The 70,662-nt window shown below is 38.4% G+C and overlaps 3 protein-coding genes and 1 long non-coding RNA gene across 10 annotated transcripts in view; 1 reads left to right on the top strand and 3 right to left on the bottom strand.

The window, feature by feature from the left end:
• LOC103463020 (C-myc promoter-binding protein-like) overlaps positions 1-24,486 on the bottom strand; it is a 63,390-nt gene extending 38,904 nt beyond the window's left edge. The window contains exons 1-5 of the mRNA XM_017303889.1: positions 24,258-24,486; positions 8,269-8,602; positions 4,723-4,969; positions 2,875-2,944; positions 776-991 (exon numbers count right to left, since the gene is read on the bottom strand). Coding sequence (XP_017159378.1) covers positions 776-991; positions 2,875-2,944; positions 4,723-4,969; positions 8,269-8,579 — 844 coding nt within the window. The 5' untranslated portion in view covers positions 8,580-8,602; positions 24,258-24,486. The remainder of the gene's footprint in view (positions 1-775; positions 992-2,874; positions 2,945-4,722; positions 4,970-8,268; positions 8,603-24,257) is intronic.
• Positions 24,487-29,799: 5,313 nt separating this feature from the next.
• Positions 29,800-55,283, top strand: LOC103462926 (Golgi apparatus protein 1-like). Of its 2 annotated transcripts, XM_008405992.1 has the most exons (27): positions 29,800-30,156; positions 35,246-35,275; positions 35,672-35,758; positions 35,835-36,050; positions 37,709-37,912; positions 37,993-38,064; positions 39,016-39,202; positions 40,045-40,262; positions 40,333-40,454; positions 40,918-41,019; positions 41,653-41,806; positions 41,906-41,923; positions 44,289-44,426; positions 44,774-44,860; positions 44,943-45,005; positions 45,088-45,201; positions 45,852-45,940; positions 46,891-47,008; positions 48,071-48,163; positions 48,238-48,375; positions 52,824-52,947; positions 53,020-53,162; positions 53,261-53,362; positions 53,625-53,732; positions 53,792-53,912; positions 53,980-54,086; positions 54,715-55,283. In XM_008405992.1, the coding sequence occupies exons 1-27, from the start codon at positions 29,845-29,847 to the stop codon at positions 54,880-54,882; spliced, it is 3,435 nt and encodes a 1,144-aa protein (XP_008404214.1). In that variant the 5' UTR covers positions 29,800-29,844; the 3' UTR covers positions 54,883-55,283. The 2 variants fall into 2 exon arrangements, with proteins under 2 accessions (XP_008404214.1, XP_008404215.1); XM_008405993.1 differs by lacking the exon at positions 41,906-41,923.
• Positions 30,164-37,737, bottom strand: LOC103462925 (uncharacterized). 5 transcript variants are annotated; one of them, XR_001776481.1, is made up of 4 exons: positions 37,649-37,737; positions 33,940-34,760; positions 31,728-32,092; positions 30,164-31,620 (listed from the first exon to the last, which is right to left on the bottom strand). It is a non-coding gene; the product is annotated as an uncharacterized LOC103462925 (long non-coding RNA). The 5 variants fall into 5 exon arrangements; XR_001776478.1 differs by having other exon boundaries at positions 30,164-32,092; positions 33,940-34,022; positions 34,105-34,760; XR_001776480.1 differs by having other exon boundaries at positions 30,164-32,092; positions 33,940-34,196; positions 34,299-34,760.
• Positions 55,284-59,744: 4,461 nt separating the features above from the next.
• Positions 59,745-70,662, bottom strand: part of pacsin3 (protein kinase C and casein kinase substrate in neurons 3) — a 32,420-nt gene continuing 21,502 nt past the window's right edge. For both annotated transcript variants that reach the window (XM_008405994.2, XM_008405995.2), the window contains 5 exons: positions 69,919-70,094; positions 68,737-68,857; positions 65,968-66,110; positions 62,011-62,186; positions 59,745-61,596 (listed from right to left, as the gene is read on the bottom strand). In XM_008405994.2, the coding sequence (XP_008404216.1) occupies positions 61,481-61,596; positions 62,011-62,186; positions 65,968-66,110; positions 68,737-68,857; positions 69,919-70,094 (732 nt within the window). In that variant the 3' untranslated portion in view covers positions 59,745-61,480. The remainder of the gene's footprint in view (positions 61,597-62,010; positions 62,187-65,967; positions 66,111-68,736; positions 68,858-69,918; positions 70,095-70,662) is intronic.

Here is a 70,662-nt window from a genome sequence, read left to right as displayed (position 1 = left end):
TGATAAAAAATTTACCACAATTCATTGTTTTTAGAGTATCTGGGGAAAAATGATCTCAGTTCTGAAGAATCTGCAAACTCAGATGAGTGATTTTTCTACATTAAATACAGATTTTATTCGGTGGYATCCTTATTTTATTTTCAACCTTGTTTATGTAGAACTTTAGATAATGATAATGCACTAAAATGSTGCAAAACAGTAGAACTATGAATAGAAGTTAAAAATTAACAGTAAAATGTATTTAATTTAAAAAATAAATAAAATATTGTACAAAATTATRAAAAAAATACTCATAAAATATTAAGATTATGCATCATTTCTGACAAAAATAAATAAATCACTGATCATAAAACAGAAATGTTGGACTAATAACTGAAACATCTTTTTAATAATCTCTCTTGCATTTTTAGAGAAAAATAACTAAGTGTCAAATATTAAATCTCCAGAAAAGGACAAAATTAAATGCAACCTGCTCACAGTTTTGATGTTTTATAGATTTATAATGAGATTATTTTGCATAAACTGGAATTAAATCAAAAAGTGGTGTGGGAAACACAAACACATGAAATATTTAATGTGTTGCAACAGAGATGTTTGTGTTCTCTTTCAATTTGTCGTGAATTTGCAGAATTGTACCGACTGCAACATGCCTGACCCAGTTTTCCTTTGGCGATGCAATGCATCGTGTTTTTTTAGGTGCGTTTAGTCTGCAGACCCAACAGCTGCACATGTGACAGTTACAGACTTCCTGTCACCAGTTTTTTTTATCTGATGCTGCAGTCCAGATGTTTGTGAATAAAAATGACGTTTAACCAGCTTACTTTCTCTCCAGACGCGCCGGTGAGGACGAAGGTGGAGAAAACAGGGAGAGAGTACTTGGTGTTCGCTGGCCAGCTCTCGATTGTTGCCCCCATGGGAAGGCAGAAGAGAGGGACCGACTCYGGCAGAGGGAAAGACTCGTAGTCCTCCTCCGGATATCTGCTGAATAAACCTTAAAGGACACAGAAAAACAAGAAAACAAGCTTTAAGTGATAGTGAGGTGAACTCCTCTCTGCGGCAGCAAATCAAAACTTCTTGTGGAGGTGAAATTACTTTTCCAATAGTGCTAAAACCGTCGTTAAAACGCGCCTCATTGAGTCAGTGCAGAAACCCTGGGCTCTGTAATAATCAATCAGTGCTTTGTAACRAGGCTGTGGAGTAATTAGTCTCTGTCAGCAGGACAGAAATAATGAAACCCTGACTTCATTTAATGAGCTGCTCAAACGCCGAGCTGCAGCAAACTTTGGATAATGTACTTGTTCTGAACAATCCAACTTCCACGGGTCTTAAACAGGTTTTACTTCCTGGTTATGTAAAAAAATAAAAAAAGAAAGAATAAAACGGCATCAGACGCATCGCTCTGACAGTTTGAGCATTTAGCTGGGATTTATCTTCACACAGAGAAAAGGGAGAAAACTGATTTTAAAATGTTTTTCATTYATTTATTTTTCACAACAGAGACTTAAAAATGTTTCCCTAAAATGATGGATGGATGCTTGGATGGATGGACGGACGGATGGTCTGGTTGCTATGGTTACTGCAGCTTCCTGTGGAAACAAACTGCAGAAATCTGCAGSGGTTTTTTGCTCTGACTCAGTCAGTTCGTCAGAGACAGAATCAGTGTCCTGCAGATTCACCAGCATGTTGCCGACTGAAAGTAAACAAAACTCAATCTGCCAGAAAAATAATCAATTTGTCTTCTTAGCGTCCAAATCACACAGATGTTTCATGTGAAATAATAGTAACAATAATAACGTCACCATAAAAAACACGGCTTTGATTTAAAGCAAACGTAAATACTGACAGAGCAGGAGTTTCAGCGAGTCTCAACCTGTTAGAAAGGATGCAGAGAAACGCAGGCAGAGCAATCTGCATCCCTGAAGACACAAACATGCAGGAAAAACAAAAGCAACTGAATTACATCGCATAAAATATCATAAAGCCAAGCCATGTTGAGGCAAACCACAGCCACGCTCATGATTTAAAGCAGGGGTGTCAAACTCCAGTCCTGAAGGGCCGCTGTCCTGCAGTTTTTAGATGTGCCACAGGTACAAAACACCTGAATCAAATGGCTTAATTACCTCCTCAGTTCTCCAGAGCCTTGCTAATGACCTAATTATTCTATTCAGGTGTGGTGCAGCAGAGGCACTTCTAAAAGTTGCAGGACACCGGCCCTCAAGGACTGGAGTTTGACACCCCTGATTTAAAGGGACAGTGTTGTGTTTTCCAGACACACAGTGCCATTTTATAGCACAATCAAGTAAATATGTTACACTGAACTGTAATGTAACATATTACAATTGTTATATAAAAGCCACGTACATCAAATATGACTTAAAACATTTGGTAGTATAACACGTTGAAATTGGGCCTCTGTCTCTTTAAGAATCTCCACTTTCAGGAAGTCATCACAACACGGCTCCTCTATAAATCCTTTAATGTCTTTACCAGCGTTGCTCTGAGAAGTAGCTCCTATACTGAGCTCAGCAGCTCCACCAGGTGTTTGCTAATTGCTGCTGGCTAGTCTGAAGGAGCTGAGTGGGTGCTGCTTTATGAGACAGCCCCTCAAAGGCGGAGCTAGTTCCCACCAGCCGTTTTCCACAGCTAAATGGTTGCCATGGAGATTAAAGGATTTCTCAAACGTGCATGAAAGAATCAAGGTAAAACTCCAGGAATGTTTTAATGAGGGAAAAACTTGATGTAAAGCTCAAAAAGTCCATTTTAAATAATACCGGCCCTTTAAAATACCAGTCAGAACTGATTTCTCTCATCTCTGATGTCAGACGTTATGAAGGTTTACCTGCTAAGAGACACACCTGCATCAGGAAGGCTCACCTGCTTTGTAGGCGATCACGTTGGTTTTKGCCACAGATTTCTTGTAACACAGGTAAACGGAGGAGCCCCACTGCAGGCAGGAGCAGAGCAGGAGCACAAGGTGGACAATCAGAGACAAGGGGARGGAAGCAGGACAAGGTGAAGTAACTGCAGCAGCAATCCATTCATAAAAAACAAAGTTATGAAAGCTGGGCTCGGCAATGWGGCTTGAAAATCAAAAAGATTTTTATAGCAGATCCAATTTTTGATTCTAAATCTTTTATTTTCAAAAAAGAGATCAAAAGTGACAGAAAATATAAAAAAACAGCTTTTATTTCAACCATCCCTTTCAGAGACTAATATTGAGAACAAAGTTAAAATATTAGCTGAATAAAGACGCAACTTTACAAGAAAAATGTCTTAMAATTATGTTAAAAAACCCCAAAAACAAATAAACAACTTCGCAATTACGTTGTTTCCATTAAATAAGCAACAAAATCACACGTGAATGAGTTTGTTCACRCRATAAGTCAYTGAAARACATGCAGCCAACTACTTYCWGTTGTCGTCATCTTYGTGGTTTCTGCCAGTAGTAACAATTAYTGCTCATGAGATTCATATAATGCAGAAAAAAAAGTTTCCATTGCAGTTTTGCAAAATAAACAAATTTTGATATGGCTAAAAAACTGCCTCCAATTGGTGCAGTTATATGGTCAATGGCTGTGCTGCCATTAAAAATGTGCAAAAAAAAAACACAGCTAATGAAATGTTGCACATCAAAGAATCTTCATGTGTTAGACTGGTCCAGTCAAAGTCTAGACCAAAGAGAGATCATGAACCTGTGGAAARACGATGCTTTCACCCAGTCTGAGCTGAAACTGTTCTAAAAATATCAAATAATTCARTCTCCTGTTTGAACAAATGACTTTGCATATAAATGWCTTAAGTCTSAATTCTTAAAGAATRAAAAYCAGAAGTGTCTGAAAATGTGGGATAAATGGGAACGCGTTTGGCTGCAGAGACATGCATGTGACCTCTGAGCGCTGCAGCAACACAAGGAATGTTGCCACCAAGATCAATACGACCACATGCTCTTCCTGCATTTCCTGCACTCAGAARCGTAACTGGAAACTGGAGAGTGCAAGAAAAAAAGCCCTGCATGATTTTTGCTGGGCAGAAAGACAAAATAAGATGATTCCATGTTTCAGCTTTGTATAATAATGAAGAAGGTTTTCCACACTTTTTATCAGCTCAAACTATTTGTGACGKTGCAGYAGAGTGAGYKTGCTTCATCAGTCTGATGTTTTCTACTAGAAGTGTCTATTTGTGACAATATCTGGACAACAATGGACACAKTCACTGCAAAAACACAAAATCTTAACAAGTAATTTTGGTAAATATTACTTGTTAAATTTTGTTTTACTGATTGAAGGTTTTTCAGTTGTCCTTTTGACTGAAGAGCTGCTGCGTTGTGCCTGCAAGTATTTTGCATGTTTTATGTCTAAATTAGGTKAATTTATTGCAAGACCATTTTGCCAGATCACAAAGTATCATTTATACCTRAAGCGAAAAATTAGCAGCCAATMMAGGCGATCGGAATCAGCAGAGAAAAACCTGATCAGATCATCCCTAAAAGATTTCATKAAAACTGAACAGGTAAAACAACAAAATCATTTTTGCATTTTTAAWAATRAATTTTGTRGTTTAAGTTTGCCAGTTTTGGCCACATTKGACTTAAGAACTGCTCTGAGTTTTCAGCAAATGGCCTTTTGTTGAGTCTGTATGCTCCAGTTAATGATTTATTATTAAATTAGTTGACAATCATTTTAATAATCTATTAATCGTTTCAGTAGCCTGAAGTGTCCTCACCATGCTGCTGTTGAGATTCTTCTCCACCTTGCAGAAGGTGTGCGGCGGCGCCTCGCCTTTGCTCGGGATGATGATGCAGACGTCGGTGACGGCCAGGGAGGCGTGCGGCTGGCTGTCCGGCGCTCGGCGGTACGTGACGTAGATCCGCTGGGAGGAATTGCCRCTGATGTTGGCGGGACGACCAGCGGGCGTGGTCTGGATGAGGTGGCAGCCCTGCTTCAGCCTCTCCTTCCACTCATACAGGACTCTGCAGGGAGGGAAATAACATCACATCCAGGTGCAGACGCCACAAAAAAACAACATTTTACCGATAAATCAGGTTATGGGATGGAAGAAGGGCTGGGGGATACATTTATTTAATTTATTAATTGAATATTTGATGTTTGAAGGTTTAATTTGTGAAAGATCTGGATTTTATTTTTCACCAATTCTCTCCTTGGGTTTCCATAGTTCAGAGTGGCGGCCATCTTGTTTTACAGCTTCTATTTCTAAGACAGATTGTGAGGGTCAGGGTAAGATGTCCTATTCAAGTTAATGTTACAAGAATAGAAGTGTAGTAATATAACAAAATCTTAGCAGTATGAGAATTTCAACACAAAATTATCTAAGCTTTCTTCTTCATTAAAATTTATTTTTTCTTATAATTTTAAGACGTTCTGGTAAAATTGCGTCTTTATTCTGTTAATATTATGACTATATTTCTCCATTGTATAACTCACAGAACGGAGGATTAAAAAAAACTTTTTTAAAATACTTCCTCTCATTTGTAATAACCTTCTTAGAATATAAAGCGAGGGAGGATCGATTAAAATCAGAAATCTGAGATTTTATTTTTACGTCATGTCACTAAGTCCAGTTTTTGTGTGTAAATTTTGAGGAAAGATTTTAAACATTAGAAAAAGGCTGTGACATAAACAGTGAAGCTCTGTGAAAACTTCACATGAGCAACACTTTTCAAACGATCTGCCAAGTCTTCCTGAAAGTTTTTCATTCTAAAATGAACTAGACAAGCAAAAATATTTAAATTCAAGCTTTGAAATACTGTTGTCTCTACACATAGGAGAAAATTTACATATGAAGAAATGCTTTTTTAAAAGGTTTCTGTGAAAAACATGAAGGATGGTAATTCAGGAGTATTTTTTACAGGTCTACTACAGTTTTTGTCCATTTTTCTACAAATCTAGAAAACGTACAACACTACATGCCATCACAGTCAAGAATAAAGATAAGTTTTGAGCAATAAATGTTAGAATAAAAGCTTAGAAATAGTTTGAAAGCCTGAAGAAACATCAATCAGGACCACTTTACAAGAGAACAAAGCCTCAGTGAATGCATAATAGATAAAAACAAAAACTTCTCTTACTTATAGCAGCTCATCCATATGGAAAACATTCAGTTTATTAGCAGCAATTTATGCAGAGAAATGGACAGCTCTGCTGCACTGCTGCATGCATATTTCAAACATCACAGGGATGGCAGTTTGATCTGCGCTCCAACCCAAACTAACAGCACGTTCTGGTTCCGGCAAAGAACTATTGAGCAAAGAAAAATGTTCATTCTTCTTTTGTTTGCGGTTTTGACCTTGGAATAAAGACTCTGGCATTGATTTGAACATGTGCATTTAGTACAAAAGTGTCTTGAAAGACAATAAATTTTCATGTTTTTTCTTCATTTTTCTCACTGACTCTTCTGATTGGTCATCATCTGAACTCAAGCACACCAACTAAAACTGTTCAAACATTACAAAATGAGCTCACAAGAGTGTTTTAATGTATAAAAAGATAATTTTTGCACCTTTATGGCACYAAGATGTCTAAGATATCCCTCAATCAAACCACTCAGAAGGCAAGAACTTAAAGTTAAAGCATAAAATTGCAGTAATTTTCCCCAATTTATTCGCTTATCCTCCATTACTCTGCAGGGTTTTTGTGGGAGTATCTGAAAGGAATACAGAAAAGAGATCTTTGAGTGGAAAACTGTTAGATTCATAATTACTTTTTCTGCAGGATCCTTTTTAAGATGCATCAGACCAGAGCAGAACTCATCCATCCATTATTGACAAACGCAGCATTTCAGTGTAGTTTCGAACTGCGTGTTTGCTGAGCGAGGCCTTGAACAAACCGCCTGAACACATCTGATTGTGTAAGAAGGTCAAAGGTTTGAAAAGCATTTACAGGAACTGCTCTTTATTTTCAGCACTTTTATTTAGTTTATGTTTTACAGATCAGAGAATCAGCTTTCACCTAGACACACAATCACGCTCTTAAAAAAATAGAATTAGGATTTAGGGTCTGGCAATACGGCTTAAAATTTACTTTTTATTTTACACCACGTTAAATTTATGACTGTAATGTTTTTTGTTACATTTTTATCTTAAAAAAGACAGAAAATATTTTCAAAAACTGGCTCATCTCAAATCCAAACAATTAGAAATGTAAAACACGCTTGTGAAACAAGATGGCCGCCCTGGGAATTTAAACGGAGTGAAGCTAAAGCTAACACTTTACCAGTTTGGGGTTGAACACTTTTACAGACAAATGTTTTCTTTTTTTTTTACTTTAATTGCAAAATATAGATATTATTTTACAGTTTTGGAATAAGTACAGCTCTGAGTGTGCTGTTCTTTAAGCAAACAGCCTTATTTGTGTCTGTATACTCCAGTTAGTGATTAATTGATTACCATTTTCAACAAATTCGTCACGATTAATCGTTTCAGCCTTCAAAAAAATGAAAGTTTGATATCCCAACTTCAACTTACTGAGAAGTTGAAGCATCTATCTGATATTTCTGTTCATAAAACAGAAAAGCATTAAAATAGAAATACCTTAAATTTAAAAGGACCTGAAACAGCAGCTGTGCAGCTATTCGCCACTGCATGGAGCAACAGCTGAAGAAGCGTGTAAATGATGGCTGCAGCCACTCATTTAAACCCATTAGGCTTGTCAGGCTCACTGCAGCCGAGATGCTGATTGTGTCTGAGCAGAGCGGCTGCATCAGTGCCAGATAAGCGCTGAACTCCGCAGTGTCGGGGAGAAGAATGAGTCCGTTTAGCGTCGTCACCACCTGCCTGAGGTGTGTGAAGATGGAGTATTGAATTCACATAATTCAGGTGATGCTGCTGAGGGAGAGACCTGTAACAGTGCTTCCCTTTCACCTTTCACTGCGACAGAAAACGGCTGCTGGCAGAACTGAGCACTCCCTGGAAATAAGAAGACTTCAGCCTTTTAGATCAACTTCAAATGTCCTGAAGCTGGAAGAGCAAAGCAGCTGCACTGATAGCAGGAGTGAATCATTACCAGGAGGGAGACAGCCGGTTCTCAAAACCAGCAGCAGGGCAGGGCTGAAACGATTAATCACTTCAATCGTGATTAATCGTTATTGAAATAATTCTCAACTAATTTAGTAATCAATAATGATACCTGCAGGGTGGTGCCGAAGTGATTAATCAAATTAATCAATTATTAAAATAATCGTCAACCAAGTCAGTAATGATAATGATAGTGGAGGTCTGATGGGAAATCAATCAATCAGTGAAAGGTCACTCACCCCAAGTCGATGAGCGGCGGTTTGTCGCGGCCTCGCCTGTAGCACAGGAAGATCTGCGGCGCCATGAGGCCGCCGTTGTTCAGATCGGCCGAGTGTCCGCTCGGCGTGGTCTCGATGCACACGAACCCCGGAGGAACCTCCTCGCCCAGGGAGCGGATCACCACCGCCACGTCTGTGATGGGCGCTTTGGGCTTGGCCGTCTTGTGGCACACGTCATCAAAGTGGATCTCCTGGTCCAACGGCTTGGACGGGTCCGTCAGACCGGCAACCACGAAGTAGTCGGCTACACGGGGGCCTTTGTCCTCCATCATTTCCCATCCCCGCCAGCTGCCCTCTGAGGGAAGAGATGCAAACGAATGATTAATTTTTGTCACAGAAGGAAGTCGGGCTTTTATGCTTGTTTTAGTAGTGATATAAAAAAAAATATGACAGCTATTAATCATGCTAAATGGAGTTCAGATGAAGGGTAAACGGAAGAAAGTGAAAACGTGAGGAGGGAAGGAGACATTCTCAGGTAAGAGGCACATAGAGTTTAGGAAGTTAGCTGATGTTAGATTTAATGTTGAACATCTTTACTGACACAAAGGTCTCTGAGGAGAAACCAAACTTCTGCTTACAGTTTTCAAGATCTTAGTGTGCAGTTCTCATGCCAATATCCCAGAGTTTCCCAAACTTAAATGTTTTAGTCTAAATTCACCAGAATAAACACAACAAAAATCCACATTTATGAAAAAAAGAGATACAGAGAGAGGGACAAAGAAAGAGAAAAAACTGAGGTAGAGAGAGAAAGACAGAAGCGCCAAAACACAGAGACATAAAGACAGAGATAGACAGAAAAACAAACAGATTCACAGAGAGAAAGTCAGAAAGACAGATGGCAAGAGGGAGACAGAAAGACTAAGTCAGGGAGAGACAGATGGAGAGAGACGACAAAAACAGAAATACAGACAAAGAGACAGAGGAAGAGGAGAGAAAGAACATTGATGGAGGGAAGAATGGAAGGACATTTGTATGTATGGACAGACAGACAGAAGGACAGGAAATATTAATATTCCCAGATTCCTCCCGTTTCCAGTCTTTCCCAGACCTACAATATACATTTCATATCTTTCAGACGGCACAGAAAGCCTGTCTGAATATTGGAAAATCGCGTCTCAACCTGGGATCCTCGTGATTTCATGCAGTTCCTTCGTCAGAAATCGACACGAATCCTTCAGAGAGCCTCCTTGGGCCAGGAGCAGCAGGTCAGATGACGCTGCTTTGCACCTGATGACCACTGACTGCTGGCTGTGCCACGATACCAGAGGGTATTTCAGGAATCCAGAGGAAGTGGGACAAATGAGGTGGAAATGTGACACGAAACGGCTTCATTTGCATTTAGGAGGAAAACTAATGGGGTGAGGAGAAGCTGGTGCAGTAGACGCTGTGTGTTGCTGCAGAGCTTCAACAAGCTGTTATCCTTCTTTTTTGTGTTTTTAATCCGAATCAATTAGACGGTTATCTTAGAAATCAATTAATCTATCAAATTTCTGATGATTAATCGATTAATCAGATTTTTTTWAAAACTGGCACATTCTACAAATTTTTCATTTAACCTCTTTAGTCTTTTTATACAATATTAGCAATAAACTAAATGATGCAAATAGACAAATAATTCAATTCATTTTTAATGTTGCATTTCTATTGCCTAAAATKAACATATTTACAGACAAAGGTTGTTGTTGTTTTTTATCTTAAATGTATCTATTTTTGTACAGTTTTGACTTAATTACTGGTGTGAGTTTGTTCYATCATCAAATGGCCTTTTTTGAGTCTGCATACTCCAGTTAATGACTGATCGATTACTAAATTAGTTTAAGATTATGACAGCAATCAATTAATCATTTCAGTCCTAAAATAATAACGCAAGCTTTACAAAAAACATTTTTTCCCATAAATAATAGATATTTCACCCAGTTTTCCCCTCAGTCTTCCAGAGTAACCATGCTCTAAAGTAAACCCAAAATGATTATCCTCCTTCACTCTCTGCAGACTTGTAATTTTTGGGGCGGGTGTGGTGTTGTAATCTCCCAGCATGCCTCACTGCTCACTAACAGAAACCTTCAGGACATGAAGGAGTCTCAGTGGGCTGCATTCATCCTTTGCCTGTTTTCTCCTGGGATGAAGGATGATGCCGTAACCACATTTGGATCATGACAGCTGTAGGAGCAATTTGTTGCATCATTCTGAATAAAGCAAACCTTTGCAGAGTTAGTTTAAAAACAAAAAGGCAAAAACGTAGGACTAGAGTTGCAACCAGATATTATTTTGGTTGATTTAATCATCAGAATAATAATTAATCTGAYGATTAATCGAGTAAAAATGGCACATTCTGCTAATGTTTTTATGTACCCACTTAATCCATTTTTATACATTTTTAGAAATACWTTACAGTTACAAATAAACGGCCAAATTTATATTTTACTTAACATTTTTAATGCCTAAATACAACATATTTACAGACATGATTTTTTGGCCTAAACGCAAAATGTGTTTGTGTATATACRTATATATTGTTTGGATTAATTACTGCCATGAATAATTATGTTGTTCTTTCAACAAAGTGGCCTTTTTTGAGTCTACATACTAAAACGATTAATTGATTAATAAATTAGTTGACAATTATTTGAAATTGCTTCATCACGATTAATTCTATTAATCGTTTCAGCCTTAAAACAGTTTGTGTTTCACCAGTTGTAAAATGATTTTAGCATGTTAGCACCCAAACATATTTCACCCTATGGATAGAAAATGAACTYCAGGTCCAGATAAGTTTATATCTTCTGTTTCTGGTTGATTCAGTCTAATCTGCATGTCATTCATGATTGTTTCTTTGCAGACATTTAGTGAATAAAGCGTGTTTGTTGCTAAAATACAACAGTCCTTGCAGGAGTTCAAACAGAGAACAACGTGTGTTTGCTGGCCTGGTTGCCGCTGCTGTGTTATTGACAGMTGGTGAGAAAGCGCTGTTTCAGTGTGTTCTGGCTCTCGCGCTCAGATTACGAACACATCTTGCCTCATCATTTCCACACTCTGGGAACGTGACGAGAAAACAGCCACTGCTGATTTACTGCGCCAAGTGATTTTTATACAGCTGTGATAAAGCAGAAGGTATGGGTGTAAAGATTTACAGACATATTCTATTAACTGTACAGCCCCCTCTCCACTCCAGTTATTGGCACCACTGACAAAAAGGCATTAAAAGTGTTGAAACTCATAAAAGTCTCAGACAGAAAGAACTGGAGAAATACAGCTTTTAAATTGATTACATTTATTCAGTGTTAAGAAATAATTGTTATTACCAGATTTCTGATGCCAAAATTATTGGCTGATTGATTATTGGCCCTTAAAAAGGTCCTATAACAGCTCATTTCTCATAGCCACTTTTCAAAATGGGAAAGATATAAATACATATTATTCAAGTGTAGTAGAAGTGATTGTAAGTCAGACAGTCTACAGGAAATGTTATTATTAGCCTACATTTGGCCTGATCTACAGTCAGACCATTTATTTAAACAACTGGATTTGTGACAAAGTCTGATAAGTTTTATCTTTGACGATGACAAGTGAAGTAACATCTACAAAGCTTCCAGCTAACGGTAGCTTTGTTTCCATCCACTTGTCATGTGAATTTCGAGCAAATTTTTTAAATGTCACAAAAAAAGCTAATTATGAGTTTCCATCAACTGGCTATGAGGATACATGTGTAGAAAGCTAGTTTGAATTTTGCCATTTCCATCAATCTGTTCTAATGCGATATTTCAAAATGTGGAAACTCAAAATTATGGAAACTCATTTTAAAGCATGTTGGTGCCACTAAGGCTCTAAAACAAGACGCCATCTACATGCCAAGTGGTTGTTTGGGAAAACATTAACACACTGAGCTCATTTAATTTTATTGGGAATTTTAGCACACCAGTGTGGGCTTTGGTCAGATGAGACTAAGTGTGTTTTCACACCTGACAGTTTGGTTGATTTGAGACTGAAATTGCAACATTTATTACATTTCCAGCTGCTGTGTTTCTCTTTCACACTGCATCAAACAAACCAAACTAGTGGTTTGGTTTGTTCCCCTCCTCGCCTTTGGGGGGCGCTGCACCAAGAACTGCTGGGGGAAACGACACAAAAACCTCTGAAGAAGAGACTGACCACAACTTCCTTCTTCACGAAATGTTAACAAAAATGGAGTGATGTCAGATTCTAGCGGTTGTTGGATTTGTCTTTTGTCTTTGGTAAGACTGTGAACCGTTTCTCCCTCTACCATTAGACTCTTGCCTTGTTTAGGCTGCATTTACCCAGAATGCCCTGCGCTGTAGTCCACTTCCTGCTTTTGGAGTGGTTTGCTTGGCATTCAAACCACGACAGAGTTCACTATAATCCAACTGTGACCAAGGTTTGTAGGAAGATAAGAGTTCGCTTATATGGTCTACATCAGAGTTTGATTGCGTATTTACATTTCCACAAACAAATCAGACTTTCAAGACAAATGGACTGGAGTTTGATTACAGGGTCTTAATTCACCCTAAGACTTGTCTTTCTGGCCACAAAAAGTCCAGGTGGGTTTGACCAACTTTGCAAAATGTTGGCAAAAGTGGGGAGTCCAATTGGTTGAACTAAAACACATCTGTTCAGGACACCAAGTCCAAGACCACAGTCAGCGCCCCACTTCCTGTCTGAGCAATAGAAAAGGATTGAAACTGTTCCAAGATCGGAAAACACTGGTGTCAGAGGACACGCTTCCCTCAGTAAGAAAGGAACAGAACATGAAATACCAAACAGGAGAGTAATTTATTTGTTAAAAATGTGAGCAAACCGAAGCATTGGAAAGTCTAACAGCTCTGCAACGGGAACATATGCGTGCAGAGAAAAGAGCATGGCCACACATTCTCTGTTTTTCACTGATATAGCGCCAAGCAGAAATTATGACATACCTAAACACATGTGGCTTTGTCGTAATGACTAAAAACAAAAAAAGCCATCCTGCAGTTATTCAGTTGAGAATCGTATTCAAAGCTGAAGTATAAACTTGCTGAAATATCATTGTGTGCCTCCAAAATGACATTCGAACAGGAGGGACTTTACATGAAGACTCAGCTTACTATAAAATAGATTATGACCTAATTCATTTCAGTCTGACAGTTGAGAGCAGCAGAGACCTCCCACAGTATCACCTTACGCCCCTCAGAGTCATATGACGGGCTTGGAGACTGGAAAGCATCCTCGCCTGCTAAAAATATAAAGCCGCAGAAAGCAGGAATACTACGGCTCGTTACATAAGGACGAAGTGCAGCTATATGTGCCACATATATGGGACAGCCTGCTGAAGAACCAGCTCAGTCTGCAGAAATCAACACGGAAGGACACTGTCGAGACACATGACGGAGACGGATTTATAAAAAATATGTAGGAATTAAACAATTAATCGTGATTAATCAATTATTGAAATACTCGTCAACTAATTGTTAACTGGAGTATACAGGCACACAAAGAAGGCCATTTGCTGGAAGAACAACATAGTCGGAGCAGTAACTAAGTCAAAGCTGTACAAAAAAAAAACAAAAAACATTTGCATTTAAGATAAAAACGACTGTAAACATGTTTTAGTCTAAACTTCTAATCCAGCAGTTTTAGCTTCATCTGGATCAGATTTACTAGAGGAGTAGAAATGCATGATGCAAATGCTGCAACAGTATAAAAAAGAGTTAAGTGGCTACATAAAAATCTCTAGAATGTGCCATTTTTTAATCCAATTAATCGTCAGAATGATCGATTAATCAATCACTAAAATAATCGTTAGCTGCAGCCCTACAAATATGATTACCGTCCCAAACTTTGAAACATGCAAAATCTATGAAAAGATGATCAAGCCACCTTGAAATCAAACTAGACCAGGGGTGTCCAAAGTCGGTCCTCGAGGTCCGGCATCCTGCATGTTTCAGGTCTCTCCCTGGTTTTACACACCTGCATCAAATGATGGCTCATCAGAAGGCCTAAGCAGAATACTGACTTGCTGAGGAGATTGTTACTACCACTAGGGAGAGAACTAAAACATGCAGGATGCCGGCCCTCGAGGACCGACTTTGGACACCCCTGAACTAGACTGTCTATGAGCTGTTTTATTGCAGATTTTTCTTCCTTCAGGGTGCCGTTTGCATCAAAATCCAAATAAAGAATATTTAGCATCTTGCAAAAGAATTCAGATAAACTGTCACGTAATAGTCACCAAATATTTCTCCATTTTGTTTTTATAAGCGGCTCAAAGTCAGTCAGTTTAAGAACAAGCATCGTCTTTTAAGTGCTGTTACAAATTCTCAGACATGCAACACGACAAGTTGAAAAATTTTCATCTTTTGTCGCTGTATTGAAATTATACGCTTCGTAGCTAGTTAGCTACCAAGGGTATATTAGCAGCTAGTTAGCAGTAGCCTCAACCCTCCAGTTACAAAACAACTTAAACTTTTATCAACAGAAAAGTCCCACAAGAAAAGCAACTATGCAAGAATATATGATTAAATAGTCCTGTCGTGGAAATATTTAAGACCTGTGGTTAATGTCCATTTACTTTAAGGACAACTTGAAGGATTCGTGGACATGAGCTGCATGAGTTCAAAGTTATGTAGAGTGAAAGTTTCCTGCCACACATGGTGTTTTGTATGGAAATAGTTGGATATCTGTGCCATCTGAGCAGAACATTGGTTTCCTTGAGGACACTTTTTTAATGCGTTTGGTTGCATAGGACTTTGTTTAACAACATTAGAGTACAAAAGAGTCACTGCATGCAACACTTTCAGATTTTCATTTATTACCACATTTTGGAAACCATGCATCACTTTCCATTCACTTCATGGTCTGTGTTGATTTATCGTCTAAAAACCTGACAAAGTGCATTGAAGGCTGTGACTAACGGGACAAATTTTGGGCACTAAACCTAAAACTCCCCTATACAGTGCTGTATAATCTCCCTTATTCTTCACATGTAAATAATTATTGGGTTCCCCTAAAGTTGCTGCGCCCAGATGATGTAAAGCCGTGACTCACATCGCGTCTGACGTCCACAAATTAAAATCTGCTGCCAAATATTTGAATTTTCTGGCTAACTGCACTTTTCTGAATGCCAACTGACCAGAAACTCCAGGGCAACGCCCAGAGATCGAAGTCGAGCAGATTTCTTCTTTTCTTAATAAAAACCAGGATGAAACAATGAGCTGTTCCTTCACACTGAGTGTATTTCAATTTATGGATTGCCGAATAATAAATGTTGTAATCCACAAAACTCTGTTTTAAAAGACTGTTTATTCAGTTTTCTTCAGGATATATGAACATTTGGCAACAGTCTGACAAGATTTTAATTGGAGACTCAAACTTTAAACTTTGGCTCCACGACAAAGCTTCCCTGCCTAAACTCGCCGACTTATATTCCCAGTCGGAGTTCTGGGAGGAGTGGGATAAGATGTCCAAGACCCTCGGGCCCTCGGTCCACTTTCACAAGAGTTTTAGTTTGAGCCAAAGTGACAGGGGGAACGATTTCCAGCTGCCTCAGCTTCATAGAGAGAGAGGCCAATGAAAACCACCAAGGGGACTCAGGACGGCGGTTGCTGTGGGCCAGCCGGCCCGCTCTGCCGCAGCTGAATAGACATCCAGCACCCAGACAGCCGCAGCAGGGCAGACACGTGGAGGTGTGAAGGAATGCGCTCAAGAACATAAACATGAGCCGGTAGGAAGTCCAACATCTGCTTCTAGTTAGCAGAGAGCGGCAGGCCTTCGGTTCCTCTGTCTTCCTGCAACATCAAGTCGTTACACATCACTTTTAATCAGAGCCGTTTCCTTATAAAGAAGTAATTTTGGGCTCAATCAACACCCAGAGATGCTGAAGCGGATTAAATTCAAGTTCAGGGTAAAAAGTTAAAAGGGATAGAAAACGTCTGTTGAGAAAGGCCAAAAAAAGCAACGCAGAAAAACTCTCATCCAAGCTCCTCATGATTATCTTCATCCCACCTATAATTACATCCACGCTGCATTCATTCAATCCTGCGCAAGGGTTGCCAGATCTGGGGAAAGAAATAAGCAACCAGGTCTACAAAATAAGCCCAAACGAAGCTACCAGACGACACAATTCTGTAATAGTCCTCCTGACTTTTCCTTCAAATTAAGAGCTGTAATCTCAGAGATATTCTAGAAAAAAAACTAGGCAATTTATGAGTTTACAAAGTCAAAAATTTGGTGGGACAATGCAGAAGTTTTGAGATTATTCTCAGAAATTTTGAGATTGTTCTAAGAATTTTTCAAGAAAAAACAAGAAAACTGAAAAGTTTTAAAAAGTTTAAAAATTTGCTAGAAAGAAACACTGAAGTTTTTAGATTAATCTTAGAAATTTTACGTTGCAGATTCAGCTATAAAGAGACGGTAGAAGTTAAATTAGAAGTGGGTTGAGGGGATTGGTCAAAATTCAGCCGAGTTGCAGTGGTTAGTTGGTCAGAAAGGAAAGGAACACCAAAAACTTTAAGGTGATTGGTCAGATTTGTGGAAAAGTTGCGATGATAGGTGAAAACTCCTAGTCAAAATTTGTGAATGATGAGTGAATTTGCATTAGTAGTTGCAACATTGCAGCTTCCTGCTGAGTGCAACAGGAGGTCTTCCCATCCCAGTTGTGTGTCCAGTATTAGCCTGGAGGAAATGCAGAGATCTGGGGATATTAAACACAAAGTCTCCATGAAACCCGATCTCACAGCCCAGCCTCGTGGTCTCTAGCTTGATCTTTTAATCTCCCGGCTGCCAGAAACCAGCACTGTAGCATCACTTGAGCCAGAGTTATTTATGTAAATACGGAAATTAGCTGCCAGCGTTGGCTTTCCTTTCTTTTCCCTGAATCACAAGAATGAAACAGCAGGGAATTAAGCTTCATGCTTACAAACACCAGCAGAGGAATACAGACTTGATCACTGAAGAATCCAACAGAACTCATAAATCCTTCCTCCAAGTGGGGAAAACTGAATCTGAAACACGCCAAGAAAGCCTATTTTTACTGCAGGATAATTAAAACAAGACATTAATTACAGTCTCCGCCTGTTCCATCTTGACGTAGAGATAGTAATCAAGAATGTGAAAGAATAGAGGAAAATTGCCTCCACCAGAACCAGAACTAATTAATTCCCACTGTTTGTGTGTTTACAGATTATAGACTTTGCTGTTTAGGAAAAATAAAGGATTTTAGGACTTAACAAAAGTTATATTTCCAATTGAAAACCAGAGGCCACCCACTAAACAATGGCACACCCTGCCTCTCTCTAACACTCTTTATTCTTTAAGCTAATTACTGTTTGTGGACGGTATTCCCCAGAAACATGTAATCCTATTCTCATTTGTTCTTTGGCAGCTTCTCTTTTATAGTACAGCCTTTTCTTGGTCAAGATGACCCAAAGTAAAAGACAAATCATTACCGTTGACAGCAGAAATGCCTGTTATCATTTCCATTTCAACTCTGCTTCTAAAACACTTAAGACAGAATATCAGGAAATGCAGAAACTCCCAGCTGCAAACAAATCAATTGAATATAGACACTTTGCAACATGACATTATGCGAGCAAGATCCCAAAAAACTGATGACTCCCTTTGGTTTTAGCTGCCAAGTTGTCAACATGACACGCTAAATCTTCAATGTGCACTGCAAAAACACAAAATCTAACCAAATATGTCTGTTTTTTAGTGCAAATATCTTAGTAAGCTTAAAATAACACAAAGTTAGCATATAAGTAACTTTTCAGCAAGATATAGGAGCTTGTTTTAAGAAGAGATGGGCAGAATACGCAAACATTCGGCTCAAGTAAGAGAACTACTACAACATGTTTTTACTCAAGTTAAAGTAAAAAGTATGCATGCAAGAAAAAAACTCAAGAGAAAAATTATTTGGTAAAAAGTCTGAGTAACTGAGTAACTGATCAAATTATCAATCACTTAATATTTAAGATCAGACAGACCAAAATATAAAGTTAAGTGGAAATAAGGACAAAAATGACAATAATACATATAAGTAACAAAAACTAACAAAATCAGGCAAAACTTTTTTTTTTCCCCAAATCGATTTCTTTCCAGAAATCCAGAAATTTAACTGAATAGTAGAAATACTTCATAATAAAATTACAAACGAAAAAGCAAAAAGTACAGCCTTGTAATTGGCAGATTATTTCACTTGTAACATTGGAAAAATATCTTGTAATAAGAAAAATAATCTGCTATTAGAACTAGTACTTTTTAATCGATATTAAGAAATTATTGACTCCAAACAAGCTGCTATATGTAACTGAAAAGTTGCTTCTAAGTTAATTTTGTCTTATTTCACGTGAACTAAGACATTTGTTCTAGAGACTAGACCAAAAACACTTGGTAACATTTTGTGTTTTTGCAGTGTACGCATGATATAAAAAAGAAAAACGAATGCAGTACTTTGCTACTAATTGTCAACACTCCAGCTCGATAAAGTCTCAGTGTCACATTTCACAGATTACCAAGAAGTTTTAATAAAAATTAAAAAATAGCAAGCGAGATGGAAATATTTCATGTTTCAGCTATGGTAGCTTTACTTTATTTATTGTAATTTGGCACTCTTCACTCTCCATACAGGAAAAAGTCCTTAGCCTTATATCAAACACAGAGGGCTATTATTGCAGTTTGTATTCAGTCGTTGGCAGAGTTGTCTCCCTGCCAGCCTCACATAGCGACCGCAGCCATTTGTTCAGCTTCTACAGCCACTTGTTTAAACAGAATTAGATTGTAGCATGTTGATACACTTAGAAAGAGTCATTGTTAGTGTTTTCTAATGAGTTATCGATCGGGGAAGTTGAAATTTGTGAGGATCTCCGAGCAGCTGCGGCGCTCTCCGTGTATTCAGGGAAACAAGATGCCGTGTTGCAACAAACTCGCGGTATAAACAATGATTTTGTGTACACAAATAAACCAAACTGTTTGAACAGGCTGAGAGCTTTGGGTCTGATTAAGTCACAGCGATGATTTTCCCAGAGGAAACCATCCGACAGGGGAAACCATCCGACAGGGGAAACCATCCGACAGGGCATCCGAGGCCAAATTCAACAAGCCTTCGTCACAACATGTACATTACAAGCTATTACCTTGATCCGTCTGTTGTCTTGTTGATTAATCTTAGTTTAACTTTTCTTATTAGCATTTTTGTTCAACTAGAATACTTGCAACTTGCAGAGCAAGGAGAGCATTGGTGGAAATATCACCATTTTCCAAATATTAAATCTTCAAAAACCAAAACTTTTATTTAACGATTAAATGAATTCATCTCCCAGCCGTGGTGTTAACAACAAACCTAAAGACGCACCAATCCAATGCATCAGTCCCAATATTGAAAAGAAATCCAGATCAGGTGTTGGTGACAATGTGACCAATCTATAAGGGTGGATCTATTCAGCCTTGTTCTACGCTTTGCAGTCAGAGATGTCATGCTTTATTATTTATTTTACATTATATTTAGAATTCCTTGTTGCTCTTTCTGAACCATTTGAAAGGTTATTTTACGTTATACCAAGGTAGCCAACCTATTGTTTTTGTAAGTTTCTTTATTATTCATTTACATTGGCTGTTCTACTCCTAATTGCACTGACTGAGCAAATTAAAGTTGCGTTGTGTTTACATGTTTGACCAAGTTTGGGAAGCTAAGCTTAGTGTGCTGTACTGGTGCAGACTTACCAAATGAATTTGTAACTCAGTACATTTATGTCTGTTCTTAAAAAACAAAATGTTTCAAGTCAACTCAGCTCTATTTTTCTGTATCGAATTGGAATTGGACGATGCTAAACTTCAAATATTGGTCAATAAGGTGGATCGGTGCATCCCTAAACAAACCTCCGTGTTTTTCTTGAATTCATTTAAAAAAGAAATGGGTTCTTTTGCCTCGTTCTGCAGAATGACAGTGTGTAGAGTCAGCTTGTTTTTCCGTTTTGTTTGTGTTCAGTGAATACTCGGGATGCGGAATAACGTGCCACCGTGCGCCTGAGGAATTAAAACCCATCCCAGCCACCAGAGACGGACAGACAGCAGGTTTTATCAAAGAATCTGTGTTACCTTGAGGCTTCAATCACCTGAGCAGACACAGTCTAGCCGGCTCTTTTTGATGTTTCACTCACCGCTGTAAATCCTGCACAACCAGGTCAGGCAGTGACACTGCGCGCCATTTGGCCCTTTTCAGTCAGACAGCATTCCTTCATTTCCAGTATGACCTTTATTTCCTCCCTGGCATTATAAAAGGACAACGCTCTGCCCTCTGGACATTAACAGTTCGACAGAAGGTCAACGACTTGACCAACGTGCAGAAAAGCAACATGATCTTCCAGTCTCAATGAGATTAAAAGTTTAAAAACAAAAGGTTTGCATGTATAAAGTAAAGGTTACGTTTTTGAGGTGTTAACCCCTTCAGACCTGATGTCCACTGGAATGGACATTATATATTTGCTGGGTTTAAACAAATACAAAAAAAGGGATTTTGTCATTTGAATGATTCTTGCTAATGACTAACTTCTTATTGACCAATTGGTCAGTATGTCTTATAATGACCAGTGACATTTAACTACTAGTAAATGTCACTAGTTACATTTACTCAATTAAATTTACTTGAGTATGTTTTTAGAAAAAAAAATTATTTTAGGAGTATTTTTACTACGCAGTACTTTTTACTTTTACTTGAGTACTTTTATTATGAACAAGGTTTCCCTCAGAAAACTTGCTAAGTTTTGGGGCGCTCGGGCAGTCATTCATCCAGCGGCCTGCCTTATAAGACACTGGGGGAAACCTTGTATGATGTATCTCTGCTCTTACTTGAGTAAAATTTCTGAAATTTTCTACCCACTGAATGAAGAACAAACATGTTTTGACCAAGAATTCACCAAACACAGAAACACACCTGCAGTTTCTGTTAAAGTTTCATAAGAAAGAAACTGATTTGGAAAATTTTCCTTTTGCCTGATTTTATTTTTTTGTTACGTATATGAATTATTGTCATTTTGGTCATAAAAATAGCTAAACTTTCCACATATACATTTACATTTTAATCTGCCTGATAATGTAATTTTATAATATTAAATGATTGATAATTTGATCAGTTACTCAGTAATTCAGTAGAGTTTTTACCAAATACATTTTTACTCTTACTTGAGTAATTTTTGGAAGGCTACTTTCTACTTTTACTTTAGTAAAAATATGTTGAAGTATCACTACTCTGACTTGAGTTTAAATTGTGTGTACTCTGCCTACCTGTGCCAGTAATATTGGACATTGGCACCAGACAAGCATTGCTCTGAAACTAGAGAAGGGGAGGAGTAAGTGTATATTTTACATTAAAAATTATAAATTTTACTTCATGGTAGCCTATTAAAATTGCTCTTGTAATTTTAAATATTTCCAGTGATTGTGTTTGAAGTTATTTTGAAACTATTTCCCATCATTAAATTGCAGTTTTTTTCAAAGCTGAATGTCCATCCCAATGGACATCAAGAGTTGGGGTATATAAGCCAACATGAAAGAAAAAAAGTATCTGTAAACATTTTATAGCTTATTTGCAGTTCCACAAGTCATTTTTCTTTATTTTTATGTTTTTATGAGCACAAACATTTGCTTTCTTGAACTACTTGTAAAATAATAATTTCTTTTTATTTTAATGCTGAATTGGAGAAAGACTTAGGTTTTTTTTTTTGCTTTGTTGATAAAAATCAGGTTTAAATTGTTTTTTGCAGGTTGTTTTCTGACACTAGAGGAGATCTGAAAGGGCTTCCCAGCCTGTGAAACATTGGAAAATAATGTTAGGTAAATGAGTGAGGAAGGAAACCCTCTGCTCTCTCTGAAACTCTACCAGCTGTTTCTGTAACGCCTGATACATCAAACAGATGGGATATTTTCTGCAGCTCCTCTCATCCAGGACAGTGGGTATTTTGGAATACAAATACATTTTTAAATTATTTATTTTTCTCCTTCTATGTCACAATCATACAGTGTTTTGACAAAAAACACAGTAATATACATTAAAGTTGGTAGCTGCAAAGTGAGAAACGGTGAAAAAGTCCCAGAGTTCAAATGCTTTGGAAAAACCCCTTGGGTTAGAAAATGTGTATATTTAGTTCATATTTTGCCAAAAGTATTATAGTATTACTTCCTTTTTTAGCCAGTTCTGTTACAGTACATTCTTCCTGTTTTAAACTGTGGCTGGATAAGGGGGATTTCTCTCTTATTCTGCATTATTTTATACAGATTTGATTATATTATTATCCTCTAATCAAATTTTGAGCAACTTTATCTGGTTCTTTTGCATTTTTAGCTTTACATTTTTATTTTCTTTAGGTTCTTGATCTACTTTTTTAGCACCATTTTTAATGTTGGCATTAATTAAATTGGGTTTTGTGTTTTCATTTCTATTTATTCAGGTTAAACTACACTTTTTAGTGTTGCACAATTCTACCAAAAGTTATGGGTTTGACTCCAGCTCCCTTAATTAAAGTTAATTTGTCTGTTTCCTGTTGTTTGCATGTTTTCTGTTACATTTCACAGCATGCAATCAATTACAAGATTGTGATTGATAGATTTTTTTTTTAAACTTATTTTTAGATTTCTTTATGCAACTTGCAAGAGAATACACAAAATCCTTAAACTCAATTTATTAATTTAAATTACTGAATAGAACAAGGATTATGAGGGTCAAAAAATGGACACAAGAAGAGATTTAAAGAAACTTGGTGACAAAGGTTTACTTAAGTTTAAGAGATAAATAAATACATTACAAGAGATTAATACACCTTTGTTAATTACATGCTACATCTAGCTAGCCCAAAAAGGGGAGCAGATGTATTTTTACTCAACTTGTTCTGCAATCATCATTGACTGTCTTAAGAAATGCAAATAATTATGAATTTAGAGTGAACTACCAGTTTATTGTTTTAAGTTGTGACAGTCATCCACCTTGGGAATCTTGTGGAGGTTTTCGTCATGAGTAATTGGGCAGTGATCAGATAAAAAACTAGCTAAAAAGCAGCACCAGATCATGGCGTCAAATCAATATTGATAAACACTAGTCAATACCTACATTAATGCTATTGCTAATGCTAAATGTTTTACATTTTTTAATGACTGCCCTTCCACTTTTCCATAACACACTGCTTTGTGTTGGTCTATCATATAAAATTTTAATAAAGCAAAACAAAGCTGTAGAGAGGGAATGTGTTTGGCTGTTTGGGGGGCCAGTAAAGGTCAGCCCACCCAAGGCATCATTCATGTCAGAGCCGCCCCTGCTCTACCTTTGCTTCAGTGATGGAGTTGAGTTTCTGTTCTGCAGCGCTAATATGACACACATCTTCAACTTTCACATGCTTACTATTTACTTAGCTTAATTTGCATAAACTCTACCCTTTTACTCTATCGCTCATTTTAGCCCACACCAGCTGAGAGCTTTAAAAATGCTGTTTCCCACTCGCATACCTTACAGTCTTAGCAACAAATCACTCAACACATGCAATCAGTGCAACTTCTGCACCAGATTACACATTCTCTGATGGGAAAGCTAATGAAAAACAAAGAGACGTTCAGGTTGTAGAGTGTAGAAAGGGTAATGGAATATTGGGGGTTATTTTTAGCTCTGATCTGAACGCTTAGCGGGTTTAAAACCGGGTGACATCGGGTTTGATGTGGTTTTGTCTTCTAAATTTATTGAAATTTAGATTCTTTTAATTGATTCAATTCAAACAACCTGTGGATTAACGTTCAGCTCCAGGCTAAACATAAGAAAGGAGGGCTCAGTTATATAATGAGGATAAAACCAGTGGCACAATGAACACGTCTAAACAAACCGACATCGCTAGCATAACGTGCGTTAGTCCTGAGCCGCGGCGGCAGCTGTTCGGTAAATCTCTTCACAGTCTCTCGGTAACGGTTCATCATTCCCTACTTACCCGCTTGTGAAACGTCAAATCGGTCCTCACACGGAACTTCACTCGGTGGTTTACCGGAGCAGCTGCATTACTGTTGCGGGGTGAAGGTGCGCTGCTCGCGCGGTTGGCTTTATTCTGCTTTCCCTCGGAGTCTTTCCGTTACTCCCGCAGTAAGAGCGGCTGCCTCCTCTGTCAGTCACGGAGCCGAGCCGGCTGAGCGCTCGGCCGCCATCTTGGTTTTGATGGGAGTCCGCCGACATACACACACACACACACACACACGTTCATGTTTACATCACTTCAGAGGACATCCCAGTTACCCACCGGCACAGAAGCGAGTATAATGTGTGAGTGTTCGGGGTGCCCTATGCCCCCAGCTTCTTAGCATTTTACTTTTTAAACCTACATGCTTCTGATCTACAAATAAACTCTGCTGGGAACTTCTTGTTTTGTTCATTAAAAAAATGCAAACAATTATTGATCCATTTTTCTAAAGCACCCACTGATACCCAGTAGTCAATGAAAGTGAGCTGGTCAGATCCTGATCCAGCAAAGCAACTTCAATCCCAACACTTCCAATTCAAGGTTCTTTTCCTGATTTATGTCTTTGGTTTCTGCCAAATATATCCACTGTTCTGGTGTTCCAGTAATTCAGCTTCAAACTCATAAATCCAATTCAACAATATTACCTTCTCTTTCAAAAACATACATTTAATCTCTATCTGATTGTACTTTGGATTTTTTTTTCAATCTAAATCATCCTCTTTTAAAGCTTGTGGAGGAACACAATGTGTTCAGTATTTATAGCATAAACATAATGAATTTTGTCAATCTCAAGTAGATTTATTGTTCTCTTCAGAATAAGAAAGGCAGGTTTAAAATCTCTGAGGCAACTACTTGATATATTTTTTTTAAATTAGTGACCTGGTGACGCATCAGCTGGAGCATAATCTCAGCTCGGTTACCTGTCCAGCTTTGGTGGAGGATCATGTCTAGATTAGCAATGATCTGCACCAGTTGAATGAAAATTTTTAACCTTAATGCATGTATTTGGACACAGTAGCAAGTTATATATCCAAAGGTTTGTTATTAAAGGCATATTTACAACCCTTCCTGAATTATAAAAGGTCTTTATTCTCATATAGAATCCTTCTTCCAGGATTGGTTACATACATTTCAGTTTGTAAGCAGTAATAAATTATTACAATGAACTTCAGTGGATTTAAGGAAGCATCTAGTCAGTGACTTTCCAGCAATCCTTCCTCCTTAACGTGTGTAGCTATAGTACACAATCCCTCATACTGAGCATGCACATAACAGTGGAAAGGAAAACTCCCTTCTAACAGCAGAACCTTGCATACAACCAATTCATTTTACTTCTTTATTATTCTTTTTTATACATCTTCTTAAATATTCATTTTATCCTTGTTAGTGAACTGAATGTTCTGTAATACATTTACCTTTATAAATTACAAACCATCCATCAGAAAAATAAAGTACGTAGTATAATATTTTTGGTAAGAAGTCACTTTTGAGCCAAAACATTCATTAGATAAGCAAACCCACATTAACTTAGAAAATAGCTCTAATCTCCATGATTAATATCTACCATTACCTGGGATATATCGCTTATAAAAAATACATTTTTCACATATTTCAAAAGGAAACTTAAACTAACGTTACATAGAAACTGTTAGAAATGTGTCAGAATAATTCACAAGTCTGCATTTAGTTGTTTGAAACTAAATGCTGTCTAAAAAACTATTTTAGAAAATAAATTTTTTTTGGGGGGTTTTTTTCTCAAATGGCTAGAAACAAGAGCTGAGCACGAGGCAAAAAAGAAAACTTTATGAAGTCTGTTGCCACTTAAAAATACAATAGTCTGGCTCCTTGAAGACAAAGAGACTCCAGAGACTCGGAAAACACTAAGTTTTATTTTATTTTTTTAACATTCCTATTTCTAATCATTATTTATGCAACCCAAATGGAGGCTTTCACAATGCTTTTAGTCCAAACAAGACTCACAATTTCTGTAAAGCTGCAAATGAGGAGAAATTAGATATATTTTATTAGCTGGTGACTCACATTTTTTGTCACCAAAGTAAAGAGATGAAGCTGAGTAATTTATGTCCCCACAAGGCAAAGAATCTCGCTGCACACACAAACACACAAACATTCCCCCAGCAGGAGGGAGCTCACGTAATCTACCTGATGCTGACAATTAAATTACCTCAAGTCCTATTTGTTAATGAAACTGACCTAATTCTGGGTTTAATTAATGATGTAAACCCAGATTGTGTAATACTTTCCCTTAAACTTGATTTTCCTCCTTTAAAGTGATGAATTGTTTCGTGTCTCATGAGGATAAACAACCCAATCAGTCAAGGGTTTGCAGGATTGTGTCATTTATGTTGAACGTTTCAAAGCACAGCCAGAATTTCCATGGCTCCTTTTGGACTAAGTGCATCAGACAGAGCAGATAAATAAAATAGGAGCGGCTAACGAGGGCAGACAGCACTGAGGAAAACGTCAGACAGTGAGGACAGCTTTTTCTCATGCTCACTTGTCATTCTCCATCAAAGCAAATGAACCCAAATGTTTGGCATAGACCATCGTGACAGAAAACAGAAGTTTTTCCATTTTTAATTTTGGAGCCTGTAAAAAAACGACTTGTAAAAATGTCCCATCTGGTGGTTGTGCAGTAAGCAGGACAAACAGTAATAAGGATGTGTAGAGGGATGAAGTTTTGTAGGAATATCTAATAAAAAGATTTTTTACGTTGTGCCAAATGGACAGTCTAAAAGTCGTCACCCCGCCTCTCATTTTAAAGGTGAGCTATTATGCTTGTTTGAACATGAGCGATACAAAACATGTTCATCACATATTTTGCACAAAATCCTTGAGATTATGAGATTTCAGTCTGATGTTTGAGCTGTTTTCATCCATCTTGTCATTTTAAATTTAAACAAGTTGCTGCTGGCCACGCCCCCCAAATCAACGTTTACACTCACACGCAAAAATAAATGTGAAATTATACAACCATACGTCTTTGAAAAAAAAAGTGGAGCCTCCTGTGCAAGAAAACAGCAAGTGGTTTCTGGATGGTAAGTCAACAAGAAAACACTCGTCTTTTCCAACAGCCATTGTACAGCGCATACAGCTGTAAAACCATCTGACCACTTAAGCACTTGGTTTGTTTTTAGAAGCAGTAGAAAGGTTTGAAGTACAAAAATGAGCAAAATGCTAATTTCCCCTTCAATATTTTTCAATAAATGTTATTAACAGAGCACCACAAATAGCCATATAATTGTGAAATTAAATGAAAAAGATTCATGTCCTTATTTATTTTACACAAAAATCTGAAACATGTGTCTATGCAGCTCCTCTTTATACTTCGTTTAGGGGGGATTTGCAGCAGGTATATCTGCGACTCTGTCAGTCATACCATATGAACCATGCTCATCCCCGCCTTTCCTGTAACAATAAGTTGTTTCTCTGCCAATAGCGCATTTAGCAGTGAGTACATAAGGATGATTGACTACACTAAGACCCACCGCCTGGCCCTGATTGGTTGTTTCTGGTTTGTACTGGGAGAAGCCAGAGGACCTCAATTTTTTTTTGCAGATTATCTGTTTCATACTGTGACGACCAGAGGTGGGCGGAGTACCCAAAATTTTTAATAAGAGTAGAAATACTTACTTATTAGTAAGTAGTTCTGTTTAGTAAACAGAAGTGGATAAATCATTTGTCTCTATCAACCTATTTTTATCAAGTAAAAAGTGGCCGTCCGAGAAATTACTCAAGTAAAAGTAAAAAAGTATTTGGTTAAAAAGTTTACTCAAGAACTGATTAACTGATAAAAATGATCATTTAATATTTAAAAATTACATCGTCAGACAGACCAAAAATATCAAGTGGAAATTTTGGTATTTTAAGGACTGACATGACAATAATTTATATAAGGAACAAAAAAATAACAAAATCGGTCAAAAGAATATTTTCCTGATTTCTTATTGATTTCTTTCAATAAAAAAACTTAGGAAACTTCAACAAAAACTGCAGCTATGTTTCTGTGTCTGATGAATTTTAAAACATGTTTGTCTTTCATTCAGTGGGAAGAAAATCCAGAAATTTGACTCAGGTAAGAGTAGAGATACTTCATAGTAAAATTACTCAAGTAGAAGTAAAAAGTACATCGTAATAAAAGTATTCTTGAAAGTAATTTTTTTCAAAAAGGTTACTCAAGTAAATGTAACTAAGTAACTAGTTACTATCCAATTCTGGTCACGACATAGTCCAAAAATATTTGTCTTTTAGAAAGCTTTAAATCTGAACAAATCTGCACTTATTTTACCATAAAACTTTTGGAAGGTGGCCTGATTGTTGAAGATGTTGGAGACTTTTCCTCCCATCCTGTTCTCCACCGCAGCATCTTGGGAGTGACTCACTGCTCAAGGCTGTTCAAATTAATAAACGAAAAACTAACAACGCCTTCCAAATGGCCTTCAAGCCCCATCCTGATCGATGCTTAATAAAATTATTGTGACCATTTATGAGATGGTTGGCATGCAGCAGCTGAGTTTTATTTTGTGTTGAAGGGCTGTGTGTGTGATGAAGCTGGCTCAAGCAGCTTGGTGGAGGTGGAGTGCTGGCAAAGTGTTTTCAACACATATGTACAGAGTCTTAAATCTATTACATGTGTGCTATATGTTTTGTTCTCAAAGGTTAGATGTTAGAAAAAACTGAGACTGGATTTTCACAGTTTCTACAAGACAAACAATATGAAATTTTCTGCAAAGGTTGTTTAATTGGAGGGCTGAGCATATTTAGACAAATCTGTTGCACTGCTGCAGTGATTGTAATCAAAAGGTTACTGCTGCCATCTGCTGTCTTCTGCAGTCCAATGCAAGAAATTAAACTCCACATATAAGGTTTTTGTAAAATGAAATGCCTAAATATTTATATTTTCAGGCCTAAAGTGCCAATTAAACACAGACGCACCAAAAGGTATCTTCATAAAACCAATTTTTTTTTTTTTTTTTTGGGGGGGGGCGTTAGCAGATAGAAGAGGATAAATCATTTGTCTCTATTTTTTACTATTTGTTAAAAAAGTCACTATGTCATGACATTATAGTATGATAAGCTGTGAAAAATGTCTATGCCTTCTCCCAGTGCTAAGAAACAACCATTCAGAGCAGGAGGCGGCTCTTAGCGCTGTCAATCATGCCAATGTGCACACAGCTTTTTCCATGATCAGGTGATGCCTTTCTCTGTTTGATGCAACTCTGTGAAATGTTGAAAAAGAAAACACTATTAGTTAAGTAGTAACAGTATTATAAAAAACTGTGCCATGAGGGACTTTTGTCACAGTCCTGTAGCATTTGGGTATTGATTTTCTTAAGTTTAAATTTTAACCATTGTTTATTTACTTCTGCACACACACACACACACATATATGATGATGATGATGATAAAGCTTTTATTTTTATAAGGTAACAGTGACCGGAAATGGTGTATTCTTCACCGCATGTGAGCTCTTGTTGTGAGACACTTGACCGGAAGTGAAGGTGTCTTGCCGTATCAGCTCTAACTTGACAGTTATGTGAAGATGGCGGCTCAGAGTCGCTCTCCGCCGCTGCTTCTGCTCGTCTCCTCACTGTGTCTCTGGAGCTCGGTAACCGTCTTAGGCCTGAACGTGGCGAACGCCCCGGCCGAGCCGCCCAAACAACCCGATGTCAGAGCCGTCGACCATCTGGATGCACCTGTCGCCGCTGCCGCCGGGGCCTCTCAGCCGCGAAGGGCGAGCGGCTGGAAGCTGGCGGAGGAGGCGGCCTGCCGGGAGGACCTGACCCGCCTGTGCCCCAAGCAGACCTGGTCAAACAACCTGGCCGTTCTGGAGTGCCTTCAGGACCGCAGAGAGGTAAGCGGCTGGTGGACGAGTCTGCGGGGATTCACACCGGGAGGTGATGATAAACATGACGGGCATCTGCTGGGTGTGTCGCCCCCGGTTGGTGGTTAAAAGAGACGCCGGCTGTCAACGTGACATCGAGGCAGAGGGGTCCACACACCACCCGCTGCTGGGTTCTGACCCGGACTAAACCGTAAACACACATGCACAAGACCAAAAATCTCTGTTTTCCTCAAGAAAACACTCCCCAGCCTCGTAGAGAACAAATTATTCACTGAAGAATAACATTCTTCTCAGGACGGATCCATTACCTCTCTCTGCGTCTTAAATCAATTAACCCCCACCTCCAAGAAATAAATGATAATACAATAAGACCTCTGGGTTATGAACAATAAGCCACTAATTAGTAATAAAAAAAAAAAGATACCGTGTTTTAGCACTTTCTATATGGTTTTATTTAATGTTTAATAGTTTAATAAACCACAAGGAAATATAATGAAGTACAAAAACAAATAAAAAATGTGCATCCAAAGCCTTAGTTAAAATCTACTAGGCTGATTCTTATGTGTATTTTATTGGACAGTATGATCTTAGAGAAGCAAATTATATAATTTTTAGATGATCTGAAATATTTCACTCTTTCCCGACACTAAAAGTAACATTTGTAGAACTGGCAGGATGATTTATGTATGAGTTTATTGGTTACTTTCCTGGAATATAGAGGTTATTTTTGAAATAGCTCACTGGTTACTTTTTCAAAGCATGCATTGACTGGCGATTCTTTTCCTATAACTTCAAAGTTACCTTTGCAAGATTTAGAGATCCTGGTTGCTGGTTTCTAGCTGTAAAAACTGAAGCTGAGCGATGGCTCCTAATAGTTTTTTCTGTGGGTCCAAAAATAATGGTTCAGTTTCGTTACTGTTCAGCTGGAGAAAGTTATGGCACATCCACACATTGATTTGTTCTGAGCATCTGTTCAGTGGCTGAATGGGCTCAGAGTCACCTGGTGACATTATTATGTAGAGCTGAGCATCATCTGCTTACCTACATACCCAGGATCTTTTTGCTACAAGACGACAGCGCTACCATCTGCATGCTGCAGCCAGAGTAATTCATAATAAATGGATATTTGTTGGATTTTAGCATTTGTATGCTTATTTATATTAGTATTTTGTCCAAAATGCTTGGATATCAAGGGAAATTCACTGACTCACAATGGTTTCAGTATGCTGGCACTGAACGGCAATAGGAGTATAGGTGGAGGAGGAAATGATCCAGAGCCATAAAAGACAGGCTGGTGGTTTAACACACCCATCTTTAGCAGCATATTAACTTCCAAAGAGTCATTTAATAGTTAATAATCTACAAGAAGTGGAAGAGTTTCTTCATTTTTGGTTCTTTTTTCATGGCGTTTTCCATACATGAAGTTTTAGGATCCTGCTCTGCTCAGCTCTGTTGCTCTCAGTGTCTCTGCCTCTGAAATAATTATTGACTTAGTTAGATTGTAACTGAGCAGTCACTCATCTGTCAGGTGACTTAAAGGTCGAAGTCAAAACCAAACATCCTGCCAGCTTTTTTCTTACATGATAAAAAAAGTCGTTCCATATTTCTGCTCACGTGCCTTTTGACTGGACTATCATTGGATGGCCTCTGTTGTTTTGATCTTCACTCTCATCACTGTAAGCCGATGCTCATCAAACATGGCCGCCGCTTCCTTCTCCGTTAGAGGTCAAAGGATTTGCAGGGACCGTTTGTTCCAACTGAGAAAAGCTTTGACAGCTCAGCTTTTCTCATTCTTTCATGTGGAAACATTATTGTTCCAGTATCTCTATGTATAAATGCATGTTTTCTTGTTGCTTCCGTTGGATTTATTTATTGAGTTGACTGTCTAGATCAGGGGTCTGCGACCTGAAGCTCCTGAACCGAAACTGGACTTTCCACAATTTGGCTAAAAAAAAAGAAAAGAAAAGAGCAGAACCAACAAATATTCTGAAACAATTACTGACAATGACTAATAAATTATTGAAATATCAAACTAATTTAGCAATCGATTAATCGTTAATTGCAGTATACAGACTCAAAAAAGGGCAATTCGTTGAAAGAATAACACTCAGAGCATTAATTAAGCCAAAATTATACAAAAACATATACATTTTGCTTTCAAAACAAAAATGAAGCCTTTGTTTGTAATTATGTTTTACCCAGAACTAATGAAGTGTTTTGGTTTCACCTGGTTCAAATTCTGTTTGAAAAAAAAAACTATTTCATATTAATCAAGTTTTGCTTTCCTTTCATTTATTGGTTAATCCAAAAATTAATCAACAGACCGGCCCTACACAGTATTGGTGTTGAGTAGATGTATTTCTAATATTGTGTAAAAATAAAATAAAGCAATAAATGAAAATTCCACAGAATGCGCCAATTCTTTTATTTGATTAATCAATAACTACAATATAGAGACTCAAAGAAAAAGGCAATTTACTGAGAACAAACCGCAGAGCGAGAATTAAGCTAAAGCTGCACAAAATTATTTACATTTTACATTCAAATAATCAATTATTTGAATGTAAATAATTGATTATTATACTACAATAATCCTTAGATGCAGCCCTAATTCGCCATAGTTATGTTTTTTTGCAGGCTTTATTAAAGATTTGCTGCTGACTATAGGATATTTTTGCAAACAGAAGAGTTCTGGTTTAACTAATATTTTGCAAGAAGAAAGAAAGGAAAGCCCAAATCATCCCTCCTGATGCTTGGTGGTGGGTATGAGGTGCTGATATGCTGCTCTTCATACCAACCTGAATGTTTTACAGTCTTTTTCCAACTGCATTGTCATGAAATTTGACATTTAAGATGCTAACGGAGTCCTTTAGCATCTGCGATGGAGCTTTTTGTGGGTTTATTTATAGACTTTGGAGTGAATTTTATATAAGATCTGCACTGCATTTGTGAGTGAGTGGCTTTTTCCTACAGTGCAGATATAAACTACAAAGCACTTTATGAGAGTGTTTGAAAGGTAAGCACATTTTGAAGCTCGTTGTTTTGTAATGTGAAGTTTTAAAAACATCTGTTTATTGGGAGGAAGAGGACTATAAAACTATTTCTCTCCATTGCACATTTACTCAAGAGTTGTTATTTTGTGGCAACACGAGGTTTCTCCCTTTTACTGGACATACAGAGAGCCCCGTTACACTGTAAAAAATGTTCTATTCTCTTTCTTTTACAATAAGGCTGCAACTAACGATTACTTTAGTAATCGATTATTCTCATCATTAATCGGATTAAAAAAGGCACATTATTTTTGTTTAACCACTGGCTTTTTAAAATACAATATTATAAATACATTAAAATATGCTAATAAACAATTCAATGCCTTTTTAAATTAGAAAAGAATCATTTTACTCCCTAAAATGCAATAACATGACATTCATTGATAGTCTGCAGCTAAAACATGCTTGTAACATGTGAAAAGCTCAGGATTTTCTGTTAGACTTAACAATACAGTGTAGCGCTGATCTGATGATTATTTCTTTGGATTAACCAAAAATAATTGGATAGAAAAACGATACTGATCAATTTGAAAAAGAATTTGAACTGATTGAAGCTAAAACTCCCACTAGTCACTTTTCTAAGAAACATTTATAGAGAAGCTGTTTGCATTCCTCTCCAACATGGCTGCATATCATGCTAATATTTATCGTAGCGATTTTCCTTTTTAAGAACAAAATAACAAAAAGGGGGATTTTTTTAAGGCTTATGTTAATCTCCATGTTGTTGTCATTCCTTCTTCACCGTCACTCTGCAGCCATTAGCGATCCTGAGATAATTGCTCTGCCTTTAAACCCGCTGCGGCCTCCTGGAGAGGCTAATGGCTCCTGTAAATCAGAGAGAGGAAAACCAGAATCAGCAGCAGAGTTTGAGTCGCTGCTCCACGATCTACTGGGACTCCTGACTGACGGCGTTAGAGGAGGTTCTGCTGCTCCAGTCAGGTTTCTGTCGGATCAACGCTTTACTCCGATTCCATCATGTCTCACCGTTTTGGCACCTGGCTGTTGATTTATACATTTTTTATTCCTTTTATGAAACATTTTTAACTTAGAAATGGCTTCATATTTGGGAGATAATTAAGAAAGAAATCAATGTTGGCTGACCTTGATAGAGTTCTGGTTCTGTTTTCTTTATCTGGTCTGGAAAGTTGGAATTTCTTGCGGTCATTGAATGCAGCAGCTCCTCAATTGTTTTTCGGGGTTTTTTCTAAAACCACCCAAGGTTTAATTAGCTACTGAATAATTAAGAAAGTTGATTAGAGAAACTGTGCAGTGAGTCTGGTTGCCTTGCAGTGTTAGGTCAGATTTTCTCCCTTAAAGAGGCTAAAATAAGAAATGTTCTTACTAAATAAGGTCCTGAGCGGCTGTCTCAGAGCCATGTTCACTGTGATGACGTGATTAAAAAAAACAAAATCAGAAATAATTTAACTTTTACTAACTGTTTAGCTAGTTTTCACGAAGCTAGACAGCAAAACAACAATCTTAATCCTGACTTTTTTTTCTTTTTTGTGCTGATTTATGGAAGAATTGCCACTGACCATTTCCTTCTCCTTTGACGTCATAAAACTGAAACATAAAAGCATAGAATTAGCAAACTAACATTGCAAATTAGCTTGTTACATGCTTACTGAAGCTAGCACAATGATCAATTCATAACTTAAATGTACAAATTTTCACCCAATTTTCATAGAATTTTTTTTTCCTTCTTCAAAGTAAAACTTTACAGCTTAACACAGGAACATGGCGGCATCACATTCGGCCATCTTGGATTTTCTACTTCCTCTATTTGGTTTTCTTTTTCAGAGAAACCATAACAATGTTACCAAATAAACACTAACTTAATCCAGTGTAACTTGCAAAATAAAGAACATCGACGGTCTATTACACTGTACAACTCAACCTGCAGTAAGAAAATAAATGAATCAAATGGAGGCTTTTATAAAATGGAGGTTTGGAATAAATGAATTAAATTAAATTTCAAATTTTTTAGAGAGGTTTCGTCTTTATGTGTGAATCTGTCTGAAAATAATTTTTTCTGTTTTTTTGTCCAGGAAATTGAGCTCGCACCCGACTGCAACCATGTGAGTATTTTTTCTAAATATGCAAACAGTTGATTTACACCTAATAATCAAAGGAAAAGCTGATTGGTCTATTGATGTGCAGCTTAACCAATCACAACTTTGGATCTATTTGAGGAACCATTGTTGCAGTTTGACTCATTTATATCAATTTAACCCAATCTTTTGTTTTGATGCATTTGTTACATTATATTTACATCTAATTATGTATTTAAATATCCATTTGACTAAATATTTATTGAATTGTGCAGTAAGGAGTTTGTTTTAAGGTTAGCAGATGGAGTTAAGTGTCCCGCCCTGGAAAGTTTCTTAATGTTGAGATGTTCTCACATCTTAATCGTAGCTTTTCGTTTCGTTTCTCGTGAGTTTTTAAGGTTTTTGTGCCCTTATTCTGCTCAGCTTCTGTGGAATTACAAACTGAACCTGACGACTGATCCAAAGTTTGAGTCTGTGGCCACGGAGGTCTGCCGGAGCACCATCGCTGAGGTTTGCAGCGTGTTTTTACGAGGCATTTCCTGCCCGGATTCGTTTAGTTTACTCTTCTCATCCCCCTCACCTGCAGATAAAGGAGTGCAACGAGGAGGAGCGAGGGCGCGGATACCTGGTGTCCTGCCTGGTGGATCACAGAGGCAACATCAGCGAGTACCAGTGCAACCAGTACATCACCAAGATCACCAGTATCATCTTCAGCGACTACAGACTCATCTGTGGCTTCATGGATAAATGCAAAGAGGATATAAACAGCCTGCGCTGCGGCAGCATCAACGTAGGACAAAAGGTGAGAGGGAGTGTGTCCACTGCTTTACACTGTAAATATTAACCAAAATAAAGAAAATTTATTTACATTTTTCAATGTTGATAATCTGAAAATCTGTTTTTGTCAAAACTAAAGTTGGTACGTCAGATTATTTCTGTTCCTTTAGTTGAGGTCAGTTTACTGAGGCCACAGTCATTCAGGGTCGATACCACTGCTTGTTTGGTAAGGAGTGTCCAAAGTGAGGTCCGGGGGCCATTTTTGGCCCTTACGCTGATTTTGTGTGGCCCCCAACTGCAATTAAAGAATGATGCCTTTCCACCACAGGAGTTTTTTAATTTATTTGTAATCAGGGTAAAATTATTATTGCCAATGGAAAATGTTACAAACAACACACATCTTTTATAACCAAGCTTTTATAAACAAAAATGTTTATCCAGAAACTTTTACTAAAAAGCCGACTTTCCTGAACCGAAATCATCCATCCATTTTCTTGCACCCTTGTCCCTTTGTGGGGTCGGGAGGGTTGCTGGTGCACATCTCCAGCTAACGTTCCGGGCGAGAGGCGGGGTCACCTGGACAGGTCGCCAGTCTGTCGCAGAGACACACAGGACACACAACCATGCACACACACACTCACACCTAGGGACAATTTGGAGAAGCCAATTAACCTGACAGTCATGTTTTTGGACTGTGGGAGGAAACCGGAGTACCCAGAGAAAACCCACACATGCACAGGGAGAACATGCAAACTCCATGCAGAAAGACCGGAGCCGAGAATCAAACCCAGAACCTTCTTGCTGCAAGGCAACAAACAGCTCTACCAACTGCACCACTGTGAAGCCCGAACTGAAATCAGTTCTTTTTAATTTATTAAATATAGCAAACGTTTTGAAAGAAAGTGACCCAAATCGTGATATTATACTGAAAATAAATTTGTTCAATTTAGCAAATCCAATGAACAACATTTCTGTCTTCCAAAAAAAAAAAAAAAAGAAAAGACTACTTTGCTTGGTTTTAGGGTTTTTCCTGAATCCTTCTGACTCAATGATTTTGGCCCATGTCACAGATTCTAATGAGGCATTTTCAAGGTTTGGAAAAGTTCTTGATTTCTGTATAAAATCCTTTAAATTTCTTCATATTCAAACTGCACAGCTTTGTGTTGAAGTGTAATCTATTGTTTGATTAAAAGCCTAAATTTGTTTAATTACAGTTGAAACCAGATATTTTAATACACCTAATAAAAAAAAACTTTTCTTGTTTTAAGTTAGAATTACCAAAATTACTTCTATTTGCTAAAAGACAGAAAACTTAGCGGGAACATTTTTTTATTTTATTTTTGAATATTGAATATTCCTAATGGCTTAATGATCTGTGGAATTAAAATAAAGATTGTCTTAAATTAAACACAATTATTGTTGTGTTTAATCTACAAATTACWAGAATTGGGAGATTTTTTTCTATTAAATTAGAATGTTGTTCATTTCAAAAACATTTTAAAAAGTTTTTATATTTTAGTATATCTTGTTCCTGCTGTAGAAGACTATCACATTAGTAATAATAGTAATGATATAATTTAACACTGTATTGTATTGTTTTTACCTCCAAAGTGCTAAACTTACCTTGGAAATGCTTGAAAAGTTGTTTAATTTTACTGTGGGATACCCTGCATCTCTCCACAGGATGCGCACTCGCAGGGCGAGGTGATCGCCTGCCTGGAGAGGGCGCTGGTGAGGCAGGCGGAGCAGCAGGAGCGAGTCCATCCGATCAAAGAGGAGTGTCAGAAAGCGATCCTGCGGGTGGCGGAGCTGTCGTCTGATGACTTTCACCTCGACAGGCACCTTTTCTTCGCCTGCCGGGACGACCGGGAGAGGTTCTGCCAGAACGTACGGAGACTCTCAGAGAACAACCAGCGGAAATTAATCAAGTTTTCACATTAAAACAGTACATTTCTATCTCTGCACAGGTCCAGGCAGGAGAAGGGAAGGTCTACAAGTGTCTGTTCAACCATAAGTTTGAGGAAGCCATGTCCGAAAAGGTATTCAGAGAGTCGGCGGATTGTTGCTGAATGGGGATGCAAACAATTAATGGCTTATTAGATTAAAATCTGTTCCAACTGATCAACTAATAACATCCGCTTAGATCAGTGGTGCCCAAAGTTGGTCCTGGAGTTCCGGCATCCTGCATGTTTTATTCTCTCCCTGGTTTAACGCACCTGGATCAAATAATGGCTCATTAGAGGCCTAAGGAAAACTTTGACATGCTGAAGAGGTTGTTCCTAGCAACAGGGCGAGAACTAAAACATGCAGGATGCCGGGCCTCCAGGACCCACTTTGGGCACCATTTAGGCCTAAACACTCGAAAAGCTCCTCAACACACAGCTCTCATGTGACGTCACACTCCCAGGAATTTTGTAACCGACAGCCATCTTGGTAGGCAGTTGCTATGGAGTTGCTATGACAACAATAAACAAGAAAAAAAGCTTAGAACTATTTTTTGCCTTGTTCCTATCTAACTTAGAAACAATAAGTAAATTACAACTACTTGAGTTCTCTACCCACATCTGTGTAATACTAAGATAAATATCAGTGATCATTATTGTCGTACTTACTGCCGAAATAGCTAAATTAGCTTCGCTAATGTAGCTTTGATCTGTTAGCGAAGACGGACATGTAGCTTGTGTGTTTGTTACTACATGAACTTACTCTGCCAGTCACCAGATCCTTGTTATTCACGAGAAGAGTTCGTACATCTTTTACGTTGAAACATTGTTTATATCCATAGATTTCAGGCTATGAAGCTCCTCCATTTTGTAAGCCTCTTCCTGTTCACCAAGTAGTGAACTATGTCTGTCATATGAGGAGTTCAGAAAATTATGATTGTGTGTTTATAATGCGTTTAACACAAACGCTTACTAATCGATAACTTTGCTGACCCATAGGTCATGAATCACACTGCGTTAAGTTCATCCTCATGTTCCTCTCACCAGTGCAGAGACGCCCTGACGACCCGACAGAAGCTGATCTCCCAGGATTACAGAGTCAGCTACTCTTTGGCGAAAGCCTGCAAGCTGGACTTGAGGAAGCAGCGCTGCAGCCTGGACAGCAGCCTGCCGCGCGCCCGCGAGGCGCGGCTGTCCTACCTGCTGCTGTGCCTGGAGGCTGCGGTGCACCGAGGTGAGAGCATGACGACCCGACAGGTTCCCCTCCTTCCCTGTTTGACTCCAGCCAGCTGTTTCCTGGATGGAGAATCCCACAGCGTGAACAGGGATCGTACGGATGCTTGAAATCCTTGAAAATTCTTCAATTTCAATTAAAAAGTGCTTGATTTTTGCATCAGGTCCTTGAAAGTGCTTCGTATTCAGACTTTGCAGTTTTTTAATAAAGGTCAATCTAACGCAAATTTTAAAAGTGTTATTTACAGTTGAAACGAGATATTTAAAGTACTTAAAAGGCAAATACACATTTTTTCCTCATTGTCTGAAGTTAAATCAGACTTGATGTATTTTGTTTTAGGTCAGATAGAATCACCAAATTTATTTCTATTTGCTAAATGCAAACAGAAATAAATATCAGGAGCAGGACATACAAACAACTGGATCTATTGAATCGGCTCTAGATAAATATATTGATGCTTTTTTTCCTCATTAAATAACTTTTTCTCTAAATTTTAAGATGTTTTTTTCTGTTAAAATTATTTTCTAATGTTATGATCATATTTTCTCAAAAGTAAAGAATAATTATCTTAGCCTGACCTTCATACTCCATAGTGCAACTCACAGAAGGGACGTCCAAAATAAAAGCTACTTTTTGAAAATATTTTATGTAATTTGTAAAAGTGAAGCAGAAAATATTATATTTTATGTGTAAACCAGGTGAAAATGGAAACATTTAAATGCCTTGAATAGTTTTCTAGGCATTGTGTTTCTAATGGGTGGAAATAAGATGGAAAACATCGTCTCTGTGCGTGTTTTTTGTTTTTATCAGGATATATTCTGATCCGTGTTTGTGTGGTGCAGGCCGTCCGGTGAGCGGCGAGTGTCAGGGGGAGATGCTGGACTTCCGGCGGATGCTGATGGAGGATTTCTCCTTGAGCCCAGAGATCGTCCTTCACTGCCGGACGGAGATCGAGGCCCAGTGCTCCGGTTTGCACCGGAAGGGCCGGACGCTGCACTGCTTGATGCGACTCGGCCGAGGCGACCGCAGCAGCGCTGTCGACAGCGTCTGCCAGAGCGCGGTAAGAACACGGCAAATAAGAAATCAGAAATAATTATTTCTGGCTTTTCTAATTTTGTGTTTTGCCACAGCTGCAAACTCTGATCCAGTCTGCGGATCCTGGAGCCGATTACCGGATCGACCGAGCGCTGAACGAGGCCTGTGAGTCCGTCATCCAGACCGCCTGCAAGCACATCCGCAGCGGAGACCCAATGTGAGCAAGGAGGGATTGTGTCAAATATACTTTTTTAAGCTGTTACAATGTTAGAAAACATTTGGTTATGTTTGAGGGATCCTTTAATTCGTATCTAAATTAAATGGTATATACATTATTTTTATCATAACCTGTGTTAGTCGATATTTTTTTACAACAACCTCAGCTGACCAAGTGCGTCACAACAATCACAGGTACATAAATGATAAAAACAATAAATAAAACTAAGTTTGATCAAAATAAATAATAAATTCATAATAAAATTGCAAGTAAAATACCAAAAAATAATGAAAACTAATTTCAGTTGCAGCAATTTCCCAAAAACTTGATTTAATTAAGTATTAATTTCCCTCCTTTTTAAATATATATGTTTTTTGTATTAAATGCGATCTTGTAGAGTCCGATATGGAACGTTTTGAGTTGTTGTTTCTGGCTCAGCGTTTGACAGGTTTGTGTTTTGCAGGATCCTCTCCTGCCTGATGGAGCATCTGTACACAGAGAAGATGGTGGGCGACTGTGAGCATCGCCTGCTGGAGCTGCAGTATTTCATATCCAGAGACTGGAAGTGAGTTGGGAGGATGCAACACCGGAACCAGACCCTCCAGAAACCTCTGATGACAACTATTAATACAAATTCACTCACAAATGTTTTAGAAATTTGACCAAAGTTTTCTGTATTTCCTTCTTTTCTGGCCAATCCCTGAACTTCCTATTAGCTAACTGATGATCCGTTAATCCATTTCATATAAAGCTTCTTAAGACTACTGATGTTGTTTGTTGCTACATATTACATATTCTGGGTAGATAAATCCAGGATTAAAGCCATTTTTTTGAAGGACAATTTTCTTTACAGAATTATTTTTTATTTGTAGTTTCAGTTACTTTGTTTGTTTACATTTGATATTTAAAATGTCTTTCCAGTTGGAGTCTTAACTGCTTATTAGAATTTAAAGTTTATTGATCTTTATTTGGATTATTATGCCGTTACTACCATTATGTTACTTGAAAATGCTCTCTTATCGTTTATCGCAATAACTTCTGAGACAATTTATCGTCCAGAAAAAGTTGTTACAGTAATCAGTTTAATTTGGATCTTTTCCCCCCTAACAGAATCCGATCGGTGGCGCTTCCATATGTGGAACCAAACGGGATACGATAGCTGATGGGCCTGTTTCCTTACATTTTGTGTTTTCTGCAGATTGGACCCGATCCTGTACCGGAAGTGTCAGGGCGACGCGGCCCGACTCTGCCACACCCTCGGCTGGAACGAGACGAGCGAGCTGATGCCGCCAGGCGCCGTTTTCTCCTGCCTGTACCGCCACGCTTACCGCACAGAGGAGCAGGGTCGCCGGGTAACAGCAACACTCTGTGACGTCCAAACAGACGCAGCTTTACCGCGACTCAGCAGTTCTGGGTGATAATGTTAGAACTTATGTCTTTAAATTTGACAGGTGAGACCAGGTGAGCAGGTAAGGACTGTCCAGTCTCGGCTAAAATAAGGTGAAGGGTTGAAATAATCTGACTTTTAATCTGTCTGATGAGTAAAAACGCCAATCGGGATTTTTTTTTTAAGCTTTATTACATTTTTAATAAATTATGAACCACAAACAGTTGAAACCAGAAGTTTACATACAAAAATAAGAGAATTTTTTTTCTTCTCTTTTTGTAGGTTAGTTATATTTACCAAAATTATTCCAATTTGCTAAATGCCAGGAAATGTAACAAGAAGATTTTTGGACATGCATGTGGTCCATATCAGAGATACTTATGACTGTACAGACTGGATTAAACCTTTTGGCTTCCCTTCCTTAAGCTTTTCACAGCAGTTTGCTGGAGTTCTGGTCCATTCCTCCTGACAGAACCGGTCTCCCTGGGTCAGGTTTGCAATCTGCTGCAACTTCTCTAAAGAAATGAGATCAGGACTTTGTGACGGCCCGAACGCCGACTTTATTCTCCTTAATCCACTTTTTAACCACTTTGGCTGGATGTTGAGGGTTATTGACCATCTGGAGTTTTTACTTCCTGGCTGATGTTTTAATATTTCCTCATGATGCCATTCGGTTTATGAACCAGTTCCTCCTGCAGCAAAGCAGCCCCACAACATGATAAGGTTTCCCTCAGAGTATCATCAGCCTGGCGGGCCTCCAGGCTTTACTCCCCCCACCAGGCTAAGCATAGTTTGCCTATTTCAAATAGTTTTTTATACATCACTAACAGTAAAGATGGATTAAGTAAAGCCTGGTGGCCCGCCAGGCTTATAAAACACTGGRGGAAACCCTGATCATCATCTGGGCTTTCCGTCATTGATTAAATAGATTTTAAAGACATTAATAATTAAATCTCTGACACATYGCCTCTCATTATTCTGGCGTTTAGCAAATAGAAATAATTTGGATAATTCTAAGTGGCTTAAACCAAGAATAGTTTGGTCTTTAACTTCAGACAGTGAGGAAAAAAATATTTATCTTTGTATTCTGTGTATGTAAACTTCTGGTTTATACTGTAAATGACGCAATRCTCCTTTACAATTAATTGTGTGTTTGCATTTGATTGAATATCAACCCAATTAAAAGTTTGTACATTTATGAGGGTTTCTATATTAACAGTTTTGCAGCTAAACAGAAAAATGAATTAATACATTTGTAAAGCTGATTGCATCGTCTTTTAATTTCAAACTGCATGCAAACATGGAGCTAACGAGCTAAACGCTTAAGTTCTGCTCTGGAGCAGTGTGCAAGCGTTTAGTGGAAAATAATTTTATGCTAACTGGAGCTTTGGAAAATGGCATCACATTCTCAAAGACCAGAGCTGTTTGCAACACGCATGTTGTGTTAAAACAATAACAGCTGCAGAAGGTTGGTGGTAATCTGATGGAAAGGGGAAGAGGGAGGATGCTAACAGTACAACATGGCTGCCAGGAAGAAAGAATTGAGCAAATTGTCTGTGTAAATTTGAAAGATGATTTCGAAGGTGGTTTTTTAAAAATGGGCCAAACAAATCAAAACGAATCACCGACTGAGATTAAAAGCAGGTAAACGCTTTAAACCGGCTCAGTGAAATTATTCCCGATTAAAAACAAATTAATTAAATCTAGAGATGCGCCAATCTGATATTAATATCTGTATCAGTCTCAATATTTAAAAAAATTAGATCTGGTATCAGTCCAAGTCTATGCTTTGAGCTCTGAGCGACATCATGCTTTATTTTTATATTTATAATTCCTAATTGCACTTTCTGAACCATTTGACAGGTTTGTTGTAGTTTATTTTTACATTTTACCAAGATAGTCAACCTGTTTTGTCATTTTCAGTTTCTTTATTATTTATCTTGCATTGGCTGATTTACTGGTAATTACACTGACTGAACAAATTAAAGTTGTTTTTTCATGTTTGACCAAACTTGTGAAGTTATTGGTGTATTTAATTTGCTGTACTGGTGCAAAGTTATCAAATTAATTTGTAATTATGTGCATTTATGCCTCTGCTTGGAAAATTGAATACCTGATAACAGTTTATATTAGTAAGAGTTAAAAGACGAGCAGGTTGTGTTTGAGGGCAGAAGGAAATCTGCAGTGACATCAGAGAAGCGACTGTTGCTGCCGGAAAGCTTGACGGAAAATATTTACGGCCTTTTCTACAGAAAGAGTAAAAATTTAAGATCATAACTGTCAAGCATGGTGGTGGAGGGCTGATGCTTTGGGCTTGTGAGGAACGTCTGCAGCAGGTTTTTATGTTTGTCTTCTCTCACGGTGTGTGTGTGTGTGTGTGTGTGTGTGTGTGTGTGTGTGTGCGTGCGCGCGCGTGCGTGCGTGCGTGCGTGTGTGTGTTTTTGCAGTTGTCCCGGGACTGTAAAGTGGAGGTTCAGCGGATTCTCCACCAGAGGGCGCTGGACGTGAAGCTGGACCCAGAGCTGCAGAAGCGCTGCATGACCGACCTGGGCAAGTGGTGCAGCGACAAGACGGACACAGGACAGGTAAGACACACCTGAACCGGGACTGATTGAGCTATAACATGGCACATACACAATACCGCTCCTTTAAAAGTTCCCAGCATGTTGTCTGATAAAGAAATACTCAATTATAATAAACTAAAAGGTTATTAATGACAGAAGCGGTTTGGACTGCGAATGTTTTGAGTAAAACCATTTGATTTTAACACAAAGTTACTTGATTGTGCTATAAAATGGTATTCTGTTCCTAGAAGACTCATAATATTGTCCCTTTAAAAGGTTAAATGATGCATTTTGGTTGATTTCAGGTATAAAAATCCTAACAGAAAGTAAAATGAATCTTTTTGGAACCTGTTTTTGTTTGTGTTTAGGAGCTGGAGTGTCTGCAGGAGCATTTGGAGGACCTGGTGTCCAGCTGCAGGGAGGTTGTCGGCAACCTGACGGAGCTGGAGTCAGAGGTCAGAGTTCACGTCATGTATTTTATGAAGCAAACCAGTGGAAGCAGCAGGACGGACGTAAACCTGTGTGTGTGTGTTTCAGGACATCCAGATCGACGCCCTGCTGATCAGAGCCTGTGAGCCCATCATCCAGGCCCACTGCCACGTGAGGCGACCACACAGCCAATCACAGCTCATCGGTTTTACCTGTAAAACACTCACCTGTTGCTATGGTTACTTATATCCAGGATGTGGCTGACAACCAGATCGACACTGGAGATCTGATGGAGTGTTTGGTCCAGAATAAACACCAGAAAGAGATGAACGAAAAGTGTGCGGTCGGCGTCACACACTTCCAGCTGGTCAGTCTAAACCGCATTTCTATTTATTGTTATTCAATATTTCCAATATTTATCGATTCGTCTTGCTCATAAATTTCATTCAGGGTTCGTACAGATGCTTGAAATCCTTCAGTTTCAATTGAGTGTTTTCAAGGATTGGAAAGTTTGTAGATTTATAATTAAGTGGAATACAACGTTTGATAAAAAGCCTAAATTTGTAAAACATTATTTACAGTTAAAACCAGATATTTTCCATACACCTAATAAAAATACACACATTTATTTCACACTGTCTGAAGTTAATTCAAACCAAATTTTACTTGTTTTATGTCAGAATTACCAAAAATAAACTCTATTAACAAGAACATTGATAAGAGATTATTTTGTAAGTTTTTTTGTATATTTGATCATTTAATTTGAGCATCAAGGTAATTTATCTTAGCAGGATTAGTTTGGATTGTTTCAATATAATTAATATTTATTATTGATGTGTGTAGTTGAAATAAAAGTTCTCATATTTTGTATATTAATCAGGTTTTATCTCCTGAGTGTTTTGCTGGAAAGGTTTAAAAACTTTTCTTAAAATGTTTGAATTTTACCGTTGGAAAAGTGCATGAACATCGTTCATTAATTCAGTCCAACTTATTTACTTTTCATTTGTCTAATTTTAGATTCAGATGAAGGACTTCCGCTTCTCGTACAAGTTCAAGATGGCCTGCAAGGAGGACGTTCTGCGCTTGTGTCCCAACATTAAAAAGAAGTGAGGAAAATATGCAGCTTCACAACTCATAGTAACCATAGCGACACATACCGTATTTTCCGCACTATAAGGCACCTAAAAACCTTCAATTTCCTCAAAAGCCGACAGTGCGCCTTATAACCTTATAATATGGACCAATATTGATCCACAACAGGTCTAGCAACTACGGTAAGCAGCTGCCAACTTCATTTTCCCCGTAGAAGAAGAAGTGCGCGGTGCATGCTGGGATAGTTGTCAGAACGCTGGTTTGTTAATAAAGTTTGATAATACATTTAAAGCCAGGGGAGGGGTGAGAGAGACAGAGACTGGCGGCAGCGTGTCGGTTGGTCTGTGTTACCCAGAAAGCAGTTGGGCTCAATATCGCAACACCAACACCGTGAGTGAAACGACGACTGGAGCAGCTACTATATAAAGTACTGGGGACCATTTCTTTACAAATGTAGATGTGTAATAATAGAGTATGGAACAAATTGGCAACCCAAACTGAAGTGTCTATTCTATGCGCCTTATATATGAAAAAGTTTTAAAATAGGCCGTTCATTGAAGGTGCGCCTTATAATCCGGTGCGCCTTATAGTGCGGAAAATACGGTAAATATATGTACTGTGTTTGTATTTATTCTGGAAATAACCCTTCTTTATGTTTTACTGCAGGGCTCCTGATTGTTAAAAATTGTCACATTCTACAGATTTTTTATGCACTTAAGCCTTTTTATATAATATTAGAAATACGTTAAAATATGCAAATAAACAATTCCTTTTTTAAATAAGAAAATAAACATTTCACCTGCTCTGTTCTTAGTTTTGAAATATGCAGTGTCATTTCATCTGTCCTGTGTTAACATAGCATACAGATTCTGCTATTTATTTTAAATAAAACCTGACATAGAAGCTGAGAAAAGCCTTTAAATCTGCTTCTCAGACCACCGTTTAAGTCTCCGTGTCCTTGCAGGGTGGACGTTGTAATTTGTCTCAGCACCACAGTGAGGAACGACACGCTGCAGGAGGTCAGAGACCAGCGGGTGTCTCTGAAATGTCGCAAGCAGCTGCGGGTGGAGGAGTTGGAGATGGTAAACACGAGAACCGGACCGAACCGGGCCAAACCGACCTGCTGTCACCTTCATTTTTATCCAACCTGAAAGGAAGTCTGTTTGCAGAGACGACCCGAGCTTTAATCTGTGGATTTTTACAGTTTCATTAGAAGGTTGAAGGGCTGGGCGATGTGGTTAAAATATAAAATCTGTTTTATTTTATACCAGATCCGATTTCTTCTCTAAAAATGACAGAAAATATTGTCAAAAGTGACTTATTTCAATCATCCTATGTGAGTTGCACAATGAAGTATTAGGGACAAATTAAGAATTTTTGTTTAATTACAAGAATTTAGTCACAATATTAGCATAAAGACACAATTTTACCAAAAAAAAAACATTTTAAAATGACAAAAAATGTCATTTTAATTAGAAAAAAGCCTGGATGGTCTGTGTGATTCTTTTTACAAAATAGACAGTTGTTGCACCATCGTTTCAAAATACCGCAGTTGGTAATAATTTGACGATGATGTTTTAAAAGGTGAAATATTTTTTTATCTGTAAAAACCAACGTCTAACTTCACAAGATGCTCAACGTGCCTCATTTTATTTTTGTTTCATGTTGGAGTTTTCATAAAATTACTACTTTATTCTTCTAATATTATGACTTCAGTCGTCCAATAAATAAAATAATCTTAGCTTGAATCTAATATTCTGTTGTAGAGTTGACCAGATAAAAAGAAGCGGTAAAAAACGCTTGTGAAGCAAGATGGCCGCCACTCTGAACAATGGAAACCCAACTAGAACATAGGTAAAAGAAAATATAAAAAAATTATAATCTTAAAAAGAAAGAATTTATTGATAAAATTGATTCGTTACTCGGCCCTAATAGTTTAAACACACATCATTAGCATGGATGCTAGCTTGTTTTATGCAGTAAAAAACAGATCTTAGACCATTATTTTGTTCCTGATGAGGTAATTTTTAGATATTAAATGATTGATGTGTTGATCAGTTACTGCATTTTTACTCTTGGTTGGCTACTTTTTACTTTTGCCTTGTAAAAGTAAAAATGTAAATAATTTGTTCATTCTGACTCAGTCTGAAGACATCCGGCTGGAACCGGAGCTGTACGAACCCTGCAAGTCCGACATCAGCCGCCTGTGTCCCAACGTGGCGTTCGGGAACGCTCAGGTAACATTTCCAGAACACTGCATGTCTCTTTGTTAACATGTTTGACCTCTGACCTCTCAGCCATGTCTTCCCAGATGATCGAGTGTCTGAAGGAGCAGAAGAAGCAGCTGAGTCAGCGCTGCCACCAGCGGATCTTCAAGCTGCAGGAGGTGGAGATGAGCGACCCGGAACTCGACTACCAGCTCATGAGAGTCTGCAAGCAGATGATCAAGGTGAATATGGGCAGGAAATGACGTCATGATGATGTCAACATGATCAGAGTCAGGCAGTAACTAGTTACATTTACTCAATTACATTTAATTCAGTAACGTTTTGGAAAAAAATAAACATTTAGGAGTATTTTTACATTTTACTTTTACTTCAGTAATTTCATTATGAAGTATTTCTGCTCTTATTTGAGTAAAGTTTCTGGATTTTCTACCCAGTGGATGAAAAACAAACATGTTTTAACCAAAAATTCACCAGACACCTGCAGTTTTTTTTAAGTTTATAAGTTTTTTTATTGAAAGAAACTGATTTGAGAAAATATTTTTGCCTGATTTTATTTATTTACTATTACTTATATAAATTATTGTCATTTTGATCCATCTGATAATATAATTTGTACATATTAAAAGAGCTTTCTCTTGTATGAAAATGGCCAACCGGCTTTCCATAACATTGACCCGATGTGCAAAATGTTTCATAACAGCTTGAATTAAAAAAATCCTTAAATTTTAACATTATTTTGTGTCAGCTGTGTTAAATGCTGACTGAACAAATTAAACGTTATTAAACTTAAACATATTTATAAAATATAACAAAACTAGATCCTGTAGGGTTTCTAGATAGAAAAACGCTGAAAAGAATAAACTATGTGAAACAATTGATTCCCCCATGAACAGAGAGGTATTCATACAGTCTGTGGTTTCTTTAGAATGAATATTAAAACTGAGATCCATGAAATGAATGGATCTTACCAAGCTCCGCCCAGAAACGCCCCTCGAAAGTCCCACGTGGCCGCATGTCTCACAAACAAAGCGTCGCGGAGCTTAGTTTCTATGTGTAAACATGGCGTCTTTCATTTCAACTGACTCTCTGCAGAGTATTTCTGAGTCGATTAGTTTAGCATGTCTGCCGGATTTTCAAAAAATATCAGCCACGACAATGGACAGGGGAGCCAACAAGTTCATGTCATCTTTTTTGGACGACATCAAGATGTTTGAGCCACGCGATGCCTCTAACATTGTGCGAGTTGCAGCTAAATGCTACCGGTAGATGAGGAAAACAGCAGATCCTCAGACCCTCAGCATAAATATAGCTGTGGACAAGATCACTGATGGCTGTTGTTCTTGTAAGCCTGGGTGAGTCGGACATTCATGGTTTTGAGGGTTCAAATGTGAGCTGAATACACGCCTTATACACTGTACTTGGTGCTAGCGCGGCTAACACGATTACAGTTTAGTAAAAAGCCTTTTAAGTTGAAATAAAATCTTTAATGTATGTCAGATACGGTACACATTGCATATTGATCTGTTCAGTTAACGTAAGGCTGTAACAGACAGGCTTCAGGATGTAGAAGTTGTATCGGTACTGCCATTATGCTGTACTTGGCTCAAAGGTTTTCATAATGGATGTGTTTATTATTGACTCTTTTTTTCATTCACTAAACACAGAGAAAGCAAAGCAATAATACTTACGCCAGCAAACACTTTGTTCTTATTGATGCTACGACGGTTGAGCTGCAAATGCGGTCGTGCACCAGCTTTGATCCAAGCAAGGCTTTCCGTTTCAGATTTTGGAAATCTGTGAATTTTAGTTCCACAAATACGATCAGGATACATTAGTTTGCGTTTGTGAGACGGTAACGCACATGATAGCTGCGCTGTGACGTAAAATGGGCATTAGCCAATGAAACGCGGCCCCTGTGGTAAGGTCCATTAACTCATCACAGCGGTCAAAATGAAGATGTTATTGCGCAACACCTCCCTCCCCTTCTCTCTCTCTCTACTTCCTCTTCTCAGAGGAGGGAGATGTGCAGCCAGCTCTCCATCTAACGGGTAATTTGAGTTTTCTAAATCTGATGGGATTTTACCCTGTTCAGAACTGAGTAAACTCTGTTTAAGCTGGCGTCGAGAAAGACTAGCCTGGTTTCTAACGACCTCCCCCTCCAGATGTCCCACCCTTCTTCACCCTGTGAATTAGCCAGATTGAGNRSCYKSMAMYMAVYWRKYTYMMMRRRSYWCACCTGTTAACGGTCGCTCTTTCTCTTTATTACAACTTGCACTTGTTACTGAACCAGGTTGGTTTTAGTGACTCGGGCGAGTCCCAAGGGTGTTGTTTTAGTTTTGGCTAAAAGCAACCTATAAAACATTTCTACTTTTTCCTCCCAGAATCAAACTTCATAGCTATTTTACAACCATCAAAGAACTTTAAGGTGACTCATTAATTGAATGTCCACAACATCTTTTAGATTTTCTTAAATGCTAATTATTTTATTAATAAGGCAATTTTGCAAGGGTCAGTACAGCTTAATTCACTAGCAGAAATAATCAAATAAGTAAAATCAATAATCTAGCCTATCTTTCCCTAATGCTGACACTGAGAACTAAAAAAGGGAAACTTTGAGAGAGACGGACAGAGTTTGGCATTTTGAACCCCAGAACTGGCCTGATGATGAAGAAGGTGTTGAAGCAGCAGGAGGTTCCCAGTACAGGAAGAGTACTGACTTAGAGCAGCAGGTCTCGGGCATCAGGGTGACTTCCTCATGCGCGTAGCGGTCCTCAGCTTCTTGTCTTGCAGCTCTGTAGCTCCCTTCTCCTCGTCTCACGATCTTCCTGGTCCCACGGAAGGAACACACCAGTTCTTCCTCTTTGCCTTTGTCTTTATCTTCATCTTTGCCTTGGTCTTTGTCTTTGGGGGTCTAAACCCAGCTGTTGAGAGAAGTGCGATTTGAAGCCACATGTTGCGGCGCTAACGGGTTGGTCCCCATGTGCAGAACAGTCTTCGGTTCTGTGGCCCCGGCTCTTCTTCAGCTGCAGAGTTCTTTGTCCATCTCCGTCTTGGCTCGAAGCTGCCTGAAGGATCCAACCAACGATTCCTCTTTTGCACCCACCTTATAAAGGGTTTATCCACCCTTTTGGTGCGTTTACATTGGCTAGCTTTGTTGCTGTGCCTGTCTCATTGGCTGACTGCTTGGACAGATGATCTCATATCCATCACCTTGGAGAAGTTATGTCCTGATGTCTGTTCTCTTTTCTTAGAAAAGTTGAAGTTCTAGCAATAAGGCCTTGGTCATCTCCGCTCTCCTATCAGTTCCTCTTTTCCCCTGTCCTTCCACCTACCATCTACCTCAAACATATCAGGGACCTTTAATTACAGTTACAACATTTTACACCTTTTCAAGTTCAATGTCAAAATCACATTTATAACCTTTTAGTTTCTTTGATTTAACATTCATTTATAATGTTATAATAACCATAACTTATTAGTTACTCTTATTATAATCATAATGTGAGTTATTACAGACATTTCTGACAAGAAACCAAGAATACCCATTATTCTAATTATCCGATACCAAGTTACAGTTTCTTGTTTTACCTTTAAGTACTTCCACAAGTGTGAGAGTAAGTGTAAATATTCTTATAATCAAACCAACATCAACCACTGGTTAAACCAATATTAATTATTGGCATAATTATAAGTCATTATTTTAAGTATTTTACTCTGGGTTTTATCCAATCTCTCAAAATGTTTAGATTTTATTCTTTAAAAACCTTTAATGCTTTAAAATAAGGAATGGTCTGAATTATTTTTAGCCTGATGCAAGATAGAAACTTCCCCTTTTCTTCAGGAAACCAGCTCTTCCTGTTTCATGACTCTTTCTGCCTGACTTTGATTTTTTATGATTAAATAGAAAAAAGTAGAATTAAAGCAAAGTTTGCAGGACACAATAACAACACACACAACCAGATTCATTTTATTACCGTCTGACTCTACTGTTGGGTCTTGATGTCACCTGTGTAATTAATTTTAAGGTAATTTTATTTATTATTACTATTAAACTAAAATCTCCAGCATGGGGAAGTGGGATGAGCTCGACTTTTCTCGACAAAGACCAGCAGTTATTTTTGGCGCCATGTTTTTCACCATCATGTTACTTTTTTTCTGTTATCCTCACCTTCGTAGCACATCAGTCATTTTTAATTGAGAGGTTGCCGCTACTCCTTCATTCAGTTCGGCTGAATAAAGCGCTATAGAGATGAAAACTTAGCTTAATTAGCTTGTAGACTGTTTATATTTAAAAACAGAATCGCATAAAGACCATTTACATCCCACTCTGGACTCCTTGTGGACCGTTTCTCTTTACCGTTCTGGCGTGGCCGCCATCTTTGATTCTTGTCTCAACGGCTCCGCTAATAAAGATGACCAGCGGCGCCCTCTGTTGGATGGAGGCCAAACTACAACACTGAAAGAAGGTTAAGCAGTCGATAGGAATTAATTTTGATCTAATAGCCCATGTATTAACAATTAATCGTAAGGTAATTAATTGTTTGCATTTAGATAGCAAAAATTCCAAGAAAAACCACGGAGCTTTGTGGTTATAATGTGAGAAAAAGTGAAAAAACTTTAGACATGTTAGTGCTTTAGTATTTCTCAAGAAATGTCGTCCCTCCTGCAGCGTTTCTGCACTGAAGCGGATGCCAGGAACGTCCTGCAGTGTCTGAAGCAGAACAAGAACAGCGAGTTGATGGATCCCAAGTGTAAGCAGATGATCACTAAGAGGCAGATCACCCAGAACACTGGTAAGCTCACTGAAATATGCGTCTATAAGTCAGGCTGGAGTGTTTTCCATCTCACTTTTGGTCCTTCTGCAGACTACAGGCTGAACCCGGTGCTAAGGAAAGCCTGCCGAGCCGACATCCCCAAGTTCTGCCAGTCCATCCTGAACAAAGCCAGCGAGGACAGCGAGCTGGAGGGTCAGATCATCGCCTGCCTCAAACTCAAATACGCCGACCAGGTTTGAGCCTGACTCACCACTTCAGAAATGACTCAGCAGAAAACAAATTCACATGTCTGATGCCGTTATCCTGTGATTCTGGTTCGGTTTTGGTCCAGAGGTTGTCTCCAGATTGTGAAGACCAGATCAGGGTGATTCTCCAGGAGTCAGCGCTTGACTACAGATTGGACCCACAGCTGCAGATGCACTGCTCAGACGAGGTTAAACTGTTGCATAAAAATATTATTTATTTTAGTACAAAAACACAACTTCTTGGTCTAGTTTCTAGTGTAAATACCTCAGTACACTTGAATTTGGATAAAACTAACTTATAGCTTTTCAGCAAGAAATAGGAGTTTGTTGTACATCAGTAATTCCTTAATATTGATGAAAAAGTTCTAGTTCCTCTGGCAGATTATTACACTTAAAACATGACAGTTTAAAGGTGAAACGAAGCCGATTTTCCACGTTTTTCTCCTGCAGATCTCCAGATTGTGCGCGGAGGAGGCGGCTGCTCAGGAGCAAACCGGCCAGGTGGAGGAATGTCTGAAAGCGAACCTGCTGAAGATCAAACAGGAAGTCTGCAAAAAGGTGAACCACCGCAGCAAAGTCAATCTGTCAGAACATTTTCTAATCAGCTTGATTCGCAGGAGGTGCTGAACATGCTGAAGGAGAGCAAGGCGGACATATTTGTTGACCCGGTTCTCCACACGGCCTGCGCCCTGGACCTCAAACACCACTGCGCCGCCATCACGCCCGGCAGGGGGCGACGTGGGTGATTTTTATTCTGTCTTTACGCACAACGTTCTCCATTTTAATAGAAGCGTCTGTTTCTCAGAGATGTCGTGTCTGATGGAGGCGCTGCAGGATAAGAGGATCCGACTGCAACCCGAGTGCAAGAAGAGACTCCAAGACCGCATCGACATGTGGAGCTACGCCGCCAAGGTAACGGCGCCGCTTTCACACGGGAACCAGAGAGAAAATCTCTGGAGGAGAATCTGACGTCAGGACAACTGAGGTTCACACAGCAGAAACATTTCAAAACCTGAAACCAGAGACCAGCAGCCGATAAAGAGGACATAAAACATGATGAGGGAACATGCAGCCATTTCAGATGTTCTGTTCTGGCAAAAATGAGCTGGAAAAATGTGCAACATTTTGGAAAAATCTGCAAGAATCCTAAAAATATCACAACAAACTGGAAGGACTGCTTAGCTGTCCACTGAAACCAGTTTAGTTTAAACAGTTAAATTACAGCATTATAGAGACGAAAACGTGAATGAGTAATTTATTTGCTTATAGGCCTGTTGCAATAAGCAATAAATCAATTAATCGCATGAAAACGAGCTCAATCATTTCATTTCATTTTGAGGGCTTTGCAAATTTTGAACTTTTCAATGATTTTTGTTTTTTTTTTCAATCAAATTTTTGACATTTTAAAATCATTTTAAAATGTACTCCTTTTTAAATGTTCTGTCCACACTGGCCTTAGTACGGCGTGGTATAAATGAGGCTTGCTGAAACCTTCGGCTACCTGTGAAAACGTTGCTGCCGTTTCCTGTGTGGCCTGCAGGTGGCGCCAGCTGAGGGCTTCTCGGACCTGGCCGTGCAGGTGATGACGTCGCCCTCCAAGAACTACATCCTGCTGATGATGGCGCTGGGCGTGTGCGTCCTGTTCCTGGTGGGGCTGCTGTGCGGCCGCATCACCAAGCGAGTGACCCGGGAGCTGAAGGACCGGTAGAACCGACTGCTCTTCCTCCTCCTCCTCCTCTTCCTCCGTCTCCCTCAGCCGCCGCTAACAGTGCCAACGCCACATCCCAACCCGCTCTCCTCTGTAGAAAACCAAATGCTTGAGCCTCCGTTTGGACTTCTCTGAACGCCTGGTGTGGCTTTTTGGAGACTAAGCCGCCCCGTTTATTTAAACTCCTCCATGAACGCTGTTGCCGTGACGACGGACCGCTGCTGCTGGGCTGTTTCCGGACGGTTCTGATTTATGATGATTTATTTTGGGACTTTTATCGCAGCTGCTGCGTAATTGGCGTTTGTTTGAAGCAAATCTCATCGGTTAAGAATCAGAGACTCCGAGTCGGCCTTCATGAACATCGCTCCGTTTAATTTAATACAAACATTAACTTCACTGCACTTTTTTACTTCAGTGTCTAATTTATTGAGAGGGGTGTGATGACGGCGTAATACGGCCATTTTATGTACGAAAAAGGAATATGTTTCTGCAAAAAAAATGACAAAAATTGAAATTAAGCTCAGAAATTTTCCAGAAAAATGTGGAAAGTCTCAAAAGTTTAAGGTTTTTTTTTTATTTACATTTGAAATTCAGAAAATTTTCATGTTTTTCTTCTTGAAAATTTCTAAGATTAATCTAAAAATGTATCACTTGCAAATGTTTTTTTCAAATTAAAGAATACCCAAAAGGTAAAAACTTTTCATTTTTTGGAATTCAGATATTTCCTCATTTTTCTTGAAAATTTCTGAGATCTCAAAATTTCTGTTTTTTTTAAACAAATTTTTAATTTTTGAAACTCAGAAATTATCACTTGTCTTCTAAAAAATTTCTGAGATTCAGCTCAAATTTTGAGATTTTTTTTCTTGCAAATTTTCAATTTTTGAAACTCAAATTTTTCCAAGTCAACTTTCGAATTTCCATGTTTTTTTTTCCCTAGAAAATCTCAGATTAAACTCAAACTAAAATGGCCCTGATACATATATTCTCGTGTTGCACTTTTCTTTGAGCGTGTGGAAATATTTCTTCTGCCCATCCAGAAGAACAAAAGGGGAATAAATGAAATGAACCAAAAACTAGATTGAAATTTTTTGATTTTCACCATAAACAAATCCGTTAGCCTTCTAATTAGCTTAATTGATCGTTTTATGATATAGAAACAGCCTGGATATGGGGATTGTAATAAAAATGTAAAAATACAAATGTTTAATATGCTTTAATCTAAATTCTTGTATCTAATATTTGCAGATTTTTTTACATTAATTTCTCTGAGGGATTAAGTGAATGTGTAGCATGTAAGCTGGTCTATATTCTCAGAGGGAAGCTAGCTGGAAGCTAATGCTTAATGAGTTTGTTTTTCATTTTCAGCTTGTACAGATTAGATGGTGAGCAGTTTTTTTTAAATATGCCATGTACTATGGAGAACAGATTTATTATTGTGACGTCTTATTTTGCTGTACAGATTCAAGTTGTCAATTTAATAAAAAATGTCTGCAGTTTTCAGATATTTGCCTCAAACATCTTGTATAATTAGTGAAACTATATTAGTGTGTCTAGAATGCACGACGCCGTCGTAGATGGAAAACAGAGCAGAGTTCAGCCAAACAAAATCAGAAATTTGGAAAAAAAATAATTTTCTGAAAAAAAATTAAATTGAGAAAATAAAATAATAATAATAATAATAATTAGACTTGAGTCTGAAAAGTCAAATTCTGCTAGAAAACACCCAGAAATTGAGTTTAATTTGAAAATTTTTATAGAAAAACTAAATTTGACTGAGTCAAAAGTTTGCTAAAAAAATCCTAGAAATTTTGAGATTTAAAAAATTTCCCAGAAATATTTTTTTTATTTTACAGTAAAAAAAATTCTAGAAAAATAAAAAAATTGTGATTAATCAAAAATATTCTAGAACAAATGACAATTTTGAAAGAGTCAAAACATTTGCTAGAAGAACCTCAGGCAAAACTGTAATAAAATATTTACATTTTGCATTTAAGTTTAAAAATGAAAGAATTGCAGTTGCAGCTTTAGCTTCACCTGGTTCAAATTCTGCAAAATAATTAAAAAAATAAAAAAACAGTATGGCTACGCCACTATTAAAGAGTTAATTCTATAATCACTGCGATTGACATGTTGATGTTAAAAGTATATTTTTAGCTACAGTTGCATCATTTGATACAAATTATCAAGCTTTCACTAAAGGAACGCTGTTGTTGCAACTTAGGCAATAAAATGTTGATTTTCTGAACTTATGAGGAATTTATTTGTATTTTTGTAAGCATTTCTAATATTCTATAACATAAGCTGAAGTGGTTAAATAAAAATATCTGCAGAATGCGCCAACTTTGTATCAAGAATAATCTGAAAAGTAGTTTTACATTCTTGGGGTATTATGACAAGAGTAAAACTGCTTCTTTGGGTGCTTTGGAGTTTCTGTGCCAATAAATTTTTTTGCGAAGCAATAAAAGCTGGTAGCTCTAAAACTGCTACAAAATAAAGCTGTATTTCCTTCAGCCCCACTGGCTGCAATGTTGACACCTTGAGATGCCAAGAAACCTAAATTCTGAACATCATGGCATGGAGTGGATCCCAGTTTTCCATGTCTGCCATATAACCATTCATTTTAGCTTTTAAACTGGTTCTATTGATCCTGTGTCCAGACAGAGGGATAATCAGTAGCCCAGCATCATGACCTGTTTGTTCTGAAGATCCTGCAGCTTCCACTTCTCTTCCTAACATGGCGCCTCCTCACCCTGACTCTCAKACTGAYAGGAGGAACCACAGAGCTCTGTTAGGTTAAAGCTCMTCTTCTGAAGTTGGGATATTTTTCCTCCAACAGGACCAGGACGTAAGAAAATGGATGGATGGATGGATGGATGGATGGATGTTCCAGAGGAATCACCTCAAACAGATGTTGGACTGGATTTAATTTCACTGTCATTTGTGAATGTTAGCTTCTCATTTTCAACAGTGGAGCTATAAAGGTTGAAAAATGTTATTATTTTGGAGAAAGTATCATCAACATCAATATTTCCACTAAATAAGAAGCAAAAAAAAAATTGATAGAGGAAAAACCTCTCAGAGTCTGAGCTCAAAGCAAGATCCCAGAGAGCAATAAAACTATTATTTTCGAATTAGACAATTTAATTTCACATAATTATCGTGGTAGAAGCCATTTGTTTGTTAAATACTTAAACATTTACCGTGTGTGATGTTTGTTGTGAATGACGTAACAAATGAACGAGGTAATTAGTCCAAGTTTGTCGTATGTTGGACGTTCAGAAACTACAGCGGCTGTGATTCGCCACAGCAAAGGTAAAACAACCCGAACAGGTGATCAACTCAAAACCACTCGCACCTTTTTACTCTCTCTCTCTCTCTTTGTCGTTTAAGTATACCCGTTGCCGTGGCAACCGCTCGCTCCTCGAGCCGAGCACAGATTACGTTAAAAACATTTAGTCCGTTACAATATCAGGTTTTCAGGCTTGATATTTATTTTGCGGTCATTAATAAGCCTCCCCTGAACACAGCGGTGGTTCATTAGTTCATTTTAAACTCCTGCTCTGCTCGTTGTTTTGATAATGGAACCGAAACGCACAGAATTGCGCATCACCTTGTTGAAACAATAATCACTGAGATCATTATTTTTATTGGGTCATTAATTTGAAAAGTTTTGTTGACTTTTTGTTCTTTAATAAAATTATGAAAGTTTTGATAAGGAGTCAGAGGAGGACGTGCTGGTCTCAGCGTCCTGGCGGCGTTAAGCTATTTATTAACTGATTAAGTCTTTGGATTGTTCTGGAGAAATTAATCAGTAACGGCTGATTAGTGGGTGAACTCACGGCTGCACAGTGAACCCACTGATTTTTAGCAGACAGCCGCCCCACCCTCTTGCAGGTACTGCGTACCCCCGCTAAATCTTTTAGCAGTACCCTGCCGTACCCCCTTACTTTCACCCCTGAGAATAATCCTTTGTTGCATCTCAAATTGTTAAAAACTATCAAAACTCGTGTTTCCCCGCCAGGGGACGCTGTGAGATTATAACTGAGCAACAAATGCCAGCGGGACACGAGACGAACTCCAGCAAATCTGGTCTGAAACAAATAATTATATCTTCCCAGTTCGTAAAATCACTCAGTGACTCATAACCAACTAAAAGCTTCTGAAATTACAGAATTAGACATAAATATCAGCTTCAGACATTAAAACTCAGTTTCTCCTCTGATCTATAAGAGAAATAGTCTGTACTTTTTAATCAAAATTAAGGATTTATCGAAAATTCCCATCAATTTAAATAAAAACCATCGGAGTTAAAAAAGTTAGTACAGGGTTGTCCAAAGTGCGGTCCGTGGGCCATTGGCGGTCCTATGAAGGATGTTGGGCGGCCCCCCAGACCTGCTAGCTTCATAATTGGTTAATGAAGATAGACACTTTTCACCGTTTAGGTTTTTTTTTTCTTAGATACATTTTACAAAAGTTACAGGTCATATTAAATATGAAGGTTTTTGCATTCATCTTAATTTTGGAGCAACTAGAACCAATATTGATTTTCATCAAATAAATGTTTGTTTTGCATCTCCAATTTATTTTTAAATTCGTTTTCTACAAAAAAGAAAGTATATTGTTGATTTTAATAAAATGGAAAAAAAGCAGCCAAACTTTTTGCCATAGGAGCCAAAATCTGGGTCAATATAAACAACTGCCACACTTTGCAAATAGTTGGCTGTAAAAGCTCAAAATGCTGAATCCTTATTCTTCAAATTCACATCTATGCATCACTGTGTTCCTCTGTCACATAAAATAAAATAAAATTACTTAAAAGTTTGTGGTGAAAACATCAAAAACAAACTTTTGACAACAGAGTCTGAAAAGTTTCAAGCTCTGTTTATTTCTCCCACATGAAGCTGTACATGCTACAGGTGCGTGCAGTGTAGCTTTAAACATTTAAATCTCTTATTAGCATTTAAACACGTGTGCAGGTTAGCTGTAGCTACGCTCAGATCAGCAGGACGGAGAAAACTCTCCTCAGAAACAAACAAGAACTTAAAACAAGAAAACCAAATCCCAAGAAAAAAAATAAAAAATTATAGCAAAGTCTACTTATTTCATGTGACTGAGGTCAAACTGTTGTGTTCACAGCCAAACAGACTTTAAAAAGAAACTGGAAGAAGAGTTAAAAGGAAATAAACAATATTTAAAAAAAAAAATCTAAGAAGTGGCAACAATTTATCCAGAAGTTAATATAAACAAACCTCTATTATTATTATAATTCTTTTAAAAAACAAAGAAAATGTTGCATCCAAAACTCAGAATAACCAGAAAAACTAAAATTAAGTCCAATTTATCCTCAAGAGTCCAAATAAATGTTTTTTTTCCTCTGTCCGTTCAACAGCAGAAATTTAAAGATGCAATTCTTTGGCCAAACCGAAGGGCGGCGCTGTTCGTTTAAAGGATGTAGTTCCACAGTCAAACACAAGGGCGGCGCTGCACATTTACAGTTTGGTAGGTCAGTGTAACAAAAGAACTGTGCTGTTTATTTACCTCATTTAAAAAAAAAAAAAATAAAATAAGGAGGGGAGTTGTGGATTTATAGGATGTAGTTCCACAAGTCAACCAGCAGGGCGGCGATGCACATTTCTGGCCTCTTCATCTAAGGCACTGAGAGACAGTCTGTAGTTTGGCTTTTCATTTAGAAGGAAATTCTCCTCAGTTTTGTTTAATAGGGTCCTGTGAGATAGTTACCAGTAATTAATATCTTACATTTTGTAGATATCAGAAATTTTCATGTTTTAAGACTTTTGGAAGCTAAAAAGAAAGTCAAGCTAACAGCGGGACCTGAGCGGAGATCAGGTATTTAACCAACATGTAACATTTCCAGCAAATGCTTCATCATAGTTAGCTTCATCATAGTTAGCATGGTACGTTTTATTTTTTTATTTACACAAGGTTTTATCTCAATTTTCTAAATCAATATTGTTCTGGCTACAACCTCTCATATGCAAAATACTGACTGACAACTTTGTCACATAAATTTTAAAAAAATCCTCATTTTCCCTTTTAAAAGGAAGATCTTGAACATGCAGTACCACTGATGGCCACTAGGTGCTGGCTTCAAGAAAACTTTGGCTAACGGAGGAAAAAAATAATACAGGCATGTTGAGCATGTGTAGAAATGGGAACATTTGCTAATTAAAGCTTCTCATATGCAATTTTGCAGTTAGGAGAGGGGCTTAGCATGATTTAAGCTAAGCTAAGCTAATTAGCTTCAAGCCGTACCATTGACTTATCTTTTCTTCTAAATTGGTAGAAATGATCCAATACGACTAAACGTAAAAGAAAAATCCAGTTTTGGATGCGTCTCTTGCCGATTATCCTCTTTTGAGGGTTTAATGATCCGATCAGAAACTTGTGGTTTTCCTGCTGGCGTTGAACGACAGCTGGCAGATATTATAGTTCTGTTCTCCTCTTTCCGATGAGAAACACAGACTTTCAGAACCGCAGGAATCATTTTCCTCGGGTCAGGACGGAAAGCCTCCACTTGTTCCTGGTGGGTGGTGTGCAGCTTTCTGATTGGCTCAGTTGACCAGAGGGGGCGGGGCCATCAGGAAGCAATGACCTGGACATAGTTGGCGGGATAAAGGCCAACCTGTCCGCTTCTCAGCCGTCCTTTACACCAGCCCTGCTCGTCTTCCTCACCGAGCTTCATCAGCTCGTCGCCTGAAGGAAAAGGAAAGAATGAGACGTTTTAGGGCGTCCTGTCACTTTAAATCCAAACAGGCTCAACCAACTCAACGTTTACACTCCCATGTGAAAATGGCTTCAAACAGATGCGCAATTATACAACCACACATCTTTGAAAAGCAGAAGTGGAGTCTCCTGCAGAACCAACAGGAATGCAGCAAGTGGATCCTGGGTGATGAGTCAGCTACAAAACACTTGTCTTTTCCAGCAGCCATTGTAAAGCACATAAAGCGGCAAAAGCAGCTGACCAAATGTGCTGGAATCAGCTCGGGTTGCTAGGTAACGGCTCATGTCCCAGACACAAAAAAAAACGTCAACTCTGACGTTTTTTGAGAACTCCGTCTGTAGATTAGTCTCTGCGGTATAAAGATAGTCAGTTTGGGTTCATACCCGCTTTAAAGCTGAGCTCGTCCGCCTCCTGGCCCGTGTAATCGTACAGCGCTCTCACCGCCGCTCCCTCCGCCTGCTCCTCCTCCTCCTTGTCCTCCGCCTCCCCGACGCCGTTCACCGCCAAAGCCTTCTTGGGACTCTCCTCGTCTGACCAGTCCGAAGAGTAATCCTTCACCCTGGACGACGCCAAGAGACAAAAACTACAAACGTCAAGCAGAGAATCCATGAAAAACTCCAGATCCAGAGTTTACCTGCAGCTCTGAAGCTGCAACACAAACAAAAACTGGTAGTTTTAAAGGTTCAGACCGTGGAACTGAAATTAGGCTAAAAACAAGTTGAAACTATCAAATAGTTTAAATTTTACTCTCCACACGAGTTCAGATTGTAACAAACACGACTAAATTTGACCTTTTCTACACAAGCCTTTTTGGGGACCGAAGCAGATTTTCATTTAGTATGCACTGTACAAGTTAGGGGCTGCACAGTGGCGCAGCTGGTGGAGCTGTTGCCTTGCAGCAAGAAGGTTCTGGGTTCGATTCCGGGCCCCGGTCTTTCTGCATGGAGTTTGCATGTTCTCCCTGTGCATGTGTGGGTTTTCTCCGGGTACTCCGGTTTCCTCCCACAGTCCAAAAACATGACTGTCAGGTTAATTGGCCTCTCTAAATTGCCCCTAGGTGTGAGTGTGTGTGTGCATGGTTGTGTGTCCCGTGTGTCTCTGTGTTGCCCTGCGACAGACTGGTGACCTGTCCAGGTGACCCCGCCTCTCGCCTGGAACGTTAGCTGGAGAGGCACCAGCAACCCTCCYGACCCCACTGAGGGACAAGGGTGTAAGAAAATGGATGGATGGATGTACAAGTTGGCCAAAGTGATAAATAATAATTACTCATCAGTATGAGATTAATCTGGTTAAATTTTGTAACCGACTGACAGCACTAGTCTCCTAACATTTGACATCTCTAACTCGTATGTTYATCCTAGAAAAGCGAGGCAGCCTCTCCCAGCAGGAGCAGAACATGGACTCAGTTTTCCAGCTTCTCATTAGACGCTGTTTGTTGTTAAAAACCTCCGCAGGGAGGCCGGGAGGTTTAACAGGAGCAAGCTCTCTCACGCGCCCACAGGACGCTCAGGGATAATTGTAGACTTCTCTTCACGTCTGGACTAAACAGCCCACAGAAACACGTCGTTTTAAAACTTTACACAACAACAGCAGCAGCTACAACAGACTCTTAAATCCAACTGGGAGGACGTAAAGCTGAGCTCCTTTAAAACGAAGTGGGAAAACTATAAACACGCCCAGTTTGGATCCGTTTTAATAGGCAGTTTATTAGCAAACAGTGAATTAAATCCAACCTCAGACTGATTCACACCTTCCTGGAGATCAGCAGCTCTAACTACGCCGACTGGAACGGAGGGAGAAATCCACTGCAGAGACTTCCTGCAAGCTGATCCCAACATGTTGAGCTTTAAAATGAGGGAAAACTGGAAACTAAACCTTCACTCAATTCACATAAACTATTACAGCTGCTTCGCTCTCATTAGGACTGCAGCGACTAATCAGCCCAACTTATTTAGTAATCAATCAATCGTTGACTATACAGATTCAAAAAAGGAAATTTTCTGTTGGTTTTAAATTACTGTAAAACAAATACATATATTTTCATTTGAGATGAAAAACAATCTTTGTAAATATGTTCTACCCAGAACTTGAGTGAGTTTTATCAAATGCTGTAAAAACAACAAACATCCTTTGCTATCCATTTATTAAACTGTTAATAAATTATTAATCCTAATAATAATTAGCAGATCAGCCTGTTTAGTCAGGCCAACAGGACTGAACTTTTCATATTTATAAGCTCCATGTGCTTTCTTTGCTACAAATGATTAAGGGTTCTCTAAACAAATTTTATATTATTTCCTTTTAGGCAATAAAATATAAATTTTTTTAAAAACAAGGAATTTATTTTGTTTTTTGCATCTTTTCATGCATTTCTAATATTGCATAAAAATGTTTAGTGGTTAAATAAAAAATCTGCAGAATGTGCCAATTTTTATTTTTATTTTTAGACCAATTAATCATCAGAATAATCGATTAATGAAATAATAATAACATATATAATTATATGTTGTGGGAAAACATTGCCAGTAAACCACTATATAAACCCACAACTAGTCTTAAAAACAACAAATCAAAAAATACAGTTAAAATGAATATTAATTATTTGCACTTCTGTTGAATCCAAATTACGTCAGCGGCTCCGTCAGGACCCTCGGGGCTTCAGGGGACCATAAATGCCAATATTTTAACCCAAATCACAGATATATAAATGTAACATTTGCTGCTAAATTTGATTTAATGGTTTCAGCATATATAAATTAAAAGATTTTAATTTGTTTAACACTTAAATGTAAGATTTTAAGGAGCTGGCAAGTTTACTTTGTAAAAGTTCAAAGAACAATATTCATAGTTGGATTGTTTTGTTACCATAGTAACAATCTGATGCTGTGAGTTTAATCTTTAAGTTTGAGCTCCGTTTGTTCACAAATACAATTTAGTAAACAGCAATTATAATTTATTGCTTTTTAGGTTGGCCAGTTAAGCTACTCCTTCTCTCCAAGATTTCACTAAATCCAACACAGAAGCTGTTAGAGGTGCTGATGCTTTTAGCAACAAAAGGGGCCCAAAGATGAAACTCTGCTCCAGGCCTCAGCAGGCTGGGACCGGCCCTGCATGATGCGCTAAATCCTTTGCACTATTGCTGCTAATGTGGCTTTAGTAGCTTTTCCATTTTGTGTCTGTTGACTTTTTAAATACACAGAAGCTGTTGTGGTTGCCCAACTTTAAGGGCCGAGTTTTTCTGATCTCCGTGTGCATCAACTCTGGCTGACTAAGTAAACAAAGCATTTGATATGGCTTAATGCTTAGTGTAACCGGAAAAATACTAAAAACAATAACAATATAAAACCAGCGTCATGCGTCACTACGAGACGAGCGTGAAAGCTCCTCACCGGGCTGAACCTGCATCATGAGGTTAGTGCTGGTCGTTAACCACTAACGCTCCGGTCAACCGGGAAGACAGAGCCACGTGCTGGGCAGCATGTTGAGATGTAAACGCCTCATAATTCTTTTTCCACAAAGACAAATCTCACCGCTCCCTCAGCGCACATCTCTGATAGAGCAACTGCAAGTTATTCCTGCGGTTCACATAGAGCTGCGCAAACAGAGCTAACGCGGCGGTTTTAAACTCTTACCTTGATGTAGAGTTCTCTAAAGAATCATAATTCCTCACAGGGGGTTGATGTAAATATCCATACAGGTCAGCCTGCGTCCAGTTTGAGTGATAGGAGGCGCGCGCGATCTGTGCTGAGATCAAGCGGCAGCAGCGCGGGCTTCAACGCACAGAGGCACCAGCTGTGTGATTGGTCCGCTCTCCTGGCTTTTAATGCATAAACTATAAACTTATCTTTTAGGAATAAATTTGCTCCGCCAGTGAAACGCTCAGAGCAACAGAAATGCTTGCAATCTGACTTTAACTTAAATATATATTTTTTTCCATTATTAATTTTTCAAAAAAAAAAAAACAAAAAAAAACACTTGGCCTGACGGGGGGCTGATAAAGCATGGCGGGCTGCCAGGCTTATAATAGACTGGGGTAAGCCGTGATATTTCTATATATTTTTAATAATATTTTATTTGAGTGGAAAAATATTGACCTTCAGCTGTTTGAGTGGAGAGTTCTTGTTGTGCTGTAAAGGATACTTTCACTTCTTTTTGGATTTTAAGTGACAGAGCGATTTACAGTTCAGATGTTTACATGATTCCCTGGTAATGGCAGCATCATGCTGAGCAACAATTTGCTGCCACGTCACAGATCAGTTCCACCAAATGACAAATTTGGAGTTTTTATAAACTATTGCAGATTTCTGTTGTTTCAACCAGACTGCACTTGATTTTCCTACCTGCCTGTTTCCATAGTGATGGGACTGGGTGGGGCGTCTCCTCCACCGGACGACACGATGTTGGTGAGGGTGACGACGTTCTCCTCCGAGTTTCCTCCTCGCTCCTTCCTGCTGATGGAGCGGCTTGAATCTGGAGACCACTCCTGCATAAAAACGCACAAAAAAATCTGTCAAGTCTGGCAAATTGTTCATCGTTTTACACGTTTTTTAAGTTTGAAACGTAAAATAACTTCTTTACTCCACACTTTAGCCCAAATGTTTAATTAATTTATGTTTCAGAAAAGCCTAAAACTGCACAAGGAACAAGAAGAAAGCAGATTTATAACCAAGCTGAACCTGAGGAAAAGTAAAAAAGGATTACAAATAAAAAAACAAAAAAAAAACCATAAAATGACTAATTTCTCTATTCTCATTCTAAACAGGAATCAAAGCTAAACAACAGAAGAGATCCACRTCTCTGAAGACACCAGACAGCTAACGTGCACGCCCATTATAACAACAGGGTGCAGAAAGAGAGCAGCTCCGGATGAAGTTACTGACGTTTTTATTGTCTCTGGGAAACTAAAGGAGGTGAGTGCAATGAGCTAAATGTGCCAACAGGTACCAACAAGAACAACATGTAAAGGTGACCTGTTATCCAGGTTAGAATGGCTAGATAGGAGTGAGAGCTAGTTCTAAGTCGTCATAGCAACTGCCTACTAAGATGGCTGCCACGGAAATTCACAGGTGTGAAGAGAACCATGTACTGCAAAAAAAAAAAACAACAGCTGGATGTTTTTTTAGGCCACTTTTTTATGTGTTTAGTTTGTTCTTTTAGAAGCAGTTGAGACTGAAATGTTAGTATAAGAAAAACAAGCAAAATGTAAATTTTAAAGTCTGAAAGGCTTAAACATCTGACTTCCAGGCAGATGGAGGTGAGGGTGGATAAAGAAAAATGTTCCTAGTGATTTAAATGCAAGGCTGTTGGAGTGTGTGTGTGTGTGTTTTGTGAACAATGGGCCTCTGTCTGCGTGGCGGCGGCACTGTGGGAACACTGGGAGATTCCTCTGAGGACAGAGATGCGTCTCTCCCTGCCAACTTCTCCCTCTGGACATGTTTTTTGTTTGTTAAATGTCCTGTACGACAACAGGAGATATTTTTTTTATACCACATTTTGAACTTGTAAGATCAGATGAAGTTAACTTTCACTTAGATCCATTTTTAATTAGTCGTCAATATTTTTCTAGAGCTACTGGCACAAATTTGAAGCTGCAAATGTTGAATTTTCTGTAAATCTTAAGCTCCATCAGTTTAGTATTTTCCTTTAGGCAGTTAGAATATAATTAAGTTAGTTTGAAACCAAAATCTGTACTTAATTTTACTTTTGTATTGGAATTGTTGATGTTAAGAACATAGTCAGTGGTGGAGACGTTTCTTGCTCATCAAATGTCCACAAGGATGACAATTTTTTAACCATGTTGTTTTATTTGCAATATTAGATTAAGTCAACTTTTGTTTACATCCAAGTTCTAAGACATTTTTAGTTATTTTGTTTATATTTTTGCTAGAAATAAGTATATTTTTCAAACAAGTCGAAAGTGTGTTTAAGAAATAAACTGTCTTTTCTTGGAAAATTATAAGGCAGCATCCGCCATGTTTGTTTATACGTTCCGTCCTCAGATCCAGATGACACCCAGAGAGTATATTTAGCTTCATGATGCACTTTCAGTAATCTACAATCTTCCCTTTGAGTGTGAGAGAGAAACAGACTGGAAGAAATGCAAACATTTCTGAGCATTTCAGCCTCATTTGTTTCTCTGAAATGAGACGCTGTCGTTCTAATACACCCACAGTAGGAGGTGTGGAGGCTGAAAGGCAGGAATCCAGGTCACCATATCCCTGATGTACTGCAACAAYCAAAACTGCAAATCACCTCAAACACAAAGGAGGGAGAGTAATGTTTCACTGCCTACAAGTTGGGGACAAATACAGGAGGAAATCCATTAAGGAGGATTGTTGTGAAAAATGCATTCAGGATTTGTTAGGAGTTTCTGGCTTTGTGCTGTAATGTTTGCAGATATGAGGTGAAATCTGCAGATTTTCACAGAAGGATGAATGAATCTGAAAGTGTGTGTGCGTGTGTGTGAGACATTCCTGACCCCACTCACTGCTCTCCACCATAAAACCAGGCATTCACTGCAAACCTGTTTAATATTCAGCCTGCTGCACACAGATACACATATTGGACTCTGGATCAAGTCGACGCAGAACTTTTTTCCTTATTTACAGTCAGTTTACAAACGGGGAATTATTGATTTAGAGCTCAAGAGGCGACCCGGTTCTACTGAATACCTGCTGAACCGCTGGTTTAAACGTTTCTCCTCTAATGAGTTAATTTGAAGTTTATTCATCTTACTGATCGGCTAAGGATTAATTGATAAGCAGATATTTTAAGAATTTGAAATATCTGCTTATAAGGTTGAGAAACACTGATTTAGACCGTTTTTCTTCTCCGTTCTGATATGGCCGCCATATTTGTTTCTGAATCAACGGCTCCGCTAATCAGGATGACCAGCGGCGCCCTCTGCTGGATGGAGGCCAAACTACAACATCAACATAAGGTCTAAGCGGACGTCATTAGTTAATCCATTGGAACCAATTCTAATCTAATAAACCATTAATCGAAAAAAAAAAAAAGAGTCTGCTAAAAAGAAAGAGTTGCAAGTTGATCACTTGTTTGCATTCCTATTTTTCACGGTTCTGACTGAGTGTGTGTGTGTGTTTCCACACCTCGAACTGGGGCCAGTTCATGCTCATCCCCGGTCCGTGGGTGTTCCTCCACCACCGCAGGTCTTCAGCATCGTTGGCAGCCCGGATGGTCTGACCCAGATCCTGGTGCAGGTTCTTAAAGCTGTTGGTTAAAACCATAAAACCATCACAATAAAGTCCTTCATGATATTAGTCTGAACCAAGTTCTTGTCTTTTTGCACTTTTCTAAAGTCTTAATAAAAGATTAAGTTTTTTTTTTCCAGATTTGTTGTTTTTATTCAATATTTTCACAACTTTTAAGTTGTTCCATTTAATTTTAATATATATTTTTTAAATTATCCAAATCCCTGATGATCAAGTTTGAGGTTTATTTTGCAGAATACGTTTCTAATACCTCTGATTTTAGAAAGTGTTACTAGTTAATTACACTGAGAAAGTTATATAACTGAGGATCTATGTAACTGAGGAAGTTTAACTTTAAAACTGTTTAACTTGTAAAACTAGGATTTAAATTTTAATCAGCTTAGACAAATTTTTTAACCAAAAACTCCAAATAAATTAGAAAAAAACATTAAAAACTCATCTCAAAGCATATGATTGTAGTCTAAGAAACCATATTAATTACTTTCACTTGACTTTTTTCTTTGCAGATTCATATAAACTAAAGAAATATAATCTAAAATCCATTTTGTTTGAGTTGTGACCCCAATAATTTAAAGTTAGCCACACTTTAATCACCTGTTACCTTTTCTGAAACTGTCTGAAAAATAAATGCTCAAGCAGAGCAGTAGGGGGCAGCAGAGAGGCCTTTAAGTTTGGGTTTAAATTTTTAAAATAAATTCAGCTGTTTCCGAAATTTTCTGATTAAATCCAAAGAGTTGAAGCTGGGAGGGAGCATCAGAAAAATGCATCAAGATTAAAGACATTAGAAGCAGAACCAGACACTTTGTTGAAAATATGTAGTCCGTGAAGCTACTTTAAAGTTATTTTGTCCTGTTTACTCGGACTTTACCATGGCAACTTGAGCCTGTTTAAATAAAAGCAGAGGTCAGCAGTTAATGGACGACGGTTCAGGTTTTGTATTAACCTCTGTGTACACACACACATGTTCCCACATGCAGCAGGAGCTGCGTGCCTTCGCTCTGAGTCAGCGGCCATCACCGTTTCACGTTTCCCCCCCAGAGGAAGTGAAAGTCTTCCCACCTGTCTTTAGCGGACAGGTCGAGGTGCGAGTGGATGTCCAGCAGGACGTCTTTGAAGAAGCGCAGCCTCTTCCGTTCTGCCTCCTGCRTGAGGTCGAACACCTGCTCCATGTCCTCCATGTAGCGAGGGTTGCAGCGGTTCAGCTCCTCCAGGGCCTTAGCGTAACGCTCCTTCGCCTACAAAACACAAACGTGGCTGAAAATGTCTGAATAATCACAATGTTGTCATTTTGAGCTACCAAACACCGCCTAAGGTGACGGAAAACCTTTGTATTCCCGCACATCGCAAGATAAAGAAAAATAGAAATCATTTAAAATTTCAAAATAATAAAAATCAACAGCAACTGGCTACTTTCTTTTATTTTGAATGCACTATTTCAACGCACATTTTTGGACAAAAACCAAACAGTATAAACGTTTTACATCATTCGTTATCAATTATTTATTAGTTTTTTTGTTTTAAATATCTGAAATGATTCCAAACAGAGATTTTCTGTTTTGTCCACAGTTTTTACTCCACACCGTTGTTAGGTTTTAAGCAAGTTATGAGGATTGGTGGAGAAACTTAAACTGCTGCTGCTCAACAGGTTGTTGCTAGGTAACCAAAGAGTGAGTGAGTTGCTAGGTAACGCAAGGATGAGTGAGTTGCTAGGTAACACAAGGATGAGTGAGTTGCTAGGTAGCCAAAGAACGAGTGAGTTGCTAGGTAGCCAAAGAACGAGTGAGTTGCTAGGTAGCCAAAGAA

Source organism: Poecilia reticulata, linkage group LG3 (assembly GCF_000633615.1).
Source record: "Poecilia reticulata strain Guanapo linkage group LG3, Guppy_female_1.0+MT, whole genome shotgun sequence".
In the NCBI taxonomy this organism is placed as follows: domain Eukaryota; kingdom Metazoa; phylum Chordata; class Actinopteri; order Cyprinodontiformes; family Poeciliidae; genus Poecilia; species Poecilia reticulata.
The sequence above is the reverse complement of the archived record's forward strand: the minus strand, read 5'-3'. Positions and strand labels throughout refer to the sequence as shown.

What these genes read in the sequence shown, in the direction of transcription:
- LOC103462926 (XM_008405992.1), top strand. Translation starts at nt 29,845, where the DNA reads ATGGCGGCTCAGAGTCGCTCTCCGCCGCTGCTTCTGCTCGTCTCCTCA. An exon ending in GGGAGAGGTTCTGCCAGAAC is followed by an intron (nt 37,913 to 37,992) that starts GTACGGAGACTC and finishes ATCTCTGCACAG; the next exon opens with GTCCAGGCAGGAGAAGGGAA. An exon ending in AACTCAAATACGCCGACCAG is followed by an intron (nt 53,163 to 53,260) that starts GTTTGAGCCTGA and finishes GTTTTGGTCCAG; the next exon opens with AGGTTGTCTCCAGATTGTGA.